Raw genomic sequence first — 72,089 nt, 5'->3', positions numbered from 1 at the left:
CTGGACCGTTTAACCGTTCTCGACAATTCCCCATGAATTATTGACGGTTATATTTTTGTCAAGCCCTTGGCTTTCTTGCTGGCAAATCAATTTTTTCCACCCGCTTTCACAGAATGTTTTGTATAGGTGTTGAGGTCCAGCCGTGGATGAGTCTCCGAGGTACGGGGTTCGAATCCCTGTCGCAGCACTAATGTCTTTTGGCCAGACATTAATCTACATGTGCCATATTCCACCCAGGAGAGGTAAATTGGGTAGGCCTACTCGGCAGGAAATAATTCTTTGAAATGCTTAATGAGCGCTGTAATGGCTACGACAGGAGAGGCGTTAATTGGGCCAGACATGAGCGCTGTATACGACTCCACTATAATGAGTATCATTATCATTATCATTATACGCTCCTGGGGAGTGTTTCACAACTACTAAGATCGACTTAAATTGGATTTAACTGACTAGTTTATCTAACCATTCCTGGCATTAGTATCTCAAGGGACGTACAAATCATGGTCACAAATCTACAGAATTTACCTTTTTTGATAGTTCAATATTGAAGGAAAACAATATCTAAAGATCATAGTTGAGAGACCAATGGTGAGAGCAACCAGTGGCATGAGTGGCCTGCCATATAGTTAAGTCCAACTTAAAGACCGTCAATACTACTGGGCCAAAAGGGATTAGACCACCCAGCGAGGTCACTGACAGGTGGCTATCTCATTAACGCAACTCTCAACTAACATAAGAAAAAGAGGATCATGGGGGACCAACAGGCACCGATTGGGGAAGTTTTCTATATAGAGTCGAGTCGTCTCGTCGAGGGAGCAAGAAAGACACGGGTAAATATTTTGCTGTGTCGGGTCAGCTGTGTCGGTATTCTTGCTCGATCCTCGTGTACTATATCAATGCAGAAGTTTGAAGTCGGTGAGATGTATATTGTCGGTCGGCCGACAAGTTTTTTCCCTACAAACTGTGACTTTTTATCCGCTCTGACGACTTCGAGAGTGACTACAACTACAATACTTGTATTTTCTAGAAGTTTCACTTTCCTATAATATCAGCTAAAGAAATCAGAGGGTTAAAATGATCGGGGAAACTAAATTCAAACAAGGATTAAGAGTCAACAATGGTACGACGAATCGTCTTCCTTTCTGTATATTTTGATGAAACGCCAAAAATTCCGCGTGTCGCGCGGAAGGGGACAACTTCATTTAGACGAGTCGAGAACGCTATAACGAATCGTCTTATTTCTCTAATAATTTAAGGAAACGTCAAAGCTTCAATGCTTCGCGCGAGAGGGGGGAACTGAATTCAGACAAAATAGTGCTTATTAAGAGTCGAAAACGGTACAACGAATCGTCTGCTTTCTGTAATAATTTAAGGAAACGTCAAAGCTTCCGCGCTTAGCGCGCGAGGGGGAAACTGAATTCCGATAAATAGGGCTTAATAAGAGTCGAAAATGGTGTAACGAATCGTCTCCTTTCTATAATGATGAAAGCAAACGTCTAAGCTTTTCGCGCTTCGCGCGGGAAGGGGCAAACTGAATTCAGACAAGGATTAAGAGTCGAAAACGGTACAACGAATCGTCTGCTTTCTCTAATAATTTGAGGAAACATCAAAGCTTCCGCGCTTCGCGCTAAAGGGGGAAACTGAATTCAGAAAATTAGGGCTTATTACGAGTCAAAAACGGTACAACGAATCGTCTTCTTTTTCTCATAATTTAATGAAACGTCAAAGCTTCCTCGCTTCGAGCGGGAGGGGTGAAACTGAATTCAGACAAAGATTAAGAGTCGAGCACGGTTCAACAAATCGTCTTTTTTCTATAATAATTAAATCAAACGTCTAAACTTTTCGCGCTTCGCGCGGGAAGGGGGAAACTGAATTCAGACAAGGATTAAGGGTCGAAAACGGTACAACGAATCGTCTGCTCTCTCTAATAATTTAAGGAAACATCAAAGCTTCTGCGCTTCGCGCTAAAGGGGGAAACTGAATTCAGAAAATTAGGGCTTATTAAGAGTCGAAAACGCTACAACGAATAGTCTTTTTCTCATAATTTAATGAAACGTCAGAGAAACTGAATTCAGACAAAGATTAAGAGTCGAGCACGGCTCAACAAATCGTCTACTTTCTCCAATAATTTAATGAAAGGACCAAATTTCCGCGCTTCGCGCGGGAGGGGGAAAAACTGAATTCAGAGTTGAGAATTACACCGAATCGTCTGTTTTTTCTCATAATTTAATGAAACCTCAAAGCTTCCGCGCTTTGCGCTCATGGGGGAGAAACTGAATTCAGACAAGGATTAACAGTCGAGAACGGTACAGCAAATCGTCTTCTTTTCCTAATAATTTAAGGAAACGTCATAGCTTTTGCGCTTCGCGCGGTAGGGGAGGGGGGGGGGGGACTTCATTCAGACAAGGATTAACAGTCGAGAACGGTACAGCAAATCGTCTTCTTTTCCTAATAATTTAAGGAAACGTCTAAGCTTCCACTCCCTAAAATGAGATCCTAGCTCCGCGCCTGCATTAAAATATATAGCTATGATGCTGACTAAGTTGACGACGGAAATAATTCGTATATTTATATCGTCGAGGAAAATGACCATTTGCGCATACGCTAGTACTATAGATAGTCCATAGGAAAAACAATTTAGCCTTCGGCCCCGGGTTTATAGGGTTAAATTTGTAGATATTGGGACATTTAATTTTGTCGGTAATTGGTGGCTAGTTTTGTCGGTAATCGTTGGCCTCTACACCCCCCCCCCCCCCCACTGAAAAAGGTCTGGCGACGCCCCTGCTTTCAGCGTCTGACGGGTCGGTAGGGACGGAGAGACGGTGATGTACGCATACTACCTCATGTTGGGTGATAAGTTTAATTAAAGCTCTCATATGACCCTGAATTAAGGGTTGAACGCTTCTACCCATGAAACTCTTGTTAACGAGGTGATCAGACGTCGCGTCGTCTAATGGCTTCCTCTCTCCACTAATGGGTTGAATGCAAGTAATCAGAACACATTCCATCAGAAGATAGTTACGCGAAGCCTAGACAGAAATAATCGTCTGATATGGGTCATTTCTTTAATAAAACTGACATTAATTTTGTCGACATTCCCCAATACAATATGTATAGAGGCGGTCAGAGCCAGATGCAATCTCAGCGGAACAACCGTCGTTATCAGAGACTGAAGCTTTCGGTCTACGCGATGTCCTGCTGTGACAGTATTCATAATTATTTATAGGCAAAATTCATTTTGAGCATTAAGGATGAAGTGATGAAGATTTTATTAGTTTGATTTCAAAATATTGAGCCTCTGCAATCTGCTATCATTTCCTGCACCAGTAAAACCTTAGTATTTATGATGCAATGATATAATTTATCTCTGCGAGACAAAATCAATCACAAAGTCATACGCCAAAAAACAAAGATTAAAGACATCATAGAGAAAGTCAGAGAATCCAAGTAGAGATGGGCTGGGCATGTAGCAAGACTTCAGGACAATAGATGGACAAATCGTTTAACAGAATGGCAACCAAGGATGGGAAAGAGAAGAAGATGAAGGCAGAGAGAAGATGGAAAGATGACCTATCATCATACATGGGAACGGCTGCTTGGACTAGGACAGCTAGAGACAGAAGAGAATGGAAATGTTATGAGGAGGGCTTTGTCCAACGTCTGGATGAATTATAGCCTGAAAGATAGATAGATAGATAGATAGATATAGTATGCGTTTGCTGTATTAAGATTATGTTTCTTATTTTATTTTTCTTCGTTGATTTATTTGATGGTAGTCAGAGTACCGCAGCTGTGACATCATAAACCACTATTTTTAGAATTTCTCAATTTGAACTTAAAAACAGTGAATATGTTAATTATTTGCTGAGATATGACCATCCGAATAAATAGATTTCAAAAGGAAATCACCGTTATTTTGATCACTGTTATTTTGCTCTGGTTCGTAATACTACAAACCAGAGCAAAATAACAGGGATTTCCTATTGAAATAAATTAATTGGCTGAGATAATTATGACCATCCGAATAAATAAATTTCAAAAGGAAATCACCGTTATTTTGATCACTGTTATTTTGCTCTGGTTCGTAATACTACAAACCAGAGCAAAATAACAAGGATTTCCTATTGAAATAAATTAATTCGGATATGCATATCTCAGCCAATACTCAACATATTTGATATCAACATTTTGACATTATTTTTGATGCTCTTTCGGAACATGAAGTTCAAGATTGGAAACTCTAAAAACAGTTTTTTGGATGACGTCACAGTCGACCACTAGGCCTATTTCACGATATTATTTCAATACATTTTAAGTCTAATTTGATGTGTATTCTGTTGCATTATTCATTCATTGATTCCAATGTGACTGCTTTGCCGCTATTCTCCTCCAATGCTCTACCAATCATCGTACTTTGTCTGTAATTTCTCGACTTCCCTTTTCCTTTATTTCGAGTTGTTTCCGGGGTTTTTTTTCACCCTCCCACTCATTCTCTCTGTCTCCCTCCCTAATTTCGCATTGGATCAACAGAGAGAGAGAGAGAGAGACAGACAGATGGAGAAAAGGACAAAGAGAGAGAGAGAGAGAGAGAGAGAGAGAGAGAGAGAGTCATTCAGCTTAAAGGCATCAAGCACATTACCTTGCATTGGAATGAATGAACATGACTTGTCAAAAATGCAAGCAAACAATGCTTCCAGAAAAGGTAGTTTACAAAAAATGAAGGTAGCAATGCTCTTGAAAACAGCCGTGTGCGCTGAAATGCATGAAATACATTATTACTGATAGACTGAATAATTATGAATAGATGACCGAGTTGCTGTGTTTGAACTATGGCTCTTGTATGCCATAACGTCCAAATGAGGGTACGTTTGTGTGTATTCTAAAGGAGCTTTCTGAAATTACGACAAGAGTTTCATTTTATGCTTTTGGAAAATGATTTTTTTTTAAATTAATAATTTACTCTACGAACCTCGATACCCTTAAAAGAATATGAACGATTACCACAACATTACCGCAGTTGTTCTTTACAACGAAAATTTTACTTTGGAATAGAAAGATTTAGTCTTAAGGCTACTTCGGACATTAAATTTTGTATTTATGATTGTATTACCAGGGGATGTTTCACAAAGACTAAGATCAACTTTAAGTTGGACTTAACTATGGCAGGCCATTCATATGCATCTGGCTGCTCTCACCATTAGTCTCTCGATTATGATCTTTAGATAATAATTTTTCCTTCAATAATGAACTATCAAAAAAGGTAAATTCTGTGCATGTTGTGTCCACGATTTGTACGTCCCTTGAGAAACCAATGCCAGAAATTGTTAGAGGAACTAGTGGCATGAAATTCCTAGTTAAGTTTAACTTAAAGTCGATCTTAGTCTTTGTAAAACACACCCCTGGTTTCACAAGTTGTTAAGTGCCAACACGCGTATAATCATCTCAGAAGGTAGATTCATCTTTACACAGTCATGATAACGAACATAATCTTATTCTATTACACCTCCCAGAGTACGAATGTAATGCGTACAACAGGTAATGATGATAATGCTTTTGAATATTTCCCCCTATGAAGTAGTTTTCCATAATACCCATGGGATAACAGACGATGTCGGGTCAAAATATAAAGCCACTCTGGAACACCCCGTCATACGACGTGACCTGTGAACTTAATTCTCTCTCGGTTTTACCTCTTGAGCCCCTTCTTGACAAAGTTTTGTGCTCATATATTTCCTAGTTGTCGTTCCCTAACTTCCCTTGAGTATTGTTTCGACCTACATTTGTTTTTTCTTCGTGTAAAGTACCAAAAGACGTACTGCAAAACAACCGTCTCGAATGCATGAACACTATTTAGCCGACAAAGAACCACTTCGCTATGGTTCTAAGGGGTTTATTCATTAATTCATTTGTAAGATCAAATTGTGTGTATCATTTTTGTCTCTCGTGAATGGGATGCAGCATACGGTTTCAGTTAATGACTTTATTGAGAAAATAAATCAATTTTACCGTATTTGTGATTACTTTGCCCGCAAGCTAAAAGACAGACTTGATAAAGCAACTTCTGAGACATTGTTGCTTTCTAATATCGATCAAAATGAGATTTGATCGGTGCAGTGCAGTCATTCACAGACATGGAAAACATGAGTTGTGAACACGATATGAATGCACTTATAATGAGAAATTGCATGTCCTACAATCGAATGGAAAATGACTGCCGTCTGTGATAATTATGTTCATCTCAAATGTGCTCACACAATTTTAATACCCGATAAAAGATGTGTTCGATAAATTTTGGATGTGATGATTTCTAAAACATTTTTTTTTTCTGAATTATCGTAAAGTAACTGAAAAGGTTGAAGATAAGTAGTCAGGGATGATTTTTAGTCATGAGGCGTGGTTTCGAATTCGGTTACTCCCTGGAATAAACAGATTGGGTGCAAACTATACGCTATACCTCTCAGCCATCACGCCTTCGGTAGTTTAGTCATTTTGAAAGTATGCATGGTATATCACCGTAATATTGAATATCTACGGGTATTTATACAGGAAGGTTCTAATACGTTAAAGAAAGATGTATTTTGGAATTACAACAAGAAATAGTTTACTTTATATGTTAAAACATGTTGACTTTCGACCCATGTCTCACTCTCTTTATCTTTTATCAGTCTCTTCCTTTCACATTTCAGCTTTGACCCCTCTCGTGTTTTTTCTTAAACTATTTATTTTTACTCGATACACAATGAAAAACATGATGAGACTGGAAATCATAAAATATTCTAAATAATAACAGTTTGGTTTAAAAGAATATAGACTATCATATCATGTGTAACTAATCTCTTGATTATTGTCCACTTTCAACAAGCCTTTTGCCAGACATTTTAAACCTTCGCCTCATCGCCTGCCATTCCCAGCCCTTTTGCGCATAAGCATTCGTGATTATTCTCCGGAGGAATCCTAATAAAATTTTCATTCACTTCTGTTTGCTCGCTCTTTACTCATTAATGATCGAGCGCTTTCGTAATTAAACCGTCATGATTGTTTGCTAACAATCACGACAATAACCTAATAATACACAGCTCCCATCATACTGTATTGAGGCGGATCTGGGAGGGGGAGGGGGAGGGCATTCCTTGAAAAAAAGGTGTAAAAACACGTTAATTTTACCTTTTTACCGGGGGGGGGGGGGTGCGATTTATCAAATTTTCGAGGGGCAACAAAACAAATGTTTAGGACTCACTACCACCCCCCCCCCCCCCACCCCGCACTGAGCGAATTAACGGCTGGCTATTTCGCCGCTAAACATTTTCTCACGAATTGGGCCCCCTCCCCTGCCGTCGGCTGGATCCGCCCATGTTGAGGAGCATGGTTATAAAAAGGCTAACCTCATGAAAGCAACCAACATCAATGCGGAACCCATGCATCTACGATTGCGCGCGTTTTCCTCTTATCGTCAGCGCAGAAAACAGAATTCGTTCGCTTTGGTGTTCACTCATCATGACTACATTATACAGGTCATACACTTCAGGGTGTGATGTGTGATCGTCATGGTAACGTTATAGGCTGGTGCAGCATAATAAATAAAAAACTTAATCTCTCTCGAGCAAGTAAATTTTCGGATCAGATTTCTACCCGCACATGTCTGAGACCTGAGCTCGAATTCAACTCGGATGTATTATACATGACATTGACCCGTTATCGCTTGGTTCTTAACAAAGGATGCATGGTGTAAAGTACCACGGACTGAAAAACTCTGAGTAGTAGTGCGATTAGAATGAACATTGTGTTTAGTTTCGAAATCGGAAAAGAATAGGAACACTGCAGAAAGGAAACCGAAGCCAGACAGAGTGATAACAGTCAGTGCCCGATAGGAGTCGTGTTACTTCCTCGTTTTGGAAGTTCATGATTCAGTTCCGGACGAGTTTTTGACATCTTCGGGATACTGCGTAAAATACACTATTACAAGTTGACCCTCCTCCGGGTCACAGCAATCATTGTTTCATGTGTAAATGGAGGAAATCGTGATTTACCTCCCTCAGTTATATAGCAACTGGTTCAACAAGAGTCAATGCGTCGAATAAGTCTTCGGAGCGGAACCGTGTTAGTTAGTACACGGAGGAGCCAAACACACGGAAATCAATTTTTCTTTCGAGAACTTTTGGAATTGTTGCAGACATTGTCATCTCTATGAAAGTTCAGGGTTGCCATTGGAGCTAAAATATATGTCATGATAACACCGTCTTTTTTTGTAGCTGGAGTTCAAAGAACACTTATAGATGAACTGTACAAACGAGATATTTACTTTGTGAGCATATTCATGGAGCGTGAAGGTATTTCATGTCGATAAGGTTGGATTATAGAAAATCGTGCGACCTATAAATGATGATTAAACGAAGCCAATAACAGCAATACCACTGACAGAGGCGAAATAATAGAGAACTGTGAAATTGATTGTGAAACCCATTTTAGGAGTCAGAGACTTAGCTGGTCTATTGTTATATCGATGCTGAATAAACAACACGTTTGTTTGTATGATTTATATTATCAAGGTTGTGTGATACACAAGGGCGCATTGAGTAAACATCTACAGTAGAGATCGTGCAGGAAGGAGGTACACACTTCCAAAAATATGGAATGATTCAATAAGCAGTATTTTAGGGGAAATTGCGAACCCGGATGTGCTCTAGTGAACAAACTCCATAACTGTCCAAGCTCCGCACCATTACACCAAATCGTTTGATTGAAGGTGTTGAGATCTTAGTTTCAGGCTGACTCGCTCATTATAAAACAGTGTAATATATCAGCATATGACTCCCGAAAGATGGCGACTACAATGACAACGATAAATCAGTCCTCAACGGTATCGACAATGCTTTCAACATCGTCGTCGACTGTATCTCAGACAATGGAATACACTGAATGGAATGACACTGCATTTGATACGACTATGAATATGACGACGATGACAACGACAAAGGACCCGCTAGTATCGGATACAGAAGCGCTTATAATGAGTATTTTCTTGAATATTATAGCACTTTTAGGAATCGTCGGAAATTCGATTGTCATTGTCAGTGTGGTATTTAGTCGCAAGCTACAGACGGTTACCAATGTGTTTATTATAGCTCTCTGTGTTACTGATCTTTTGGTCTGCATTACTCTCCCGTTCCAGACTTTTGCTTTAATTTCACAAGACGGATGGCCCTTAGCGGACTGGCTCTGCGCCGCCATTGGGGGTATTACAAGTATCTGTTTCGGTGCGAGTGTTCTCCTGCTTGTTCTTATTGCTTTCAATCGATACTTCGTCATCACTCGACCACGCAGCACCTGTCAACGCCTCTACAAACCTCGTAACCTGTTTCTTATGGTGGCTTCTACTTATATCTATACCTTCATAATGTTCGCTGTCCTGCCTCTCGCTGATATTGGAATGTTAGGGTACTCTGAATCCTATCGTATCTGTTCATGGGATGACGAACACGAACTTTCTGAAGTAAATGACATCATCGTGGGAATCACGTTCAGCGTTTCGTTCGTCGTCATTGTCGTCTGTTATATCCGCATATTTCTGTTCATCAAGAAGCATCATCGTGCCATGCTGTCTCACAGATCACCCAGCGAAGGCAGCGTCGGAGTGGACAATGAATTCACGAGCACAGAGCAAACCGAAACTCAACTACCTCCTCCTCGTTCTCATAATGCTGCAAGCTCGAACATTTCGGAGGGGAGGAAAGTTTCAGGTATTAAGACAGTGGTGCTCAAACGGGAAGTTGAGATCACCAAAAATCTTCTAATGGTCATCGTTTCATTCTTCATCTGCATTGCGCCTTACAGTGTCTCCCTGTTGTTACCTAAGGGAAATTCTCTTTCCATATTTACTGGTATACTACTCATGTTCAACACATGCATCAATCCAATGATATATTCATTCAAACATCCCACATTTAAGGTCGTTATTCGTTGTGTCGTCGGTTGTCGATATGCTGACATTCCAAAGCCGTCACTAACATTAAAGAAATTGCTGAAATTGGGCCGAAACGCACCATAAGTATGAGGTATGATGATTGAATATCTGCAGCTACACTTGTAAGATGTTCTTGATATATGTTACCATTTCTTTTGATCTTAATTATATCTTGCCTTTTCCAAGCTGCTTTAATAGTCCACTTACATATTCAAGGACTAAATATAGATATCTCAAATAATCATTAAAAACATGATAATAAAGTCTATTGGTCTCTCTATATCATTTTTGATCAGCAAAACACACAGTAGATTGTCTGAAATTCAATCACCAACGATTACATTTTGTGTGTACGACATTATTAATTGGTCTATGTAACCAAGTTGCAGTCACTGGTAGAGCTGCAGCCTGCAGGTACTTAAATGAAGATTAGAGGTGCCGTAGTCGAGTGGTTTTATAGCACTCAACTTGAAATGCAAAGGTCGTGGTTTAACCCCGACATAGCACTAATGTCCTGTGGCAAGGCATTACTCTATATTTGCCGCTCCTTACCCAGGAAAGAAATGGGGTCCTGGAAGGATGGCGAAAGCCTTTGTGATGAATTATATATGCCCTTACGGTAGATATATGGGTAGGAATACGCCCCAAGGAGTGGATATAGTGCACATTGTGTGGGCATGAATCTGGTAATATTAATTTGTATATGTAAAGCACTAATTATGACATGAATAGAGTTATGGTAAACGTAATAAGACATTTTATTGACCTTAACTTATTATGAACTCCTCTGACCTATTCTCTTGTATTTGCTCTTTTCCACCAACGTAATTGTATTTCGTAATTTCACTTTACATATATCTTGTTAATATTAACTCGGATACATTCTGTCTGGCAGGAATAGTACTTACTCAATGAAAAGTACAGCATATTATGTGTTAACATGTAACATAGGCATATACACTGTATTTATATATATATATATATGTATAATTATATCTAACTATCTGACGAAATAAATTAAAACCGATCAGAGTGAAGAAGTGACCTATCAGTGACTTTTTATTTCAATTGCTTTAATCATTATAAACAAAAGTATATAAATAAATATTACATACTTATATGTATATATACATTTTATTTGGATAATAAAGTGCGACAAACACCCGCTTTAAACAAAAATGACATGTAGGTCATTTGTAGACAAAAAACGGTGACGTACTGTTTTGCTGGTTCTCATGATTTCGTAAACATCTCTCTAAATAGGAAAGTGGGGAATATCTATCGTTCTATAAACGACCAAATACATCAACACGCCATAAAAGTGTGCAATTTACGAGTTTCCTGGTATTTTGTTTTAGGTCCCGTTCACTTCATTATGTGAGAAAATCATTGTCATGATGAAATTGTGAAGTAAGATTTATAAGATGGTTCTCAATTAATAATTTTTAATCAGGCAGTTTTTATTTCTATAATTTAGGGCTCAACTTCATTGGCACTATTGGGACATTATTTGATGAAACATCAACAGACTATACATTTCTTTGTGCTCGGAGTACATATTTTGATTACCTTTGCTATCGTATATTATTTGATGTTTTAAATGTGTCCTAAACTGAGATGTAAATAACATTGATAGAATTTATGCAATTTATACATCGAGTACTGTATTGTCTGTGTGTACATATATCCATGTACATAATTGTTGTTATTGCAGAGTAGTTGGAATGTTGAACAGCATGGACTTATATGAAGTCTTATGTAAATATGTATCATCTTATAAATTAGTTTTTATTATTTTGCTTAAATAAACTAAATATGAATAACGACAATAACCTGATGATTTCGCATTCTTCTGTGCAGTACTGGCATAAATGAATAGAAAACACAATAAATTAACCGTCTTTTAGCGTATCTAATTCGGATACTCGTTCACGACTCCCCAGACAACCCCCAAGGAAATTACCCCTAGGATAATTACTTATACTAGGACAGTAACATACGTGTTTTTTGTCACCATGTTGTTCGACCATTGATATGTTGTCTTCATATTACTCTCGACCAAATGCCGCAGTTCGAAAAGTTGGTTGCAACTGCATTGTGTACTACTACTACCACTACTACTACTACTACTATTACTACTACTACTACTATTACTACTACTACTACTACTACTACTACTACTACTACTACTACTACTACTACTACTACCACCACCACCACTACTTCTACTATTGTTACTGCTTCTGTTACTATAAGGAGATGTTCAATGACATTTTTCCCAAAGGGTTATTCATGTGATAAAGCAACGATAAGCTTTGGTGATTTACCGTGGCTTATATTATGACGGGTACTTGTCCCAAGACCTGGAGAGTGTCATAAAATGACTACTTGTCCAGAGGAAAGTGAAAGTGATGTGAATAATTCATTAATAAATAAATTTCTTTATCATTATGAAAAAAAATATGCCCCTCGCAAGAATTAAACCAAGTCAAACGAGAAACAAACAATCATGGATTACTCAAGGTATCATCAAAGTTATACTCGAAATCGTTTATATAAAATACCACTTTAATCACCTTTGATTTAAAATCAAAATAGATATAAAAAGTACTGTAATTAATTGACATCAATTATTCATTTGTCACGCAAATTATACTATTCTAATAACATTTAATATACTTATCATAATAATCAATCATGATGGCAAACATTTTGAGAAATCTTATGAAAGAAAAAGGATATTTTACATGAATTTTAATTTAAAGACAATGGGCATAACATTCAAGACCCAAATGATATTGCTAATGTATCAATGCTTACTAAAACTTATATTAGCCCAAACTTAGCATCCAAAATAGTCAATAGTAAGAATGATTTTTTTTGTTAAATACTTAAATTACAATGTTGAACAGTCCTTATACATTCCAATCCAAGTAATATTTGGGACATTTTGGATTTTTTTTTATTTTGTTAAAGTCCAGTAAATCTAGCGGCAATAAAGAATTAAGTGTACTATCTTTTTTGTAACAAATGATTCACTTCATAGCTTCCCTATTATCAAATATTTTTAAATTATCTCTCTACCAAGGTATTTTTCCCGACCAACTAAAAATTGCGAAAACACTTCCGATTCATGTAAAAAGATTATCCATTCCAAATGTTAGACTACTGACCAATTTCTTTATTAACAAGCTTTTTAAATATATTAAAAGAAAGAGTATATAAACGATTATAATCTGTCTTAAAAACGAATGACTAATTGATTCCTTACCAATATGGATTTAGAGAGGATCACTTTACTAATTATACTATTCTACAATTTATTGTATGAGAAAATAAGTACCTTTCCGATTTCCTCTCTAAAAAAAGAACACGCCAAAGGTATTTATGGATTACCGAAGGCATCCGATACCATGGTGCGTATATTCGTTATTTTTTAATCTAAAACATCTGATATTCATACAGTTAAGTGCGGAGTACCACAGGGTTCCATCTTAGGTCCCCTACTATTTTTAAAGAATGATAACTTTAATGCATCACCACTCCTAACATAAATATTGCTCGCAGATGACACTCATTTACATAAAGACTTAAACATTATTATTACAACTCTCAACTTAGAATTAAATATTATGACCTTGGTTCTAATCCAATAATCCCTCCCTCTCTAAATATTAACAAACTTTCATAACAATTTCACGACACGCCCGTAATTAAAAAGGAAATTCTTAGGAGTAATAATATTGATTCAAATTTAATTTGGAATATTCACATTAATAATATTCGCTTTATATTTTGGAGATGAATTTAATTGGGAATATTCACATAAATAATATTCGCTTTATATTTTGGAGATGCATATACATTATACAATATATAATATAATAAAATTAATAATTCCTTCCTTTTGTGATACATATCTTATTGAAACCTAAAAGGAGGGGGGAATAAATGAAACTTATGTTAACATCTCGCCTCTATATTTGTCCACATTCACATTATATAGGCCATACTAGTCCGACTTTTTATGAATCAAAAACATTAAAAATTGATGATATATACAATTATTCTTATTGCATTCTTTATGTATGAATTTTCGATAAATTATATACAATTAGCATTTTGAAATATTTTAGTGTAAAATTGTCATATTCATTCTTATCCTTCGCAACAAAACTCATCCAACCTCCATTAAACCATGATTAAACTAACCCCAAACTTATTATGGCCCATAAATCGATAGAGAAACCATGGTCCGGATATTTCGAATAATTTACCTGACAATATCAGACATCTCTTTATTCATTTCAAATCCTCGATAAGAAAATATGTTATAGCCAAATATTCATAAACATAATTTTTTTTCCCTGATAAATAAATTAAAAATGACCTGTTTAAGAACAGAAACGAATCAAACAACTGCACACACACATGCACGCATTTGCAAATTTTCTTTTCTTTTCTTCAAACTTTTTATGATTATACTTTCTGAAGAAAAAAAAAATCTTTATAAGTGACACTCCATTCCCCGTCCGAGGTGTAAGTTGTCCTTGGATATTCAATTCAATTCAATTCAAAGTTTATTCAACACTCTTCATGAAAAAAAAATCGAAACATACAAGTATAGAATGGAATGATAAAAAACAAGATAGTGATAACAATGGCAATTTATGAGAGCATTTGGGATAGGCAGAAAGGAGGGATTCCTGATATGAAAGCCTATCCCTAAAACATACAAATACAGGGGAAAAAAGAAACAAGAACAGAACAAAAAACATATTTAAACATACTGTCATGTACAATCAGAGTAAACAAACACTAGCAAGAGAGTAACAAATTTACTCTACAAAAGTGTCAAAGTTGCCCATACTATTAATACTGATTATTATAATTATTTATTTGATTTTAAAATTTGATTGGTCCTAGAGAGTAGTCGGTTGTGGATATATGTAAAGTCCACGGGTGTAGTTGTTCTAGAATTCAACTGCTCAGAAGTATTTCGATTCACATTCAAATTTGTGTAAACCATTCATTGTGTTATTTATCTGAACATTAGAGGTAGAGGTGTGTCATAGCTATAACAATACCGCAGTGATAATATGTGGGTTTAGGGGATTTCTTATTCCGTTCCCCGTTTTTCTTTGATGACTCTGTTTTTTATTCTTATTACATTTCACAAGGATGTAAGGATAGAGGTTAGACATCCTTTATTAGGTGTAGTGGGCGAGAAATGGTGGGTTACCTAAGAAGAGAGTCTTTAAATTTAATATCAGTTTCCTCTTTTCGCAGAATTCACCTTCACCTGGTTTGTGAACTTACATACGTGATCATCACTCCAATGATTAATCATTAGAACAATCATCAATAGATGCAGTATGGTTTGCGCTTTAATTTTTATGATCAATTAAAATATGGTTTGTTTTAGCGTTATAGATGTGTGTCATATGTGTTTAACATAGTTGGACTGAATACGAAGATTAAAGGCCTACAAGGCAAGAGGAGGAGTGTTGTCAAGTAATGTAATGTATTTATTTTCCGTCATTTAAAAATATCAACAAATATACATTTACAATCATAAAGACACACTTATAAAAAGGAAGACGGAGGGATGGCCCTACTCAGCGTTGTTAGCATAATAATGCTGTTTTACATAGGGGTCCTTCCCAAGAATTGTTTAGATTACCAATAAAGCTGGTCGCCAACTCATATTCTGGCAAAGAGGTGTTTTTTATATTTATATATTGTCTATCACTTGATTTTCTGTATAGGTCAACGTCACCCTTTACCTCTTGAAACAAGAAAGCTGATATTCGGGAAAGAGACGTGAGCCCACTTGAAAAAGGTGTCCTGATGCGAATGAAAGTGATTGACTCTTCATCTAATCATGCTGGTACCCCTTTCCCTCCCTCCCTTTCTCTTTCTCTCTCTCTCTCTCTCTCTCTGATCATCAGCTGCATTATGTTGTTGTTGTCGTTGCTTTTGTCCTTGTTCTTGTTCTTAATTGTTGTTGGGAACTAACTGCTGACGTATTTCGCCCTGCTTTCCCTTTCTATTTCAAACTATATGAGGAAGGAATAGTGAATTTGTTTTGAATTCAGTGGTCAATATTTCTTTCCATTGCATGACGTTTGTTTGTTCACAAAATTTTAATCAGTGCCCATGACCTCCGGGCTGGATTTGGTTGCATGGATAGAGATATTGGCTTTGTTCAGGTTTGGTCAGTTAAATTTGTACCATTCGGTACCATTTTGCGTGGACCTAACACACTGTTAGGTTCATGTATATATCAACCTATAGTATTTGTTTTCTTTTGTTCTCAATCGTTTTTGATTACTTTGGTTTCTTCTTCTTTTGATTATTCAATCAATGGACCATTACAACAACAGCGAAAATTGCGTTACCAGTTACAACCGACCAAGGCGCTTAGAGTATTAAACCTTAAATGTATATGCGGCATACACAATGAGGAACCGATAACAATTTTTTAAACATGAAATCTATAAAAGAAACTTTCTTGGGATCAACATGATCAGATCAGTGAGGTCAGATGATTTTGTAGTTCAGCTAACGTGTATTTAGAAAAACACTTCCGCTGTTCACCGTTAGAATTTCCGCTTGTCAAGATTTCGTTACCACTAACTGAGAGATAGAGAGAGAGAGAGAGAGAGAGAGAGAGAGAGAGGGAGAGGCAAAGAAATGGAGAGAGTAAGTGAGAGAGAGAGAGAGAGAGAGAGAGAGAGAGAGAGAGAAAGTGATAGAGAATATACAAAGAGAGGGGAGAGAAAGTGTAAGAGAGAGAGAGAGAGAGAGGGGTGTGTGTGATAGAATATACAAAGAGAGGGGAGAGAAAGAGAGAGAGAGATGGAGAGATAGAGAGAGAGAGAGAGAGAGAGAGAGAGAGAGAGAGAGAGAGAATATACAACAAAATAGAAAGAAAGAGAGAGAAAGAGAGAGAGAGAGAGAGAGAGAGAGGGGGGGGGGAAGGAGGGAGAAAGAGAGAGAGAGAATATACAACACCAAAATAGAAAGAGAGAGAGAGAGAGAGAGAGAGAGAGAGAGAGAGAGAAAGATAAGGGAGAGTGAAAGGGGGAAATAAGATAATTTGGAACTCGTTTGTAATGTCAAGATCGGCTTCGATCAGCCAGTATTTTTTTTCTCCTTCTTCAATCAAATTCTTCTTTCTTTCTTTATAGCTCTACAGAGCGAATTTATTTTCCATTTCTTTTTCACATAATATAAACAATAACAAAACAATAATAAACGTAATGGTATAACAGAAATAAGCATTGAAATATCTTTGACATTGAAATCCAATGGGATGGTTCACCATGTAAAGGGTATAATATTCAATCATAAAAGTGATTCATTTCAACTAATATTTGTAATGGATATATGAAATGACAAGGCAGTACTGGCGACGTGTTTTTTATTTCTCTGCTTATCAGTTTCTCTTCAAAACATTTCAGACGCTAATCCCAATCATCCTATAAGCAAAATGAATTTATTCTTACCGAAAGGATTCTTATCAAGAATTGTAAACGTGCGTTAAATACAAATACAACAATCAATGAGTTAAATGGATTCGGCTCTGCTTGCTTGAATCGATTTGGATTACCAAACGACGGAAGCCATTTATGCGGTGAATATTGGTTTTTATGGTAATGGCTTTGACTCACGAGTGTTTCGTTGACGCCTTCGCAAAATAATCACTAAACAAAGTGTGTCCTTTGCTTTATTTTACATCTAAATTGCATATACATGTATATCAAACGAGACGAAACGGGAGTAATTAGTTGCAATACGAGACGGAATTGATATGTAAGTTTCTCCATTTAACGTATATACATGTATATCAAACAAAACGAAATGAGAGTAATATTAGTTGCAATAAGAGACGGAATTGATAATCAGTTTCTCCATTTAACATTCTAACAGCATATACATGTTTATCAAACAAGACGAAATGGGAGTAATTAGTTGCAATAAGAGACGGAATTGATAATCAGTTTCTCCATTTAACGTCCTACCGGCATATACATGTATATCAAACGAGACGAAATAGGAGTAATTAATTAGTTGTTATAACTGTAATAAAAACAACGAACTGCAATAAAAAATTTAAAAATGATATAAAAATGATAAAGGTTTCGTTTGAGTGACTATAAGGCCTGAACCATTGATGTGTTTATTGCTTCTATTATTTAAATGCAGAGGAGTTGAAATCCATGAGTCATAGAGATGTATCCCATTGGAGTTGAGTCCATTTCAAGTTATTGTTAAAATTGTAGTTGAAATTGGATTCTTTATAGATCCCTAATCATGACTCTCCCCCAAAATGACTGGCTTGTACATTCAGAGAGTTGCAGGTTAGATGGAGGGCATTACATGCCATGGTATTTTGTTCAGACATCTGACAAATTATAATACCGATAAATCAGAAATTAGTATACGTCTACATCTCAAGCAAACTAGATATAAGAAACCCACTGCAATAGCTTGAAGCAAATTTTATAAGCCAGTTCACGAATAGCCAACGAGTCCGTATGACGTCACGTGTCAAAGGTCAAATGAGACATACCTCGCACAGGGTAAAGTGGTAAGCAAGATCTTTGCTTAGATTTTTTTTTCCTCATAAACTTTCTTTTTTTCTGCTGATATTATTATCTGAAATTGTAAAAATTGTTTAGAACATCAAAGTTCTAGAGAAACAACAGAGATTTTAACCAATTCCAACTCCCAACACTATATTCCAATCAATCCCCTACCTCTATATATACTCAAACCATTAAAATTAAGTAAGCAGAGAAAACACCAAAATAATATGAGACAGACCTATAAACAAATACACGCAGTAGAATATTAAACAGGCAATAACCAAAATGATCCACAACCACTATATTCTGAAGTAATAATACCTACGCCATGAGTCCCTGTAATAATTTGAGGGTGGGTCGATTCACTGAGGAACAATAATAGTCCAGGCTAGAGAGCAAGGAACCTTGTTTTTTTTATATATACAATGTTTTTTGATGGTTTCTTATCAATTTGAGGGTGCTGATTCCAAATCCGATGAGTGCCAGACGCGAAACCTTGAGCATTTTTCGTTAAACGCAAAAATTCAAAATGGCCGCCAAAATGGCCGCCAAATCATGAAAACGCTTATTATATGGCCATTTAAAAGGTTATTTGATGTTTTCTTGTCAATTCGGGGGTGCTGAGTCCGAATCCGATGAGTGCCAGACGCGAAACCTTGAGCATTTCTTGTAAAATGCGAAAAATTCAAAATGGCCGCCAAAATGGCCGCCAAATCATGAAAACGCTTATTATATGGCCATTTAAAAGGTTATTTGATGTTTTCTTGTCAATTCATGGTGTTGAATCTGAATCCGATGAGTGCCAGACGCGAAACCTTGAGCATTTCTCGTAAAATGCGAAAAAAATTCAAAATGGCCGCCAAAATGGCCGCCAAAATGGCCGCCAAATCATGAAAAAGCTCATTCTATGGCCATTTAAAAGATAATTTGATGTTTTCTTGTCAAATCGAGGGTGCTGAATCCGAATCCGATGAGTGCCAGACGCGAAACCTTGAGCATTTCTCGTAAAATGCGAAAAAATTCAAAATGGCCGCCAAAATGGCCGCCAAATCATGAAAAAGCTCATTCTATGGCCATTTAAAAGATTATTTGATGTTTTCTTGTCAAATCGAGGGTGCTGAATCCGAATCCGATGAGTGCCAGACGCGAAACCTTGAGCATTTTACGCAAAATACGATTATTATTTTTGTAGTCGATACCAATATAGTGAACCCAGCAGGCTAGCTAGAAATCAACAAAGTTTACTTTGTGAAATGGGAAAGTTATATACACGTATAAATAAAATAATGAATAAATGAGCATATAGATGATATAGATATTCATTGTAAAACATATTTTTGTCCATTATAGACAATCATTTACCATAATAATATTGATGTCTTTCTAGTCTTACCACCTCCATAATAGCAGTGCCGAACAAAGTCAAATATTATTAGTCTTCACAACTGCTAATGTCACTGTCACTGTCACTCTCTTCTGATGTCTTGTTCATTGGATTTTGGCAGCGGACATCGCCCTTACAGCGGCAGAATTCCAAGCATGCCAATGACGATTTGGTGCAGCTGCACTGGGCTGTTCTGCAGTCGCTCTTACACCCACACTTAATGATATTGAGGACTTCTTCCGGTCGACTGGCTGATCATTTTCGAGATAGACGGGTTGAATCGTAGAAGACTTCATCCTCCATCCATTCTTCAATGGGTCTAGGGCTGGGGGTACTGGCTTGCCAGCAGCCACCCACAACGCTACTTGATAATGGGCACGCTGGCAATGTGGCCGAAAAGCGGCCATAGTTGGTGTAAGACTCATTAATTTGGGAGGTACTAGGCGCTTGCCACCAGCCTTCCTTGTGAAAATGTTTCTTCGCATTGTGTCAAGAGAGTCATTTGGTTCTTCTCGGTACAGGGATGCCAGTATCTCAAGCAGGATTATATTACTTCATCGAGAGGCGTTTCAGTATTACCAAGGAGTAGAGAATCAGGATAGGGCTCCCAATTCTTGAGTGCAGATGCCTTTCCTACTCCATAGAAACAGGAAACGGTATCGCATCCAGTCAATGCATGGGCTCCAAGTAGATTGGGCATGATCTTCGTGTGTTTCTTGATAACCTTATTGACATCTATGACTTCTCGAGTGCGAGACGTTGATTCCATTACCACCTTTGTTGTGTGTGGTATTCCATTGGTTTGGAAATGTAGATGGTGTGCAAGAATGACCAGAACATCTGTGTCATCGCACACAACTTTGATAGGTGAGTGACCATCCTTGGATCATGCGGATCAGGTCCAATTACGATCAATCGTTTGCCCTCTGGTACTTGCATGGAACACAACTGATCTACGATCATCTTGATGACTTGTTGCTTGTTTGCAGTTACATTTAGGATGACGTTCTGCTTTGGCAGTGACTGTTCAGCTTGTATACACGGTTGCAACCTTTTGCACGTGCTGTTCGGCAACAGGACTTGATGCTGCTCTCGTAGTATCTGTCAAAAACCACATGAAGAACTGGACAACTGTCTGCATATTTCATGAACTTTGCTACAGCAACATCTACAAAGGTACACACCTTTGCTGGAGACGCAGGCCAAGGAACTTTTCAAAGAAGAGCACATCCATCAAGAATGATAACATCTGGCACCTCTGCACTTCGTTGACTACACTCAACCTTGATCCTTGACTTCAAGACGAACTTACTTGTGCAACGTGCATCACCATTATTGTCGAACAGTGCGGGTGGATAGGGAGCCAATTCATAAGAGAATAAGGTTTTGGTTGAAATCGCTTCCCTTGATGATGCCATGATCCCGATTACCCGGGCGTAGATCATCTCTGTATTGGTAACTATAGATACCTCACCTCTTGATGACATATCAGAAGCCTTTGCCATTCCTTTGACTCTCCTCTTTATTGTGTCATGGAACCCATTCGGCAACTTTCTTTCGTACTCGTTCATCTGATCAGTTCCAATCTTGATTGCATCATCGGCATTTACTGCTGGATCATCTACAACCTGTCCAGTGTAGATGTTCACCAGGCTTGAAGGAGGATGCTTCTCACTGTCAAATACATCTATACATGTCGATAGCGACTCTCGAAATCCCTTTCTGTCAGCCGCATCTTATTTGATTCTTTTGAGACTCTCTTCTTTGTGACAAGTGACAACTTTTTGATCTTTCCCTTCTTGCACGGCTTCCAAGTCATTCTTTAGTTGTCCAAAGAGGCTGAGAGACAAAGCCCAGATAGCAAGGGTAGACTCGTTCAAAGTGGAATGGTGGATGGAGGAAGGGTTGGGTGGATGGAGGAGAGGTAGGGTGGATGGAGGAGAGGTAGGGCGGTTGGAGGAGAGGTAGGGTGGAAGGAGGAGGGGTAGGGTGGATGGAGGAGAGGTAGGGTGGATTGAGGAGAGATAGGGTGGATGGAGGAGAGGTAGGGCGGTTGGAGGAGAGGTAGGGTGGAAGGAGGAGGGGTAGGGTGGATGGAGGAGAGGTAGGGTGGAGAGGAGGTGTGATAGAGGTAGGGTGGATTGAGGAGGGGTAGGGTGGATGGAGGAGGGGCAGGGTACGTGGATTGAGAAGAGGTAGGGTGGATGGAGGAGAGGTAGGGTGGAGAGGAGGTGTGATAGAGGTAGGGTGGATGGAGGAGCGGTAGGGTGGATGGAGGAGGGGTAGGGTGGATTGAGGAGAGATAGGGTGAATGGAGGAGGGGTAGGGTGGAAGGAGGGGTAGGGTGGATGGAGGAGGGGTAGGGTGGATGGAGGAGGAGTAGGGTGGATTGAGAAGAGGTAGGGTGGATTGAGAAGAGGTAGGGTAGGAGGAGGGGGGGGGGGGTAGGGTGGATGGAGGTGTGATAGAGGTAGGGTGGATTGAGGTGGGGTAGGGTGGATGGAGGAGGAGTAGGGTGGATTGAGAAGAGGTAGGGTGGATTGAGAAGAGGTAGGGTAGGAGGAGGGGGGGTAGGGTGGATGGAGGAGGGGTAGAGTGGATGGAGGAGAAGGTCCCTTTTCATAGCGCATGTACGTCGTTTCAATGTACATATCGGACCAGATGCCGTTCCAAATGCCATCCTGATGGTGCATCACATGTTCTCCATCTAAGAACTGCTTGAGTAATGCTGGTGGCAGACGTTGCATGGAGCGGAGATAGTACAGCCCATAGCGTGCATAATTGGTATGCCCTGAAGCAAAGAAATAGGGAAGCATTTCTTTGACAGCTTGCAGATGGAGAGACCAGTCACCCTCCCTCTCAGCTCTAACAAAAGCCATACAGATGAGCATGGGCTTTACAAGACAGTTCATCCACAACTTTGTAGTTCGACTCCTTTGCTTGCTGGCTACTTCAATCAACTCGTCAAAGTCAGTGAATTGGTGGTCTTCCAGTACTGATCTTAATATCTCCTCAATGACAAGTCGAAGCGCCCTGAAATTCTGTGGGAACTTCTTCCCAGACAGAAGTTTTGGAACTCCAGCAAATCGTGACTTCAGTATGTCTTCGAGCCCACTTCCCGACATAAAATAGCCGATACTTCCTAGAAAACTAATTATCATGTGCATGCCGCCTAGTCTGGGTACAAACTTGGCAAATCTGTCTTGGTTAGCCCAGACTATGTTTACCATCACTTGGTAGAGTTGCTGATCACACGTAAGAATTGTCTATTATTGACCTGTAAGTGATGTCAGGAACTGTGCCTGTACCATTGCCGTCATCATTGTGTCGGGTTCTGCTGGTGTCATATCCAAGAATGGAGTGTACACTACTGTAGTCTTGGGCCTCAGTTGCTGTCCACTGTCCCGTGCATGCATGCTTTGTATTGAAACCGCTAAATTCTGGGCAATCCTCGTTTCTTGTCACGGCCTGTAGGAAAGCAAGATCTTTTGCTGCTGCTCTGTTCTTGGAGACTTGCATACTTTCATCTTACCTGTTGTATATATCAATTACATGATGTGGTAGCCAGTTAACCATGGGTCTAGCTCTCAGATGCTTGTTTCCATGGTGAATATGAAGGACATGGCACTAGCCATGTAACAAGTCACCTGACTCCAACTAGAATGAAAAGTCTCAAATTTGTGTTTGGGTCATGCATACAAATGCATACAAATGGGGCAGTGTACTTTATGTGATGTTTGTGGTAGATGTTTGTGTGTGTGTGTGAGGGGTGGTGTGTGTGTGAGGGGTGGGGTGGGTGTGGGTGTGTGCCAGGGTGGGGTGGGTGTGTGTGTGGGTGAGCGTGTGTGTGGGTGTTTGTATAATTGTTTGCGGGTGATAATTGCACATTTAGAAAAAACCTCTGAGGTCTTAAATCGTGCTCATTAATGGTTTTATTAAATGTGTAATTAAATTTATTTGGCGGCCATATTGGCAGCCATTTTGACTTTTTCGCGTTTTACGAAAAATGCTCTAGGTTTCGCGTCTGGCACTTATCGGATTCGGATTCAGCACCCTCTATTTGACAAGAAAACATCAAATAACCTTTTAAATGGCCATAATTAAGCGTTTTCATGATTTGGCGGCCATTTTGGCGGCCATTTTGAATTTTTGCGTTTAACGAAAAATGCTCAAGGTTTCGCGTCTGGCACTCATTGGATTTGGATTCAGCACCCTCGAATTGACAAGAATCACTCAAAAAACATTGTATATATAAAAAAAACATGGTTCAGTCCCTTTCCTATGGGGCCTAGCCTGGACTATAAGTCTTACTGATGTAACTGATCGGACACAACGCAAGAGAGCGAAGCGATCCAGCAGGGCATCTAAAGTTCTAGATCACAGTATTTTCTCTCGCTCTGCCCTTACTCTACGATCTTTCGCTCTCTCCCTCTCTCTCTCTCTCTCTCTCTCTCTCTCTTTCTCACAGAGACACGAGCCTGAGATATCGTCCATGAAAATAAGACAAATCTTCGTTTTAATATGCCCAGATCTGCTTATAGCATGTACCGAATTAACATCGATGGGGACAGTCGTTTTGTTTTTCTTTCTTTATGGGAGATATGAATTGATGAGCTTTTGTAGGATGTAAGGATTTGTGTAGGATGTAAAAGCCATTGTTGGGATCAGGTTTAGATGAGATACTATCTCACACGATGAGTTTCTTCCAAGAAACACTGACGGCATCACTACGATTCGATGGTCAGGTTACGCATTTTCCTTTAAAACTTGCAGTGGCTTATTTATGTCCTTTAAAGAGAAAGTTGTGTTCTGGGAAGAGGTGAACAATAATTTGTTAGCGCTATCAATGTTATTAAGCAATCGTGGAAGAACATCAGATAATATTTTTTCACTATAGCATGGCTCTTCAAATGCCTTAATATTCTAAATATGGCATGTGACAGCATACAAATCGGGACGGATTTTTATGCCACATGTTCATGTAGTCCATGATCCATCATGCTTATTTCTGTGTACAGTGCTTGTAACTTTACCAAAGACCGGGCAAAATTTCTTATCATTCTGATGATTCAAGAACCTTGCAGTACACAACAATAGTTATATACTATAGATGATTATCCTTTTCTGATCGATTTTACATCATTTCTTTCACAATGCAATCGCATGACCAAAACTCAACTCGATCTTTAAGTGTTTAAGGATCCCTGTATCGAAATGAGAGTCGGTCTCATCGGAACGTGCGTGCATGAGGTAAATCGCTTTTCTCCCTTCCTATATTATGTCCACAAGCGCCATACTCCCATCCTCATCTTACCTCACTATATTCACATTACCAAGGGCTGGATTTATGATTTCCTTGTCGTATTCATTAGTGAAGGTGGTTTCAAACTGGTATAATTATCGGTTTCAATTCCATCTGGTAGAACACTATAGTAGCGACGCAACATATTGTGTGACGTGTCGTGACTTGGTGCTATTTCCAATAGCTCAAGCAGCATCACAAGAATAATTACTGTTATCTTTGGAAAAAATGATAATTATGTGCACCATCTTCACTCCCTTAGATTCTTGCCTGAACACATGATGAGCGATTTGCTACAGGAATGGCTAGGTGGACCAATTGATCCTTTGTTCAGTCACTGACGGATTTAGGGGGAAGGGCAAACAGTACCCTTTTTTATGCAGGAAGGGCGCTTAAAACTCATAACTTTTGGAGGTTGTCTGATTAAATAATTAAAAAGCGCCTGAAAGTTTTTGTTTGTCGGAAAAAATTCGGAATTGCTCTCCTCGGCAAATCCTGATCCGCATAGTTATGGTTTAGTTACGCATCTACTTGGCCCCCTCCCCCCCCCCCCCAAAAAAAAAAAAATCATAATGAGTATTATGCTCTTAATTCAAGAACCGCGCAATCCATCATCCTCGGGAGTGAAATTATGAATGTGTTCATATTAAAGCCCCTCTATAATGTGTTGGGAGCCCCACAAATCTGATGGGAAAATTTCACTTAAATAGTATCATAATGTGAAAAAGGATGTCATTTAAAATATATTTCTGCAAGGATTTTCAAATAAAATGTGTTTGAAGTCGAATATTGATGAAAGAATACAACATTTAGGTTTTCTGCGTACAACAGAAAACCCAAATTATGTATTTTTTTATCAATATTTGTCATCAAACACATTTTTCTCTTTTTTTTTGGGGGGGGGATCCTTGAAGAAATGTCTCTTAAGTGACATCCTCTTTCACATTATGATATATACAATATTATTTAAATGGAATTTTGCCATCAAAATGGAGCAAATTTTGGTCTCCCAAAACCTTAGAAGGGCTATAATCCAATTGTGAAGTTCCGGCATTGACAAATCGAAATCCACAAAAAATGCATGAACCTCGTAAAGTAATTAAAGCATCGCAAGTTAAATGCTCAACATGTCGCTTGAACATCCCTTTTCTTTTGCCAGCTTCAAAATATGAAGGCGGCAGTGCTGTCGTCTGCTTGTTAGCTTTGCCGCGTCATCGTGCATCCTTAAATCGGTTTCTATGACAACGTAAGCGTGCAGATAATGGTTTTCTTGTTTGGATCCCCCCTTCTCATCAATTTTACATCAAGTCAATTTTCATATGGAATTATGGAACAAAATTTCCAATTTAGCTTTCAGCATTATTCACCAAATTCTTGTCGAAGTAGGGCACTGTTTCATTGATGGGTACTTATCATTTCCTTTGGAACTCCCCACATTTTATTCTTTCTGATAAATCTTTGTCATTCCCACCCCCGAGTTTCTAGTTGCTTGCTCTATTTTTTTTAACATAACAAATCTAGGAACTTATGAGACAAGCCAACATCAAACTAATTATGTACTGACTTATTTAAAATTTGAGTTAGAATTTTAGCTAACGATTGTTCAAGATTTTCATTTGAAATTGTAAAATGGGAAAGCATTGTTGAATATCTAGTATATCTAGTCAATAGCCTTCCGAAGTGTGTATAAAAACGAAATAATAGGATTTCTGAATGACGTTCAGATAAAAACTCACATGACTGAATCAAAATAGATGGTATAATATTTGTTTAAAAATTAAGATGACTAATTAAACGAGACGTAACAAACATAAATGGCGCCAGTACACCGCGCGACGATCGGACACTGACAATGTTGTTGGCAGATGCTTACATTGATTTAATTTTGATCACATTCAGTGCACTATATCAGGGATGGGAGGGGGGCGGTAGAACTTGCTGGATCTTCGCATTATCGATGTTGGAAAACCTCATTAGCTTCACATACTGACAACGCAAACTGGTTACATCATAATGTAACGCAGCTAGGGCTGGCTACATAGGCTGTGTAATGAATCATAAAAAGAGAAAAATATAATCATGAAGGATGGAATATAGGGCGAACTAAAGCCTATAGAATTCAAAAAATGCTTCCAATGTTTATCATGGCACAGTTTAAAGGTAATACAAAGTTTTGGTAATATTTCAACAGGATTGGATCATGAAACTTAAAATTTGCATTACCAGTGTGAAACCTATTGTTAGAATGAGCAATTTTGAAAAAGTTGGGCTCTAAAACGCTAAGGATTTCGAGAAATTAAAATATCAAATTTATCGGTGCTTCCAATAAATTTAAAATAGCGCATACGGCCATATAATTATATACAATGGTACGAATCTCGGAATATGCAGCTCTGATATATAATTTCCAGACGGGAATAGAAAATCGGTCGATTTTAGTCGAGAGACATTGTTTTTTCAGCTAAATTAATATCAAATATCAAACAAAGGTCCTTATTGAACATATCCACCTTTCATTCGTGAGTTATGAAAAACATAAAATGTGCAATGGGTATGAATAATTTAGTTGTTGACTGTAAACCCCATTGTAACCGACGGTCACGTAAACGAGATTGAACTATGCAACCATTGAGAAGGGAATATCAAATTAACCTATTTGCATTACCATTCAATGTCTTGAAGGGACTAATCACCTACCAAAAGGAATGGCGAATCGCATTAGATGTAGATGAGGTATTTGCGAACAAACTCCTGAATATTAACACCCTTATTGATCCCGATGATACTACTACAGCACCACAAATTTGTAAACATTACACAATAAATCAATTATGGAATTCTTGCTTGGGGTAATTCAAACACCACATAAACACCACATATATTAATAGAATACTTCTTTACAAAAACGTGTACTGAGAGTGATAAATAATGCTAACTATTGCTCACAATCATACTGACTTATACCTTTCAAATCTCGTCATAATACATCTTTCAGTTAGCCCGTCGAGAACCCCCCCCCCCCCCCCAGCCATAATTGAACTCTTTACAAAAAATGACTAAACACACATACCAAGCACGACATGCGACACGTGCGAACTATCATCTTTATCTAACCAGGGCAGTTTTCGCTCAAAAAAACAATATCATACACAGGATCAAACTACTGGAGCAACATTGATCAGAATCTCTAACAGCTTAAAAACTATGGCAGCTTCAAAAAACATATTAATTGTTGATATTTAATTTGTACGTGTGATGCACTACTATTCTATTTTTCCCGACTGTGACTCCCGACCTTATAATAATAATAATATAATAACATTTTATTTTAAAAACCCAGGGTAGCCACTTCAGTTATGAAACTGCTCTTCCAGCGGGCCCTGCATAACATAACATGTTATTACTACCCTTCTCCAATCTAATATGCTGAGCGCCTAGCTAGAAGGCAGAAGGTCCCATTGTTATAGGTCTTTGGTATGACTCGGCCGGGGTTCGAACCCACGACCTCCCGTTCATGAGGTGGGCGCTCTAACCACTGAGCCACCATACCTTGAACATTCCATTCTAAAACTTCATCTTCTATCTTATCATTCTTCTTCTCACTCCCATTCTTTACCTTCTCTACCTATTTTTCATTTTCTTACATCATTCTCTGTTTTTGTCTGTATATACTTTGCTATATCGTCTTGATACCTGCTTTCCCCCCCCCCCTTCTTTAGTTCTTTATAAATTACTATATACATCTACCTGATTATGAATGGCACTTTGTCAAAATGATTTTAAGGAACTTAAACGCTACAAGCCACGCCTTTTATTAAGTTCCTTTTTTCACATGTAATTTCGAAATTATGTAGTTTCGAAATTATGTAGTATAAATACAATACAAACTTATGCTGTGTAGATGTCTTTATTGTTCATAAATATCAATTTTGTTAATACGCTATGTTTTTTTAATGTATCATTTTTTTCATGTGAAATAAAAGAAACTAAACTGAAACTGAATCTGAATGCCCAAGTAGGGTATCATTAATGGCCACTTAAAAGTTAATATTTAAAAACAAGGACTGCTGTTTAATAAAATCTGATAAAATAATCTTTCGTTTTCGTTATCACACGGTAGTGCAACTCTAATTTAAACAGGAACTTGAACAAGTACCAACTGGTCCAGAATGGTAAGAGCAAACAGTAATGATTTAATGATGTATTTTTGCCTAGTGGTTGAATATGGTTTGCATGCCTTGGCAGCTTACCCCTTCCTTCGAGGATGTAACTGTTTCCAAAGAAACAGTTGTAGAAACCTTTGACAAAGATCTTTTGATATTTTCTTTTCACACAAATATTAAATCTTTGAGTCTACTCTAATAGCCACAATGCAGTTTTCACTTTTAACTCATTACATATTATGTAAAACATGTTAAAGAAATTTTTTACCGCCGGAAGTCATGGACTAAAATCTAGCTAGACCTACTAATATAGCAATGAATCAATTATTATTTATCAAAATGGTAAACTTTTCATGACATAATGTGTTTCTACATAATTGAATTATTGATCTATGTGTTCTTTTGTTTACGTTGCAATGGTTTATGGGGGTAGGGGGGGTAATATAAACTGTTTAACGAATCTATCTCATCACAATGTAGCATTAATGTATTCCATATCCCACTAAAAAAATTATTGGCCTATCTAACATTTATAAACAAAAAAGTAAAAAGATTGTCTTTGGGTGTATTAGTTTTGTTTATAATCAGGGTTTGTATATTCCAGTTTCCTTTGTATAATGTACGTACTGACCTTGATTGATTGATTGATTGATTTTATTCGTCAAGTATAGTACAATGAATGGATACATAAAGCAAAATGAAACGAGAAGATACATTGACAGGATAACCCATGAAAGCCGGAAAAGGCTTATTTCCAACGGGGTCCTATAAAGTACGTGTACAGTACGGCATGAGAATAAAATATCACAACTAATAACTACTACGAATATTACGAATAAATAATATAACATAAACAACAACAAAACTTTCTAGAACTTATAGCAAACAATGATCTACGGTATATTATGCAAGATTAAACTTAAAAACATGCGCTACACATAATGAACTGTGATTTAAGATAACTGATATTACTGTTCCTGAAGGGATTCATGCTCTAGGTATTGTTTTAATACACTTTTAAAGTGTGAAAAATTCTTAACTATTTTGACAGGTTTTGGGAGAGAATTCCAAAATTGGATACCATTAAAATAAAAAGAGTTTCCAATTTGTCCTTTTCGCTTGGGTAAAACAAAATCAAAATGACTATTTCTTGTATCGTATCCATGGATATTTGAGACACGAGTAAAATTATTAGTAATATAATGATCTACATCTGAGTAGTATATTTTATGGACATGGTGTAACACGAGTTGTTTAGACCTTTGACCTACATAGAGTATACCTGCTTCTTCAAGTTCATTTTTCCCGACGTGTGTTCTTGGGCCTAAGCAATTAATAAATCTTACCATCTTATTCTGAATTATTCTTAACTTTTTCTTATCCATCTTGTCCAGACTACTGTACCAAGCAGCATTAGCATAATCAAATAAACATTGTATCAAAGCAAAACACAAAATACGTCTCGACTTCATGTTCATACAAGTTTGGTATCTATACAAAAATTTTAAGCGAGAATTAGCCTTTTTGGCAATTGAATCTACCAAACCTGTCCATGACAGATCACTAGTTAAATTTATTCCTAAATATTTTACTGAATCTTTACTCTCAATCACTTGATTATTATAGGTAACCTTGAAGTCACGTGTATATTTAAACTTTCCCTTCGAACAAAATAAAATACTTTCTGTTTTTCCAACATGTAAACTAAGCTTGTTGTCTGTCATCCATTCGATGCATTTTGCCAATTCTGCACTTAGTTTTTCTTCAATTGACTTAGGATTTGTATCTGAATATAGTAACACACTATCGTCAGCATATAAAAGTAATTTAGAATCATTAACACAAGTACACATATCATTAATATAACACATAAAGAGAATGGGGCCTAAAATGCTCCCTTGTGGAACCCCGTATTTAATAGGCTGGGAATCAGATATTACCTTCTGCATAGTTACCACTTGATGACGATTAGTTAAATATGATCTAAACCATTTAACACATGCCGAATCCAAACCCATCACTTCCAATTTCTTTAACAGTATGTTATGATTTACAGTATCAAAGGCTTTTTGTAAGTCCAGAAGAACCATTCCAACAAAGCGCCCTTGAGAAACTTCATTCCTAACAAAATCCGATAAATGTATTAAACATGTTTCAGTGGAATATCCGTTACGAAAGCCGGACTGAAATTCATATATTAACTTTTTTTCTTGAAAATATTTCTCTATTTGAGCATGAACCGATTTTTCCAAAATTTTTGAAACTACGCTTAAAACACTGATAGGCCTATAATTACCAACGTCAGTTTTGTCTTTCTTTTTATGTAGCGGTGTTACTTTTGCAATTTTCATGTCGTCAGGAAAGGTAGAAGACATAAGAGATAAATTGATTATATAATTCAAAGGTTCATACAAATTTCTCGCCCCATCTTGTAAAAATCTGGCTGGTATCATATCTAGTTCAGTACTTTTCGATACTTTCAACTTGTTTAACTCATCTAAAACAAACTTTTCTGTAACTGGAGAAAAGTGAAAACTATCTTTTGAGATGTCTTTCTCGTCATAAAACTTTTGAAATCTTTCACTGTCGGCATGGAATTTGTTCGTGTTTACTGGTAATTTACACGCTAACTTGTCAGCCACAGTTGTAAAATAATTATTGAACTCATTTGCTATTCTTGATTTATCATGACATAATTCTCCCTGGACATTAATAACTGTCTCTTGAGCACTTTTCCCTTTGCCTTTTAGACCTAAACCCTTCAAATTTTTCCATAACTTCCTGGAGTCATGTTTATTTTCTTCAATTTGATCTTGAAAATATTCGACTTTAGCTCTTTTAACCTTTCTTTGTACTAGATTCCTTAATGCTTTATATTTTCTTGCGAGATCCAAATTACTAATATCCCTTTTCATATTTTTGTAAGCTACATTTCTCTCTTTAATTATCGCAATAATTTCATTGTTCATCCATTTTTCTGTTCTTTGCTTGATTCTTACTTGTTTAAGAGGTGCACTCATATTAACTATTGATAAAAAAATAGTTTTAAAATTTGCCCATGCCATATTTACTTCGTTACATTCTGTTATTTTAGACCAATCGGCAAGAGATAAATTTAAATTGAAATCATCTACATTATAACTTTTCATTCTTCTAATGGATATAGTTTTGTGGTGCCCAAACACGGGCCTAATAAGCTTCCTTGAGCAATAAGTTAGTGAATGATCACTTATGCCAAGGTCAATAACGCCACTTTGACATATATGCTCTTCCTTACTACATAATACGTGATCTATTAATGAGGAAGTCGTCTGTGATGTACGAGTGGGCAGATTTATAAGTTGGTTCAAACCATTTAAATTCAATATATTTTCATATTTTCTGGATAATGGAGACTTTCGCAAAAGGCAAATATTTATGTCTCCTAAAACTATGACCTCATCGTCTTTTGTTAATTCATCAAAAGTTTCGGAGAGTCTTTCAATAAAAGTATGATCTTTAGGGGGTCTGTAGTAGACGCCAAATGTAATTGGTTTGGTTCGTGGTAAAAGGACATCGACCCACAATGATTCAACGTTTTCTAACATGAGATCGGCTCTTAAATTGACCTTACTTCAATATAATTATATATATATATATATATATTGAATGACAATGAGGAAACAAACAGGAAGAATTAGTTTAGTTTCGTGGCAAAGAAGCCTTAAATATGAACACGACATATTTTCTTAAAGCGTTCATATATACAGAATGATAAATCTGGACTCTTTTTATTGACTTTTTTTATTCGCCGACTATACGCGTTAAGCCGAGTGATGGCGCGATCCCGAGAACCTCTGACTTTCCGAACAGGTTCTCAGGATCGCGCCATCAATCGGCTCAACACGTATAGTCGGCGAATAAAAAAGTCAATCACCATCTCAGTCGCCTGCGTATAGACGCTCCAAACACCCCTTTTTGTCCTACACACACACACACACACACACACACGCACACACACACAAAAATGAAATTAATTAATGCTCTTTATTCCTTTTCAATTACATGATAATTCATAACACAGAAAAACAGGTTTCCCCATTCGATCAACATTTCAATTTTATTTTAGTTCATTCATCATATAGATTTCTCCATTCTAAACAAATAAAGAAATGCAAGATCTAACAAACATAACAAAGCAATGTAATATTGTTCATTCAGTGAATGATTATAGAAATGTATATGTACGTTTTATTTATTTATACAAAATGTATAAAAATTGATAAAATAATGATTGTATTAGACTACAAAATGATTGGGGGACAGGCGGACAGCTCATAAGAACAAATGCTGCATAAAACTGTTTCATTTTTTTGGTTAATATTTGGAGAGACAAAATAGGAATACAATAGGGATTCAATGTCTTCTTAAATTTGGGAGATAATCATTACAACATCTGAAGAAAAGAAAGAAGTTTAAAAGTTTGATTTGTTCCTGTCACTGCAGTTAAAAATTTAAAGATAATAGATTTCAAGGAAGAGGAAAAGGATATGATAAAACCTCCGGACACATTACTGAATTCCTGAATGTCTAAATATGACATCGTCTCATCGTCTCATCGTCTCATCGTCTCATCGATCTCTGGTCCTATCAACTTTACCCCAAAATGAACTGGCACATTTTGATATACATGCTTTCTATGAAAGGGATATTGCATTTAAGCACATTCTTCTTATTGAATATGAACACAATTAGAAGCTGAAATAATAAACAAACAGATCGGTGAAACATGTTCAAACGAAATCTGATGAAAATTATGGATTCTTAAAATTTAGATTGATCTTACACAAGTCATCAACTTTGACATTTTGCAAGATCCTTTCCCATTCTGTCGTGCTAAAAATCATGAATTTCATTTTCATAAAAGAAAATATTTCGACATACATGCCGTTAGATAAATTGCACGTATCAATATTTATATATGCAACCCCTGCCGTGTAGGGCTATTTATTCCTTCATCACATACTAAGAAAACAATTTTATGACAATTTCTATACAGAACAAAATGGGAAAGGATCACCTCGGAATTATGTTTGAAGTTGTGCTTGATTGATTACATCTTTACTAAATTGTCAGAGTTTGGTAAAACTGATCTGTGGTTGATTTTCCATTTAACCAGGCCTGACGCTCTCTTTGATCAATTGATTTAATTCGTCAAGCCTCCAACATACATCAATATCAAAGAATAACAGATCAAAATTAAGTCAACTTGTTGAGGACAACAGGATTATTTCAAGTGGGGTCCTCGACATTGTCATGTACAAAATTGATAAGTTAAAATCGTATCATTTACAGAAAATAGTTATTAAAGATAATAATGATGATAGAATAATAACAGCATAAAATAATAATGAAATAAATGATAATAAGTACGAGAAGAATAAGAAGATAAAGAAAAAGAAGAATACAAAGAAGAAGAAAAAAGCGAAGGGGAAGAAGAAAAAGAGGAGGAGGAAAATAATGATGAATATGTTGAATTTCTGAAACGTATACAAATACCTAAATATATACGTAATTACAAAGGATTAGCCTGGGAGAGAAAAGAAAAGTCTTCTGTATTCAGGTATTTTAATCATAACATGTCATTTGCTTTTCTTCTCTGACACTCAAGTAATAGGTATTTTTTTAATTTCTTCTTAAATTGAGCAAAATTTTCTATATCCTTTATATCAGGAAAGGAATTCCAATGGTTTATGGCAATGTAATAAAAACGAATTTCCAATACTACCTACTCATTTTTTGGTAGGGTAAGTTAAAGTTGAATCGACTATTTCTTGTATTCTAATCATGTAAGTCAGTAACGAGATCTATTTTTTAAAATCCATACAACTTTGATATCTGTACACTTATTTCAGACAAGAATTTGCCTTAAATTTTTACAAATGATTCTACTAAAGATGAAAATGAAATTGTGCTAGGAAATTCAATGACTAAATATTTCACATGTTTTTTTCTCTTGATTACTTGATTATTGTGAGTCGCTTTAAATTCAAATGACATTTTAGAAATACTTTTAGAACAAAAACAAAATGCTTTCTGTTTTTCCGAAGTGTAAAGAAAGCTTATTATCAATCATCCAATCGACACACGTATAAACAGCTGTTCACTGAGCTTTTCCTCAAGACATCTTTTGTACAAATACACATATCATTAATATAACTTGTAAATAGAAGTAAGTGATGGGTAGCTACTACTCCAAAATTTACAAATAGATGATTTGTCACTAAAATCCAACTTTAACAAATATTCTTCCACACCAAATTCCTGTTTAAAAATCCTGTAAACGATTTCTATAAACTTGTTCATTCCAGTTTGCAAATTGATATCATTATCAATATCATTATCAGTTACATAAACAAGTCAGAGCAAAAGAAGTTGAAAATTACACAAAACAAAATTGTGAGATTCATCAACTGTTCTGGTCCAAGAACTCATGTTGGCTACAGCGAACTTTCTAAAGCTGGTTTTCTTGAAGTCAACCAAAGATCAAAACAACTCGTATTGCATCACGTGTATAAAATATATCATACAAGGTCGAATCATTATATTCGATCCAACTTCGATCTTGTTACTGACTTACATGATTATAATACAAGAAATAGTCGATTCAACTTTAACTTACCAGAAAGAGTAGGTAGTATTGAAAATTCGTTTATTACAATGCCATAAAACATTGAAATTCCCTTCCTAATGATAATTATAACGGAAATAGAAAACTTTGCTCATTTTAAGAGGAAATTAAAGGAATACCTAACACTTTAGAGTTAGAGAAGAGAAGCAAATGACATGTTATATGATAGAAATTGTTATTGTTCTGCTTGTTCATACTTTTTAATTTTGTATATACTTATGTTTTTGTACGTTATAGAAATTCTACATAATTATTTATCATTATTTTCCTCTTCTTCCTCCTCCTCCTCCTCCTCCTCCTCCTCCTCCTCCTCCTCTTTTTCTTCTTCTCCTCCTTCTTTTTCTTCTTGTACATAATCATTTCTATCATCAGTTTAATGTTGTTATTATCATCATTATTATCATTAATTAGTTTTTTTTTCCTTATCTGTCTGTATTACTATTTTAACTTATTCATTTTGTACATGTCGGTCGGGGACCCTACTGGAAATAAGCTCTCGAGCTTTCGTGGGTTATCCTGTTTAAGCTGACTTAATTTTGATCTGCTATTCTTGTATATTGTATGTTGGAAGTTTGGCGAATACAAATCAATCAATTAGGATCTTGGCAATGAGGGCTTCGTGAAATGCAAAGCTTCTTCTTCTTCTTCGTTTGGTATTATAATGGCTATTAGTCAAATTTGACTATTGTTGCCAATTTCATCGCATCTCTTTCTTTTAATGTCTTGGTAAAATTATTATTTTTCTTTCTTTTTCCAATCTCATTTTAATATAATATTAGTCATAGTCTACCCAGTGTTATGTAACAAATTAAAAAACAAAAAATTATTTCAAATTAAACCACGATCCGCACACAGTTCCAACTGACGCTGGCCCTGTCCTTTCTATTCTTACCAGCCCAGCGAGTTACGTTACGCCGTACGCTTCTCGGTTGATAAACTCAACCTAGGTCACTCTGGCATAGACAAGGGGGCGTCGTGTACCTGTATGTTTAGAGGGTTTATTTATTTATTTGTTAACGTATATTAGGAGAAAAACAACTGCAAAAACAGGCATAAGCAAAACACTTGTGGGCTTTATTAGTTTATATGAGTTAGTTCATGAGATTATTTATATAGTGCATGACTTTTAACTACTATAATTGTTTTATTTGTTTTAATTATTTGTTTGTTTTATTTTATTTTTGTCAAATAATTTAAAAGAGGCCTAAATAAGAGATAGGTCTATACAATCAAAACTTCAAATAATCAATACGCTAATAGGCCTATATAAAGTTATACACAAAATACCTATTTTCTCTTCTATTCAGTTCAAATTGATTGCGGTTTCTGTTTTTCTTTTCTTTTTTAATTTAAAAAAAAAAATTTTCTCTTTTTAATTTTACTCTTTACATAATCGCTTCGTTCTAAAAACGAAGCGAGCAGTTACCATTATTTTGTACACGAAAGTCACTTTTTCGTAAACATATCACAATGTCCTCTTCCTTGGAAATATTAACTTCTGACATTAACATGGCCCTTATATACTTTCAACATTTCTATCAAAACATGTCTGACTGTTTCTATTGTTGGACAGCTGTCACAGAAACCTGTGGAGTGGATGCCCAAACGTAGGACGTCCTGGTTGATTCCAGACACTCGCAGGCGTATAGTCGCCTAAGAATAGTTTCAGATTTTCTTCCCAATTTACAAGAATATTGTGAGATAATATTTGGCTGAAGGATTTTTAATGCCGATTGGGTATCATTCTACCTTCCTTGCCAAAGTACTTTGAACTGTACAAAATTAAACTTGTCTTTTCAAATAACGTCAATTTATTATGCATTTCAATTTCCAGAGTTAGAGCTTTTTTGCGTAGAAGTCTGTCTTTTCATTTCCCACTATCCCACAGTGGCCTGGAATCCATTCCAAAGAGATTTCGATCCCTCTATATTTCAATCGGGTCGTTATTAAATATTTCTGTGACAAAGGATTCGTCACTGAAATGTTTCAGGGCTGTGAGGGCACTTAAAGGTACTATGTCCCATTTGCAGGCCCAAAAAATGAAAATGTGAAATTCCAACGGCATTTGAAAGATAATACTAATTTATAACTTCCCTAAAAAAAGGGGGGCTTTAAAATGTCTTTAAGTGGGAAATAACGACTATTAGTTGTCGAATCGACTTAGGAGCTATAGAGCCAGTAAGTAATTATGATTTTCAGACCATTGTACCGTTTGGTCGTACGTTTTATGCTGCGCAAAGATTCAATCAGTTTAATTTTTGCCATTACAAGAAGTGGGTTATTGATGTAGACAATTGCTCATGTACCCTAGTGTTATTACCAAAGAAGAAAAAAGCCAGTCATGCACTCAATAGTGTCTGACAGTAAAGTCTAGCAAGTAAACGGGTTTCCTTGTATAATTTGAATATTAGGACACTGCTAATGTTTAAATTTCACAGATAGGACATACAATGACATATTCATAATTCTTGCAAAGTTCTACAGAATTTGATGTTGGCTGCAAAAGGGACATATAGTATCTTTAAGCAGTCGCTAAAAATGACTGCACCTGTATAGATATTTGTTTCTTCGATCCATTGAAGGGCAAGAACAATGGCAGCAAACTCGGCTCTATATATACGATGAGGTAAAATTCGCTAATCTTGTATATACAGAAAAGTGTGGGATATAGAAAGCAGCCGAGTAGATCCATCTATTATGCAACTGGTTCGACCATTTTGAATTAATCAATTCTAAGCTTTGTTGCTGTAGTTCATTCGGATGGTCGGCTTTTGAAATCCGAGAGCTCAACTTGGTCGAAACCAGTGGGGGTTCAAAAAGCCATGGCGGGAATGGGGATGGTACGGCAGTTTCTGTCATGAAGTTTTTTAAAATACTACTCTGGGTTCTATATACCCGAAAGGTTTATTAAGAAAATCTTTTCCCTTGAGATAATCAAATTGCCAACATGGCCCTATATATGTTTTGTGATAATGGGTGGTTTGGGGATCTTCCGATACTTTGTCTATATTTACTTGACACAATTTTTTGTCTCCTTAGATCCAAGGGAAATTCACCCATTTCCACTTGTAATGAAACAAAAAACTTCAAAAAGAACAACCCAATTTCCATATGAGAAACAAAGTCAAAGATATTATAATCCAAGAGTAAGGTGAGAGTGCGACCTATCCGGGTGAAGACGTGGTTGTTGTTGTTGTTGTTGTGTTTTGGCTTATTGGCGATTAGTCAGTAATTTGACTGTCGCCAAAATACTTTACGGCACGTGTTATATCTCTCATTTTTGTATTTAAAAAAAAAAATTTTTATTGCGTTTTATATTTATCTATCTTTTCGAAAAATAATATCGTAAGCAAAACATTCATGGGCTTTGTTAGTGTTTCTTAACAGTACGTGCAGATTATTTGTTATATCACATACACACCATAAATATGTATATAAGATATTACCTACATAAGCCTCTATATTCAATAATCTTATAATTTATCATTGTTGTTACTTTTTCTTATTTTATTTTGTTATTACATTATGTTATTATATTTTTCATGTACTGAGTGTAATTTAGCATATTTATAATATTGTATTTGTTTTACTGTTCTTATTTTATTTTCTTATTACATTATGTTATTATAATGTACTGAGTGTAATTTAGCATATTATAATATTGTATTATGTTTTACTGTTCTTATTCTATTTTCTTATTACATTATGTTATTATATTTTTAATGTACTGAGTGTAATTTAGCATATTTATAATATTGTATTATGTTTTACTGTTCATCAAGGAAGGTATTACTTCCTGATAGGGAACCGTTTCGTTCTGAGAACGAACCGTACAACAGCTTTTTGTATACTGGACTCACTCTTTTTTAAGTATTCCATAACTTTTTCCGGTTGGGATTCGTTTATTTCTGTTAAAAACGTAGCCCTTTCTATAATATAGTTAGGACAATGTACTAAAAAGTGTTTTACAGTCTCTATTTAACTGGGACATCTATTACAGAAACCAGTATAGCATGAATTCTCAATCTGAGGAGATCCTGGTTAAGTCCAAGGACTCCAAAGCGGAGTCGATGAATTTTATTGTTGAATGCTGTCTCTCTAAGGAACATTATATTGTTTATTAACATCTTTTTGAAATGTTTTCAAATACGAGTTGGTTTTGTTCCACCTTTCTTGGTAGTGAAGTATGGTAGACGGAAATAACAAGTATATGGTAGACGGAAATAACTTTCTGCCAGTGAAACTTATTTCTATATAATCATACTGTTATGGAATTCTTTAACAAGACTTACATTTTTTTAAATATAATTGGGGATATAATAGTAAAATTGACTGAGTTCGATTAAGAAGAAAAACAAATTGTTTGGAAAGAAAAAAGATCTAATTTTCGTACACTTTATAAACAAGAACAACATCGAAAATCATTTTAAAAGTAAAAATATCAAATAATAGAACTATGTATGCCTACTTGATTTCAGCTAAGCTGGCGTTTGCTGGCTGTAATGAGATCGGCATGCCATAATTAATGTTTAATCAATCAGACATAGGGGTCCAGATGTATGGAATTCTTTACCTAACACTAATAATGTAATATTCGAAATATAAAATCACCAAACTCCTTTAAAAGAGCACTCAAAATATCATTATTTCACAGATGTAAGATATTACTTACGTAATAATCTATATATCAGATCTTATTATATCGAACAATATTTTTAATAGACTTAACAATTAATATACTTCTGTTTTTTTTTGGTTTTTTTTTTCTTGATCTTTGTAGCGTAAATAGCTCACTACAACCCTTGAGGAATTTTATGTGTCGTCTACGTTTATATTTGAAAGGTGTTGTAACGATTCAAGCTTTATTTGCTTATGATTCATCACCTTTGTGTGTTCATTCTTTATACTGTATAGGCCTATATAATAGTTCCAACTTGTTTTTGATATAACATTCTTTTTCACGTGAAGTCAAATGGATTGTAAAATTAAAAATGATTTGTTATATTATTGTCTTTATGTTGTTTTTGGCCAGGGGAGGTGGCCCGGCCCGGACCCAGGTTCCCGCTCCCCCCCCCCCCCCCCTGGATCCGCTACTGTGCATGCATGCATGCATAAATATTGCCTAACCTAGCTACCCCCCCCCCCCCCCCCCCATATATATTATAACTAGGGTCGAGGAGGCGAGGCGGTTGTCGCGTAGCAGCTCAGCTCAGCTCTGCATTTAGTGACTGAATCCCATTCCAAGCTGATCGACGCGGAACATGAACAACCGTCGATACAAATTTCGGTCTACCACTATGACCAGGTTGAAATAGACTTATGACGGTTTACTTTTAGTGTCGATCTGACCTTAGACTTAGAGTTAGGCTTTGCATGTGTGGACATGATTCTGATGATTTGTTGTCGACTGAAGAGCTAGAGTTTATCAATTTGTAAGTACTAATACTATGGCTAACTCCAGCAGTCCATGTCAGAGAGCTCCGCCGCCGAAGCTTAAGGCGTCAGAGCTCCCTGGACTCTGGAGTTATATTATGGCTACCGGTACTATTGATTTCACATGATGCAGTGCTGTGGTGGGTGAACGCAAATTCTAACACATTTTATATCATCAGTCATCACTTGTGACTGTGCCGCTGTTTTTATATCATGCTAGAGCAATTCAAATTTTAACCCTTGTTATGTTATAGATCTAGATCTAGATCTAGACCTAGATCTAGAATCTAACTTAGACCTCTAGATACTAAGTTCACTTGTTTAAAAGCAGAAAAAAAAAGAATGGCGAAAACTTGAAATATTAAATCAGCAATCAGGCAATAGTCTAGAGTCTAGTTCTAATTAGAAAGTTATGCATGTTTGAAATATGTGTTCACTAGTTAGTCTATAGAACCTACATGTAGGTCTAGATGAGAATCTCAGATTGGCAGTTTTTGTTCGGTGGATTATGACGTACAAGTTCTGCGGCCTAAATTATCGCAGATCCCATTTGTTTTTTTGTTGTGTACACAAATATTAATTTCTGCTTTTCTCCTAAGTGCCTTCTCCCTGTGGACACTACTCTAAAGATAATAATAATACTAGTATATTATAATTCCTAAGAAAAGGATAGAGGAATCGGTCATACATTTTTGAAAATTTGAGTCATTTTGTGTGTTGGAGCAGATAGGAAAGTTGTTCGCCACTTCATCACAGAGACATTATCAATTCAGCCAATTCAAAGATCCCATACCTTTTAACAACTTTCTCTTTTTTGGGCCAATTGCATTCAAACTTCTACCAGTCGATCTACTTATCTGATTGTTCTGCTTTTCTCCAGGGTGGTTTCCCTTAATCATGACAATCATCAGTGTTTGTTTGATATGCTTACCGGTATGCTTATAAATATGAATGCAGTTAGAAAACACCAAATGTGGAAAACAAATGCATATTTACCAATTTTCATTATAATTTAAAGGCCTGTCAAATTGCCTTGTGTACATGAGTACATTCGTTAGCCTCTTATTTGGGTAGGGTCGTCAAGAGGCTAACGAATGAAAGAGACATAAATTTATTTTCAGTGTAAGTAATGGTGATGTTTGTGGCTGTTGTTTTGGTGTTGTATTTATGGAGTGCAGTAAACTTGACTGTAAATTTGTAATATGTTTGAGCTAAAACTAGTAAAAGTGCATCGTATTTATAAATGGGTCTATATTATATATATATATGATAGTGAAATGAGAAATGTTATAGTGTACAACTCTGAACAAAAATTACATAGTGGAGAGCTGAGAAGCAGTCATTTGTATTAAATGATTATAACAAAAACAAGGAATAAAAGGAAAAGAAAAATTGCAGCTGAAGTCCAAAGAGTACATGTACATGTGCTTGTATAGTCATTTTGCAATAAAAGTACGGTAGGCACTATCGAACCTCCCACTAATTGTAACAGAAAATGTTTCAACTGTTCTGGTATCATAAAAAATGTAGATGCAGCTACCTAAGGAGCTAGCTAGAAGAAAAAATTCAGTTGGGGTATTATGAGCAAAGAAGAAAAAGAGAGAGATTTTCTCTTTTCTTTGATGTATATGTATTTTTCAAGCAATTTACTTGGTAGCGGGTTTATTTCATCCACTATGAAAACTTGCACAAGTCATTAGAAATTACATATTTGGCCACAAGAGGATTTTGGTGATTTCTGTTTTTTTTCTTCTCTCATTTAATAGTATGTTGACCTGCCAATTGACTGTCCATTGCTAATTAGGGTTCAGTAGGTTAAACTTCTTTGCCAGCCAGCCAAGGAACCAAGTTTGCTTTATGATTAGTTTGGTTGATATGACCCACTCAAGATAAGCTGCTGGATCATTTAACACACCCATTATGAATTAAGAATTAAGATAACATTTGGCTGTGCATTACTATCAGAAAGAATTGCTTTTATTTGTAGTGGGTAACATGTATTTGTAAACAAGTGTATAAAGTATGAGAGGGTGTGGTTCAACTATGGACCTACATGTACATGTATAATACAAATGGACATTCAACAAAGCAATTCCTTTGATCCAATGAGTATCAGGTCCATGGTTCTACTATGGTTTAAAGCCTGTCTGTACTAGTTTGGCCAGGAGGGATTAGACCACTAAGGGTAGTCACTGACAGGTGGCTATCTCATCAAATCAGCTCTCAATTAACATAAGAAAAAGAGGATCATGGGGGACCAATGGGCACCGCTTAGGCATTTTTTTCCTATATAGAGGGAGTAAGTACAGTGGGGCTTTAATACTGAGGTGATGTGACAACTTTTGATCAGGGGTGCAGCTCTGAGGGAAAATGGTTGTTTTCTGATCTCATAATGCATCTTTCATCAAACAAAAAAAGCCCAGATTTGATTACCGGTAATTCATAATAGAAGTTTTGTCAGACTTGGGTTTTCACATAAGTTAACTGATATCAAATTTATTTGAAATAAGTTTTATGATATTTCTTAATTTTCTTTGGACAGTTTTAGAAGAACGCTCTGAAGTTAGATTTTCACGTTTAAAAAGCTCACAACATCTGTGTGAAGCAGTAATTAAGGCAGAAAGAATATTTGGCCATTGTGCTGGTCTGTATAATCATATGCAGTGTTTTTGTTTTCTACTCAATATGTCACCCTGTTTAATGTAAACATAAGGGACAACAATTTAGCATTCATCTCATGAATCCATGTATACAGAAGTTGGCTTTTTAAATGCATGGTTTCAAGTTTTTAAAATATTTTGAATATATCAAATCTGAACTCATTTTGAAACATACTGTTTGTGAATGTTGTATGGGTTATACAAATGGCTTTTGCTCTCTTTTGTATTAATGGCATTGGAAATACTAATAAAAGTGCGTGATTCATTCACATATCATGGTAAATGATGCAAGGAAATTCCATTTAAATACCTTTGTGTAAATTGTCCATTACATCCCCGTACCCTATTGTGTTGCTGATTATAAAATTGTAACTGAGATAGTTTTTCATGCTTTATGCCTTTATCATTTTCTCTTCATGTTTATACAGCTCAGGCTGCTCAGCTAAAATTATAACAAACAAAACACAGTATTTGTTTGGTGTGTGTGCCTCACTAAAGGTGTTTATTGACATTCAAACATTAAAATAAAGTTGTAGGAACAACATTCAACGCAGAGATATTGCAGGGAGATTAACCCTAGGGTATGTCTGATACAGTTTGATCAATTTGAGGTTGATGGAAATACTCCACGTCATGCTTCATTTTTGGACCCCAAGCGCAAAGGTTTGTGCACCCTGATCTCGGCTATACCGACTATACAAGTATTCGTAACAGGAAAATGAAATAATTCAGAAGAGGGCTTTTCACAAAGACATCAGTGGTAGTTCAGTGGCCTATTATGATGAGAAAGTAGTTCTTGTCTGTAGAAGTTTTTGAATCATTAAAAAAAAAGATGTACTGTACCGGGTACAGTAGGCCTACAAGTATTCTGTATTGGGAAAAGTACTGACCCTTGAGATGTAATTTTTAGTTGACATCATGTGGGATGGATAGGCTTTGAAAAAAAATTTGGAGTGGAGGAAATAAGTTTGGTTATTAGTCCGTGAGAAGTATTGACTACATTTTGGAGTATCCCATCGCTTACTGCAACTCTTTAGACATTGGGGCACACAAGGACAGAAGCTGTTTATATGTCTGTCTGTTTGGTGTGGAGGAGAGGTACACTTGTACCGTTACTTGCCAAAAGATGGAGAAAAAGGCATTGTTAGTAGCCAAAATTGACTGACCATTAGTGACGTAGGGTTTGTGTTGCTGTTGTTGTTATTGCTGTCGTGGAACTTTCTTCTCAAAATGAAGCTTCAGATTCATTCATTTGAGTCATAAAAACAATCAAGAACACACTGTACTACGTCAGCATCTTCTTTTCTTCAATCTTTATAAAAAAAATCTTAATCAATCCTTAACAGGTTGTTGAAGCCCACATCTGGGCAGCTAGTACCAACATCTGCTTCAAGAGCGCCCTCAGAGTTTAAGTGTGGACAGCTTTGGCGATCTCCATCATGGATGCAGACTGCCGGTTCTCCAACAATGGGTTGGTGATGACTATGAGTACACTCGCTTCCTTCACATCAGGGACCATGCTTGTAGGGTTCTGTCTCAGTGTCACCTTCGCTATCCTCTTTAACTTCAAGGTCACAACAAAGACGCACTGTGGGGTGAGTATTGGGTACCGTAAGAAAGATAAGCATTTCAGAAACATCCAACCATATTCCATTCAATTCATGTCAATTCAGTTCAATTTTGGTTTATTAGAATAAAATATACAAAGGTGTGATGATAGTGCAGTATTCACATGCAAATACAAAAATAGAAAAGAAAAACAGAAATTGGAAGATTCATAAAATCATACATGTACATGTAGTTCAAATTATATTCTATTCATAATACCTTGTCGTCATGTTATGATATTAAAGATCTTATGACTTAGTTTGATCATGGACCTAGGTCCATGGTTTGATATATCAAACCGCCTGTCAATTGCATAACAGGGGATCATATGGAGGAGGTTAATGTACTTTGCTAAACGCAATTACCGGTGTATGGAAAAATATGGGGGAGGTTAATGTGCTTTGCTAAATGCGGTAAACAAGTTGATCAAAACATAAACCCCACATGTTTGAGGAAAAAGGAATGCAGTTTCCTTTTTTAATGACAGACAATTAAGTCACAGAATTGAAGAGTTTGTACTTTGTTGCCGAATAGCTGAATTGTGATAGTTTTACCAACAAGACTTACTACCGGTATCTAATGTATACTGTGAAATCCTAAGTGACACGTATATATGTTTTATGTTCATTATTAGAATATTTACAGTTGTGATACTTTACTACCTTTATAGATGTGATATATTTGAAGTTCATTTATTGCTACATGGAACTCCTAGCATACAAACCAAAAATATTTGTCATTTGTACCCTTTAAAACCTAACTGCACTAGTTTGGCCAGGAGGGATTAGACCTCCCTGTGTGGTCACTGGCAGGTGGTTATCTCATCAAATCAGCTCTCCATTAGCAAGGGGACCATGGGGATCAACAGGTACCGCTATTTTAAAGGCATTATTGGCTATATACAGAGCGCAAGAAAATTCTGTATAGCAATATTCTGAAGAATTTCTATGTCAAAGTATATGATATATTGTGTATGTAAACTTATTTTGATTCTTTGTACGTTTGCAAAATGTGAGCAAAACAAATTTCCAATATTGGACAACAAAAATTGAAATTGAAGTAGCTACAAGTAGTGCAGTCCCGCTTGATGTCGATTATTCTTGCAAGTACTTGTATCCACAGACAAGATGTTTTCTTGATTCCCAGGTTGCCAACTACCTACCGTCCATCAGCGCAGCCATTGCAGAGCCACCGTCCTCCTACGTGTGGAGGTTTGCTGTGGCACTGTGCACTATTCAACGCCTTGGGCTCGCCGTCACCCATTACAGCATGTACTCCTCAATCTCACTCAACAAGCCCCAGTATAGGTGGCTCTGCAAGCTCTGTTTCTTTTGCGAGTTGACAGAGAACCTGGGTCTCATCGGTCTGACTTGCGTCTCCTCCGTTGAACATCACCGTAAGTAGCAGGGAGGGTGGAGGGGGCCTTGGCAACTATTGCTTCATGCTCAGTATCCTGCAATATCCAAATTTGTAACCTCGACCTTGGATCAAACATAGCATTTGATCTTGACCTTAACCCTAATCTTACACCAACTTTAACTAGAATTGCAATCCTAACCTTTAATGTATCTGGAGGAATGGTCACCATAGCATAAGCAGGACCTTAGCCACCCCAATGTAGATGAAATTTCACATATTCCAGGGTCATTGGCCATAGGTAATTGTTCAAGAATTGGTCTGAACAGTGATATAATTAAAGAAATAAGAAATAACTATTAAAAAGTAATTAATTTGTATGTGTGTGCGTGTATGTGCTATTGACAAGTTTCAGTTCAAAGGTGATTGGTGTAACAAAATGACCCAAATGGTTGCATGCAAGCGTGACAAAATATGTGTAGTTTATAGGTTTATGTACCAGAAAGAAACAAAATATCATTGTACAGGGAAAGCCTTGCATACTAGCTAAGCTAACTGTAGAAATTGTATTTTTCAAATAAATTTGGGGATATATGATCCATGGAAGACTACAGGTATCTCATCTTAAATGATATGCATTTGTTTAAAGACCGTCAAGATACTACCGGGCCAGACGGGATTAGACCACACAGCGAGGTCACTGACAGGTGGCTATCTCATACCTAGCTCTCAACTAAAATAAGAAAAAGAGGATCATGGGGGACCAACAGGCAGAGATTGGGGAAGTTTTCTATAAGCTACAAGTAGGACAGTGGGGCTTTAAAATCTGTTTAATGTGTCTTCTTCTGGGGTTTCTTTCAGAGGCTCACGAGTACTTCTTCATAGTGTTTCAGGCGAGTGCCATGCTTTATATGATGCTCCAGTGTATGGTGTACCGACTCGCTATCACCCATGGACCAGGACCTACTCATGAGGTTTGTTTCTTCTTTAAAGGGAAAGTCGGTTTATAGCCGTTTGGTCTATTCCCATATGGTCTACCAGTCAGTGTAATTCCCAGTTTGTCTATTGCTCACATTGTTTACCATCCATATAGTCTAATAATCATTTAATCATAAATAATAATTATCATCAAATGATTATTAGACCATATGAATGGCAGACAAAATGGGCATTAGACAAACTGGGAATGAGACTAAGTGGGAATTAGACTAAATGGTCATTGGACAAAATGATAAGAAGACCAAATGATTATTGGACCATGTGGATAGTAGAGGGGTTGGGTGTGGACCACGTGGGAATAGACTAATTGGGTAGTAGACGAACTGGTTGTAGACCAAACAGCAATTCACCGGATAGTCCACTCTCTCAGGGCCTGTTCAGATATGACACAGTAAATTGATTACCTCTTCCCCCCCCCCCCCCCCACAAAAAAAAAAAAAAAATCTTACCGGGATTAAAGTTGTATGAACCGCCCTCGTGTATAAACCGCACCCAACTTTTTCGCCCGCAGAAAGAAAAAAAAACTACCCCATCCGTTTTTCTACATGTAAATCAAAGGCAACAGCCCGCAACAAAGGTCCTGCACTTATTCAATATGAGCTCTGTGTTATATGATACAGAAATGTGAAGTGCATAACATGTCATGTCGTCATTTAAGAAACAAAAACTGCTGTTTTTTTTGTTTTTTTTGGTTTACATCATATGTGAATGAGGCCTTATTTTCATGTGCCAGCATGCTTATTTGCAAGATATTTGCTCCACTTTTAATCTAGAGTGTTCACAATCCATTTGATGGCCGAATTCAGTTCTTGGGTGGCCATTTACACCATAGTGCACATAATCAAATGCCAGCCAAAGCCAACTTTTACGGTAGAGGATTCATATGCCTGTAATGAATAGCTTACCCCGCTCCATCGGATCTTTCAATCGAGTCATGCAGGGCTACACCACCTTTTATGAAAATATACCCCCATATCTGGATTGATCTAAAAACATTAAAACTGGCTTAAAGTTGATAGAAAATTTGGCTAAACATGCTGTATACTAACCCTTGCAATTTTGGTTGCTAAAATTTGATTTATCCACTTTTCATCATATTTACCCTGGATTGATGAAAAAAAGGCCTGATTTCTCTTTTTTTAAACATGTCTTTCTTCAAAGGAGGTAACTGGTGATATTATAAATTATAAATGTTCATATTTCGCCTAGCAAGTTAAGACTTTGATAATATTCTGTCTTTGTTTAAAGAAGAATTAATCACAATATTGATTTTTAAATATCACTACTACTACTACTACTACTACTACTACTACTACTACTACTACTACTACTACTACTACTACCACTACTACTACTACTACCACTACTACTACTACCACTACTACTACTACTACTACTACTTCCACTTCTATTATATTATTATCTTTATTCGCATACATGTATTTATGTTTTTCAGGAAACCAAGACTTTCATGAGGAAAGTGTGTCTGTTTCTCACCAACCTTATTGCCTTCTTCTCTGCCTTGTATTTCTTCTACCGTCATAACCATTACTGTGAGCCTGGAGGTGAGTGTTAAAGCCCCACTGCACTACTTGTAGCTACTTGCTCCCTCTATATAGAAAACAATGCCTAGTAATCGGTGACCATTGGTCCCCCATGATCCTCTTTTTTAATGTTAATTGAGAGCTGATTTGATGAGATAACCACCTGTCAGTGACCACGCAGGGAGGTCTAATCCCTCTTGGCCAAACTAGTGCAGATAGGCTTTAAAACATGCAATGTGTCACCACGGAACTCAAACACAAACTTGGCCGTTTCTGGTATTATTACAAAGATTGATAATAGTATTGTGACTGGGAGTTTTTGTAGAGTCCTTGTGTCTTGGTGCTCCAGTATACCCAGGCTATATAAGTTCTTTTTCCTATTATGTCTTCAAAATATGAGCTTGGAATATTATATCTACAAAGAACTGTTTCACTTGAAATACACTATTATTATCAGTTAAAGGTAAAGACCAGTTATGGTCATGCGATTGCATTGTGAAAGAAACGTTGTGGAATCGATCAGAAAAGGTTGATCATCTAGCATCTAGCATCTGCAAGGTTCTGGAATCATCAAAATGATAAGAAATTTGGCCCATTCTTTGTAAAGTTACAAGCACTATACACAGAAAGATGTATATGGGACTACCCTATATCCCTCACAGACCATGAGAGAAACAATTTTTCCAAATATATGAATTATTAGGCGGTTTCCCGGCAAATTTTTTATCATCATGTATTCGTCAAAACATATTCTTTCACATGATTGGTAATGAGAGCTTCCATTTCATTTTTTGAAATTGGGGCGTTTCCAATACTGGTCTTTACCTTTAACGTAAAAATATGCGCTCGCATAGAATAGACTGCACCCAAGTCGGACTTGGGTTCTATGCACAAGGTTTTATGCTATCCTCTTTTTTCTTCATAAATGTACTTACATAAATTAACCCTCAGCTCTAGAATACGAGGTAAAGTTTTATTAGGTTCAGCTTATATTCTAGCTATACACATTATTTGTCCGGATGGTACACTTTAACATCACTGGACAGGGTTTAGATACCTTTACAGTATATTCAAAAGTGACAACTGTGGACTGTGACCGGGGTAATAATGTTGGAGCGCCAGGAGCATGAAAGCGTGATGGACATGATGAGCGCTATCGGCTACCCCATTATTATTATTATTCATGCAACATCTTTTCTTTATTATTTTTCTTTGACAGTGTACACCATCTTTGCCTTCCTGGAGTACATTGTCGTGATTAGTAACATCCTCTTTCATTACATGGTGACAAACAATTTCAAAGAGAGGGAGGTGAGGATGGGCTCTCGTGCCGGGAGTAAACTTTAACGGTAAGTTCTTTGGGTGATTGTCTTCACAATCTTTGCTGCTCAATTGCAAAGCAGAAGGGTGCAAATGGATAGGGAAGGGGGCACAGGTTAAGAGTAAACACACATCCAACCCTTTTGGCCATGATTTGAGTCTTTGTAACACATGCATTCAGTGAAACCTGTTGCCAGAGCTAAAGCTGGGGTAACAATATCCTTTGTAAGCGTCTCTATGCGTCATAATGTGATATGCGCTATACAAGAACACCATATTATAATATTATTTAACGAACTGCTGGGTTAGTGTATAGGCATTGGCTCCTCAATCTAAACTGCTGTGTTAGAGTTTGATTTTTATTCAAATTTTCATCTCTAAACACCAACATCTGTCGTGAAATCACCCATGGTATGATTATCTTTCCACATTGCCGTCATAGTAATTATCATTTTTGCTTTCTTCTCCCTATCACACATCCCTCTACCAGTTTTTCTTTACATGATAGGTGCCTTTGATGATTCCAATGTAGTGTGCCATGTTCAAGGATCCTCAAAAGCAAGCGAAAGAGTTGTCAGATGTGATGAAGCTTTGTCTAAACTGGGTTACTTTGGAGGAGACTTGGGAAGGGAGTGTACTTTCAAAGAATCTTGTTTTTCCATTCAAGTTCATTCCATTTTATTCCTTTTTAATGTAGACTGTAGATATGACATTTTGTGTGATTGTCATTGATGTGAATTGGTGCATAAAACTTTTTTGAGTTTTTAATTCCTTCCATTTTATGTTTTCGACTTTTGTTATTATTCTTTTTTGTTGAAAAATATGTATGATTTTTATCTGTTTTAATATCAGTCATATCAGTCTTTACAAAATACCTCAAATGTGATTTTTGTTGTTGCTTTGAACGTGCCGATACATAAGACACCAGGGTATTTGGATACCACAAGGGTTTGTGGTCTATGTCGGTAGCTCTGTGAGTGCTTACGAAATTCACTGTACGCTCCTGTATATTGGTAGCCTGGTGGTCCACAATGGGTTATGTAACAATGACAGGTTTTAGATTTAGATCTACAATAATACCGTCTGTCAGCCAATGGTTTTACTTATCATTATAAAAAATTTAATTGTCACATTACATATACATATAGTTTATCTTTATCCGTGAAGTCTGGTCACCTTTTTAAGTTATTCAAAATGAGAGATATTTATAAGATATATATAGTTGTCATTAATTTTTTGTCTAATTGTGCTGCCATAGACTTTATACATGTTTATATTATGAAATATAAATTTTATTAAAAATAGATATTTTTCAACTTTTTATAAATGCACTGGTAGCTGGTTTTTAATTCTATGTCTAAATGCTCTTCTAGAGACTTTAATCATGTTTACTTTATAAAGTATACATTTTATGCAAAATAACTTTTCTTACATTTTTTTTAACAACGTTTTACAAATGTACTTATTTTTTCAATGACGGGTCATATCGTCCTTGTTTGCACAAAGTGACGGTAGTGAGGAAAATCGTAACGCAAAGTGAATGCAATTTTTTTTCACTACCGTCACTTCGTGAAAACAGCGACGATATTTGTACTATTTTAAAGGTGTTTGTTTAGACTTTGTCAAAAGGCAAATGAAATAATGCCATACATTTTGTTCAGGATTGATCTATTTCATAATACAGGGTTTATGCAATTTTAATGATTCAATCAAATCAATTCAGGTTACTGGTACATGTTCATATTGTCTATATTGATAAAGAAATGGGTACTAGAATGTCCCACTACTCCCACACAAAAGCTATGGGCTTCCGTGGTGGGAATCTGTAGAGAGACAGTTTTAGTTTATAGAGGAAACATGTGTATCTGACAAGAATATGCACATCAAGACTAGGGATATACTAGGGCTATCAACCCTCCTGCAATTGGAGAGAGTCTCATGCCGCCATGCTCATTCTCCCACCGTCCCACCAGCTCGTGGCGGGAAACTCCCGCCACCACACCCCTCCTCCATATAGCGATATATGCTTTTATAGCATTTTGCTTCTTTGATTTCAATTTTTCAAAGTGAGAAGTAAAATAGAGCTGAATGAAAGCACTTCATTGAAATCGCATACATTGCAAAATACAAACACGAATCTGAATATATGGGACATTTCGTAAACAAGACCTAATTCCTTACTTTTGCTATGTTTATTACACAAGCTTGGTATTTGTTTTAATTTCCAAATGCAATCTGTTTGGCAGATATCATTTACTTTGCAATGTATTTTATTGGGAATTTTTATTATTTTGATTTTAGTCACTCAAGCATTATACAGTGGAAACACTTATATAGCGAGGTATCTATTATAACAAGGTAATTTTGCTGGTCCCAGCTCTTTATGTTCTTTTGTTTTTTTTACCCTGATATAACGAGGTAATTTCAACTGTCCCAAGGACCTTGTTATAACAAGTTTCAACTGGGTAGTCATTTATAAAAATAGATTGTTGCCGCATCGAGGTTTGTACATGGCTTTCCCCAGTAGTATTGAAATTCTATTTAATAGAATTTCAATAAATTTAATAGAATTTCAAACTAAATCTTATCTTCAAAATGTCTTCTTGTAATACAAGAAGACATTTTGAAGATAAGATGTAGTTTACAGGTAATGTTTTACACAGATCAGGACATGAACGTATCACATATTTATATGCAGCTGATTATTTAAAGTTGTTTTGGTTTTTAAATCACCTTGCCCTAATTAAAAATTGCCACAACTATATACACTTGTGTTTTTACAAATTTGTAAATGTATATTCATTTCAGGACGAATATCTCTTGGCATTATGATACCTAATAAAGGCTCATGGGACTTATATTGTTGGTCAAGTGAGCCCTAAAATAAGCTGTCAGAAGGCCAGTAAAGCCGACATTATCAGACTCGTAGACCATCCGCCAACTTCTACTCTGGATCCAACACCTTGCCTTAAACCAAATTGCAACCTTAACCTTAGCCTTTGTCTTTGACTTATTGAAAAAATGAAAAGTAGCAGGTGTCAGTAGTCAGTACACCTGTTAATTTGAGGACATATTCTTGTAATAATTAAACCCTTTATCATAACCATGGCGATTTAAATTAACAAGGTAAAATAACACTAGCTCAAGGTCATATAAGGTGTATTACTCTTTTAACATAATTATTAATGCAGGATTTGCCAATTTTTTAGCTAAAGCTTTGAAATATTTAATTCTAATATCATGGAAAATTGTTCAGTTTTACTTGTGTAAGTAATATACTTTTTTCTGAAGGTAATTGTCATAGAAACAGGGTCAAAATAATATATATTTTGTCCTGGACATATGGTATGAATATAAATGCATTAAAACTGTGCCATCGCATCTTTGTGTTTTGGCAATTCCTCCAAAAAATGTCTTCCATTTTTTTAAATAGGTTATTGTATTAATATTTATCATAGAAACAGGGTCAAAATTATGAAGATTTTTTCCTGGATACATTGCATCAAAGAAAATTCATTACAATTCTGCCATATCCATATTAAATCACATATTTGTGTGTTGGCAATTCCAAGGAAAAGTGGACTTGTCATTTTTAAAATTGTTTGAATATTAATATGCCTTGTATGTTTTGATTTTTGAAATATTTGATTCTACTGTTCTGGATAATATGAAATGTAGAAAATTAATTCTATCATTGAATTGTATACATGTAGTACATGTACTAACAGTGAAAAATATGAATGTATTTGTATGCATACTTTGAGGCCTTGGAATTGTGATAAGATACATGTCAATTTCATATCTTGTCAAAATGATGTATTTTGTAAACATTGCCATTCACAGGTATTCATGCAAATTTTTGTATAACTTTTGTGTATGCACTTAATTGCCGTTATTAGGATTGAGTGTTATTCACTACGTTTTGATGGAAATAACTTTTGCTGTGACGTGCTTTTTTTGAGGATGGTTTTCCTTTTGAGAAATGAAGATGTAATATTTTTGTTATTTGATGTGTATATTGTGCTAAATAAAGCCTTTTCTTGGGGTCATACTATAATCTTGCTCTTCTTGTTATTTTTTTACAAAATACCATGTACCGGTATGTTTAACAGAAATTTTGTTGATTTGTAAAAATACCATTACTACAGCAAAGTGAGTTGGGTATTAAACTTAAACTTACTTTGTATATATAGGTAAAGAATGTATTAAACCTGGGCCAGTTCATCTTGCTTGATATTGGATAATTCCAAGGGGAAAGAAAAGTAAAGAGAGAGAGAGGGGGAGGGGGATTGATAGAGAACAGTGAATGTTGTTGTTGTTATTGGCATTTCAGCGTTTGGAGAGAGAGAGAGGGAGTGATAGAGAAAAATAAAGGGAGAGATAGAGAAAAGAAAATGGGGGAGAGGGATTGATTGAGAAAGAAAACGAGGGAGAGGGAACGATGGAGAAAATTAAAGGAGAGAGGGGGAGTGATAGAGAAAATTCAACAGAGAAAAAGAGGAGGTGATAGAGAAAATTAAAGGGAGAGAGAGATAGAGAGGGGGCATAGAGAAAAGTAAAGGGAGAGAGAGATAGAGAGGGGGCATAGAGAAAAGTAAAGGGAGAGAGAGATAGAGAGGGGGCATAGAGAAAAGTAAAGGGAGAGAGAGATAGAGAGGGGGCGTAGAGAAAAGTAAAGGAAGAGAGAGGGAGTGATAGAGCATAGTAAAGGGAGAGAAAGAGAAATTTGCATATTTTATCCACACACCAATTGTTCTTCTTTCATCTCAATCTCAATTAATTATATAAGGTTTTGTACCTCAGTCACACTGCCAAGCTAACTCCATACAGACCAATCTTGACACCATTTGGGCTAATGTAATTCTTTGTTTAATCTTTTGTTGGTCAGGTATCAGTCTTGTTGGTGACTTGGGTAATATACCTCAGTCGCATTATGACTGACACTTCATACCAACTCCATAGTGACCAATTTCGGGCCATTCTGGGGATTTTTTATTTTGTTGTTTGTTCGGTCTTTTGTTGATCTCGTTGGTGTGACCAAGGTATTACTCTAAAAACCTTACGTTAAGATCTACCCATCCAGACATAAAATATTTCATCTTGTAGGCATTATGAAAGCAACTTTTTATGAAAATTTTTAGATTAGGAAGAAATAATAAAAACAAGAGGAGGGTATGATTCACAATATGTAAAATCAATTTATATTTATTGCATCTCTTTATCAAAATTGTTATAACTAAAAATGTAAAAAGGGAACAATTGAATTCATCATATATTAATGGCTTAAATCTTTGAAACACTTCACCTTTGCTTTATCGTACATATTCATGTGGTTACTCAGGCAAGATATATAATTTCAATTTTATTGTACAATTCTAAAATAATCTAGATATTAGGGTAGAAGTGCTGACATGAACACTCAATAGCAGATATAATGATAAAGATATAGGCCTATGGATCACGTTTATCTTCTTATTATTAAATTATTTTCATATCCAAATTAAAAACCCATTCCCTATCTTTAAAAAAAATAAACTTCTCCATGAAAATCAGTTTCATCTTTAATACACAGTTAGCAGGGGAATGTGGATTAACAAGTACATGACCATCATTCATCTTACAATTACAAAAATATATAATATTTATATATCTATATAGTTTTCTTTACACAATATAGTCTCTGTCATGAAAACATTGAGATTTGAGACTTAGAGTGAAGAATTTATATCTTCACACACAGTATTTAACATTAAAAAATAAGACCCTCATGTAATGAACTGTGCTTTGTGCACAATCTCTTACATGTATAATTATATACATAAAATGATTAATGGCAGCTTATTTGATAACATTATGGAACAAAACATCTAAAGAGTTATGTGATCTTAACAATTATTAACAGTTGGTCACCTATACACAATAATGCAGATGAATGAGATGGCATGATTACTAAATAATTCTGAGCACTTACACACAAGGTAGGTTGGAATCTCTTGACAAACAAAGTCAACAATACAAGTATGATCTATTTGTAAGTCAAGACTGTAGCGACCTCATTATGAGTATCAATCAGCAAGTTAAATGATTCCAAAACATATATGTATTTCATTGATGGATGGCAAGGGGATTAACAATCTGTAACAGAAGAAATCACACAGTACAATGATAACAATATAAAACATAAGAAGTTAATTACACAGTAGATTACACTTTTTTTTTTTAAACTTCACATGATGACTTACTTACTTTGGTCCTTTTTTTTCAAGTAAATGTTACTAAAGCTGTAAATACATTCAATCCAAAGTACAAGGTATATGAATATAATACCAGTATCTGCTAACCAAGGTAATTATTTATATCACATTTTTACAATTCAATCAGATGTACTCCCTGAGTTCAAACGGTTACTCATTTTGCAGATTTTTGATATCCAGGATAGCTGTAAACACTAGGCCTGTTTCCATCAGCTCGAGATTGCCAAATAACCCGCTATTTTAACTATCCTGATCGCAAATTATCCAGCTACTTTGCGTCTTCATCAGCCCGCAGTTGCAATTAGCAGGATATTTGGTCTAGATAATCATCCCAAGATATCTTGGGCTAGTTTGCAATATATCCCGCTATTTGTCCGGTGTGTCTTCACCAGCCCAAAGACTCGCACTATGCGCGAACGCTGAGCAAAATATCTCAAGTTAATTTCTAGAGCTTGAGTTTCGAGTTTTGAGGTCGAGTCTCGAGCTGATGAAGATGCGATTTGTAACTTCTGGCTTATTTCCCAAATCAGAAATAGTGGACTATTTGGCAATCTCGAGCTGATGAAAACATACCTACTGTGATAGTCTCCTTGATTGATCTTGAGGATAATCATGACCTTGAGGATGACTCGCTACTGGTCACAATGGATGATGACCTTGAGGATGAGAAGCTATTGGTCACAATGGATCATGACCTTGATGGCTCCACCCTCACCGGTCTTGGCTGTTTCAAAGGCTTTCAGGGATTCTGCTAACTTGAAATGATGTGTGATGAGAGGTTTGGCATCAATCTTCCCACTCGCTATCATTTCCAATGCTGTGGGGTAGCTGGGGGAGGGGGGAATAGGGGAAAATAAAGATAAATGAAAAATGATATCAAACAATACAAACTTTATACAGAAATATGGCTATCACATATCTCCTGTCATAGATTACAACCTTAATCATAACTATTAGATTAGTTTAAGAAGTCAGATACACTGTACTAAAAAATCTCTTCTGCTGCAATATATTTCTTTTCTTAAAATTAAGCAAGTAGATAGGTAATTTTATGGGAAAGCCTGCCAGACCGACCAAGCCAGCTTTTATTCGAATTGTATCTTCTTGAACAAAATCAGTTCTGTGGTTGGATTAGCAAATGGCGCTTGTAAAATGGCGACTGGCTGGAATACTCCCCAGGGAGTGGAAAATGTGCATACATTGTGTTGCGGGTAAGCCTGAATCCGATGACCGGGGTAATAATATGTTCCGCGCCTAGAAACAAAGTTTTAGGTGCATTATAAATGTGAGCTATTATTATTATTATTGAACAATCTTGAACAATCTTATTACGTAATTTTGAATATCAAAATATTTTCAGTTTTTAAGCTCATTCTTGATTTTAAAAATATCAAATGTAAATATTCTTAACATTGCATAATTTTAATCTCAATCATCAACGTTCACACCTAAGTATATACTGACGTTGTATAGAACATTGCAAAATATTAAATTTGATCTGCTTTGATCCGTAACCTGCATGGGGCTTTGCCTTTTTGCCCCACGCCCGGACCGATTCCCTAGGTTGAAAAAACCAGAGATATACTAAATAAGGCAAATGCTCTGGAAAAACCTAATGGCAAATCGTCCCAATAAAAATGATTTATTTGAATCTCTATACCACCAACAAAAACCAACACCAAACTATTGTTCTGTATTAAAATTTTCAATTAAAATTTGTGTCGTGTATCTAGTGTCTGACAAAGCTAGAATGGCTACCACACCCATTTCCCTCTCTTATTATGCCTTCTGAACATTCCTTTCCCTCTCAATACAATAACTTTCACCTGCCTAAGTTATTCAAACCATCCCGCCTTGCGTGATCATGGCGTCTCGCCACTCCTATGTAATCATTAAATGGATCCGCATATATAACATTTTCCTGCTATACGTTGTACCGCAGGAAAATACAATTCTTGCTAGTAAACCTACCAGTTGACATATCTGAATATTCCTCTAATGTCCACTTCTCTGACCGCTGCATTGACCACTGGAAGACTGATTTCAGGTGGTCCTAGTCCAACCAAGACAAGTACACCTCCAGATCTAGTTGCCTACGAGACAGAGAAAGAAAGAAAATATATTTAAAAATTAGTATTTTTAGTGTAAGTCATAATCATTGCATGATTACGTCATTGAGAACCATGTATGAACTAGCTGTTACACAATTCTGAACATGCGTTTTTTTCATGCTGTATCTATACACAAAGACTACTGAACTGGATCAAACTTTATAATGAATGCAAATCTCATTATTTAAGAAAATAATTATTACATGTACATGCTGAGCAAGATGTGCTCACCTTTAAAGATGAGGGTTAAGAAACTGACCATTAAATAAACTTTTAAACTATCAAAAGCATGCCTTTACTTTCAGAACTCCTATTTCTAAAAAGTTAACATAATTAATTCCTGTATGGAACCACATTTCAAAAATACGTAATGGTGACAAACTTCAGCCCTACAAGATTTAAATGAAGTATTTAGAATATCATTTGGAAAGAGATTAATTCTTCAAAAGTACTAAACGAACTCAAATAAAAACTAATTTTTGGCTACATAAATGCAACAATTATCCAATCGTTTAATAAGAAATTGATTCTTCACAAACTCTGTATTTTTGCAAAATGAATGCAACAATTTCCCCATGAGACAAAACTAAAACTTAATCAAAAACTAGGCTTATTGTTCAGTCAACTGGACTTTTTAAAATCTATAATTCCTGATTGAATGGTTGTCCCATGGTAACTTACAAAGATGCCTGTTTGAATAGAAGGCGGTGCTCCGGTGCATTCAATAGTAATACTAGGTTCCTCTCCTAGCGCAGAATGGATACGTTTGACCAATTCTTGTACATCCTTAGTGTCCACACGGATGGCGTGATCAGCACCAAGCTTGGATGCTACGTCCAAACGGTTCTGTTCAAGATCTGTATTACAACATGAATACAAGTACAATTGATGTTGGATATTGTGGAACCTTCAAAAAGAGCTTGAATAACATAAGATTAAAAAAATTCTACAAGTAGGACTTTTCTTTAAAAAACAGCACCTTTCTAGACAATACCAGAAGAATGAAATATATATGCGTGTTTGGTTGCATTTGGTTTAAGAAGAGAATTATCGGACGTAAAACAAATTGAAAGTTATGTCTTGCTATAGAATGCCTACTAACAATTAATTAACAAATGACATGATTTACCTGTTATGACAACAGAAGAAGCTCCCATTGCTTTGGCTGTCATAAGATTCACCAATCCAATGGGTCCTGGTTAAAATCAAGAAGATAAAGGATAATAAAGACGAATCAGTCATAGATGTATAAAGTCAAATAACTACAGGCATCATGGTCTACTGGATAGGACATCAGACTATGGATCAAATTGGTCATGACGAATGATAATAATTGATTCTTATTAAGCGCTTTTACAGAATCGTGATCAGAGTGCTGATGCATCATAGACAATGAATGTATATGGAACAACAACAATACATATAGCACTTAGCAGTAACACAAAGTATCTATCAATATACAAAGATTGGGCATAATGTTCATAACTAAAGCCCCTACCACAGCGGTTAAGTCCTTTGGGAACACATTTGTCTAAATTTGCCACTATCAGTCGAGGTGTACTAGTAAATGGGTACCCCTGATAAGAAAAGGATTCTTGAAAATTGACAGAGCCTCAGGGTAGCTTGGTTACAACCAAATAAATACTGGTAATGCAGAGGGGCCTCAAGAATTACCAGGGATACATAAGGGTACATATATAAATATCTGACAGAACAATGAAACATGATAGTTGAGTTCTTGTTTCAGTCTGCTAATGCCTTCTAAGTGCATGGTTATTGCTCTTGTTTTCATTTATGACATTTCTAGTGCCCTTATAGGACCTGAAATTGCAATGAACGCAATTTTAGACCCCAAAATGTGTGAAATTTAGCCAGTACGATCATACCAATTCAGCTCCACTTTCAAAAAAAGATAGTGACCGTTAATTAATTAGTTAATTAATAAGAACAAAACACAGGCCCGGCTGGTTGTGCCTATTATAACCAACACGAAATAGCCAACAAAGAGCCAACATCGTCATTGGCTGGAATACAAGGTAAAAGGCAGTGAAAAAATACACGGGGGCTCGGGGCAAATTAGCCCCCGAAATGCCCAAAAGAGCGCCCGAAAGTCATGAAAGAGCCCCCCAAAATTGTATAGAGTTCAATGCAAAACAAATTAAAGGGTGTTATTTTCATGCAAGCAAGCTTGAAAAGTAGCCCCCGAAATTTTAAAAGTATTTTTTTCCCTGGTAAAAGGCGCTATCTTGCTTTTTCAACGACTGATTTAAAGTATTGAATACTTGCGGGGCACCACAAATATTAGAAATCGTTATATTTATGGATATTTTAGCGACAAACGTTACAACAAACACATACCTGCTCCACATATGAGCACCTTACTGCCGATAGTCACCCCAGCTCGCTTGCATGCATGCACTCCAACAGATAGAGGCTCCAGAAGAGCACCCTCTTCCAGGCTTACATGGTCAGGTAATCTAGAAAGTGAAACAATACATGGTTTGAAAAAATGTTTGAAAATATCCAGACTGGAATTTACCAAATTATGAGAGATGAGAAGTTTCATGGAGGCATCTCTCTGCTGTAGAGTTAATGAGGGAGTATGTGAGATCTTTCATTACAGGATTTACAGCTAAGCACATGGTGTCTTGCAATCCTGAAAACTCACTCACCATGGAAACCTACAGAGAACATCTAGCTTTTATCTTGTTCATCACAAATATTTAGAGAGAGAAGGGGAGAGAGAGAGGGGGGGGGGGGGCAAAACACAATGAATATCACAGATCTGAATTGGCTGAGTTGTGTAGGTTGAGGATATACATAGAAGAAATCTTGCACAAGAACATACACACTTGGAATGAGGAATACATAGCTGGTGGGGGCAACCATAAGAATGGGATTAGAGGCATAAAAGAAACTGATGAATGGTGGGTGGACAGGTGGTTTAAATAAGCGTATTTAACCTACTTGTAGAGAAGATATACTTTTTTGATGCACTGGGCAAAATCACAATGTATTTACCTCAGGGGTGATAGTGAGCACTAAAAAAAAAAATAATAATAATTTCCTCAACCACGCCCCCCCCCCCTTGAGTTAAAAAACAGAAAGAGGATTTGGGGGGGGGGGGGAAATGGCATCTAACAACATTCCCCCTTTAGAGTAAGAAAAATTGAGAAATATTAGGGAAAGATTTGGAAGAATAGAACGAATAAGGGAAATTTGGATAAAATCGGGAAGAAAAAAGAAAGAAAAAAAATCAGGTAAATTTATTTATTTTTTAAATTGGGAAAAAATCGGGAAAATCAAATCAAATCAGAAAACCGATTTAAATCTGGTTTTTATCACGCCTGTTACCATCAAGACAAGTAAATGAATTGTGTTAAGTCTCAATTTAGAGTATATGTACATGTACATGTAAGTTTCAATGTCAATGGTTCAATCCTTCACAAAGATTGTTCTCCCCCGAGATTTCTCTCAATACGACTGTAACGAACCAAGTACACTGCTACATCCAGACTCCAAAGTGCACAGAAAATCAAATAAAGGTTAACTCCCACAAAATCAAGGAAAGAAAAGAGGAATCCATACGATATAAGTCAACATAAGGCTAATGCTACATTCACTCAGTCAACAGAGGTTTGTTTGATTGGCCAAGGACAATGGCAAGTCTGATCCGCATGAAAACAAGATAGATCAATATATTTTGCTGAACTTATCAATAGGGGCCTCATTTACAAGCATAAGTTGCTTCTTAGGGGTCCTGGCCTATTATTTAATCTATATTTATGATTTTTTATTTTATTTATATATTTTTTAATTTTTTTTTCATAATTTGTTTATAATGCCAAATAATTAAATTGAATTGAATTGAATATACAGATTAAGATTAGAAGATAAACAGACATATACATGAAGTGATAGCAAAAAATGAAGAGTGCAGTATACATCTTGTCTTTAAACGTTACACTATATATATATATATATATATATATATATATATATATATATATGTGTAGTCTGTTGTCAGACTCTAATTATACATTAACTGTGATCCTGGAGAATACTCCTTCTAAAGAGCAAACAAACGATTGTTGTTACATGTACAAGTGTGTCCCTCATTCAGTCTAGTATTCAGTAGCTAGGACAAGAATGAGGTTCCCATGTGTAGGAGCGTATCCGGACACCAACCCCCTGGACATCCACCACCGGATAACTAACCCCAGTCAACTACCCCCTAGGACAACTAGCCCCCCTAGGGCAACCACTTTCTAGGACTACCCCCGGACAACTACCCCCTAGGATAGTTCTCGGGGGGGGGGGGGGGGGGAAGGGGGGTAGTTGTCCTAGAGGATGGTTGTTGAAGTGGGTAGTTGTCTGGGTTGTAGTTGTCCGGGGGTAGTTTTCCTAGGGGGTAGTTGTCCTAGGGGACAGTCTGGGTGCGGCCTATGAGCAACAAAAGTCAAAATTTTGCAGTCAAAAAAGCACGTATTCGTACATATATGGGATTTAGCTAAGTACAATAACTATGCCAGTTAATGTACAATAGTACAGGACATTTCTAGATATTGTTGACATGAAGTTTTGTCAATCTCGTGAATAAACTTCATAACTTACCAACCAAAAACTACCGGTAGATCTAGATCTAAGTTCGTGCCATCGCTAAAGCAACCTCAATCCTCGCAGCCCGCACGCCAACCTAAGGTGCAAAACATGATCGACTGTGTAACTGCGTCCTAGGAGAAAGCTGAAATAAGACGCCATCTGGCTTGCCGCCCATGGTGTCGGCAAAAAAGCAAAACAATATTTTTTAAATCATTTATTTTTTTGTCTGTGAAATGTCAAAATCGGGGTGTGGCCTCAACGGCGGCAAATATGTTAGTCGTACTAGAGGGTGGTTGCCCTAGGGGGTAGTTGACTGGGGGGTCGGTTATCCGGGGGGTGGATGTCCAGGGGGTAGGTGTCCTACAACCGTGTAGGAGAGTCATACAGTGTTATGACTAGAATGCTACACTTCTGCCATAGAGTATGGTGTAAATGCAGTAATTCTCCCAATCTTCAAGAAATCTTCATTCATTTTATGCACATACTATAGTAACCTGCAATGTTGTATCTTTACTGGAGCAGAACCATACAGAGTAGAAAAAAAAAAAAAAAAAAACTCCAGGGCCTTTTAATTGATACAATTGTCTTCAATTCAAAATGTAGAATACCAGTACCCAAAAGCGTAATGGTGAGGTTCAATAAGTGATGATGTAGGGTGTTACAGACCTTATGCTTGCATGAGACTTAGACTTACTTGTAGCAGAAGTCTGCAGCATGGCAGTAGTATCGTCTAAGGCTCCCATCAATAGGGGGAGTGGCACAGAAAGCCATATCTGGACACAGGTTATAACGTCCTCCTTTGCAGAAGTTGCATAACCTGCACGGTACACCTGGTTCAATGGCTACACGATCACCTGATGAAATAAAATAATAATACATGTAAGTATCGTCTATATGTATTGAATGGCCAATTATTACTTTACTTACTTTACTTTAATACACGATGTTGTAGGTCTAAGCCTGTTCATCGATCCAGGATTCTTCCATGGTTGCTGCTATTTGTGGAGGGAGGAGGTTGTGTAATTAACATGAGACCTTCAAGAAGGTGAAGAAACTATCTGGTGAGAGAGACAAAATGCAACTTGCTGTTAAGAACAAGGACGGCATCTTAAAAACTGCTCCCGCAGATGTGTTGAAATGCTGGGGAGTACATTTTAGCACTCACCTTAACACACAATTTCCAAGGGACGAAAATGCTCTTCTGACCATACCTGACCCACAACCTACAGATAATCCAAGTGAACCTTTCACAATTGAAGAAGTAGAGACGGCAATAAAACTATTGAAGAACAACAAGGCCTGCGGGTGGGACAAAATAGCTGCTGAAACTCTAAAGGCTGGTGGACAACCAATGAGGCAACTCCTGCTCAAAATAATAAATGCAGCATGGTCGGAAGGTGAAACCCCGGAAGACTGGAGCAAGGGTCTTATCACCCCAGTGTTTAAGAAAGGAGACAAGCTGGATCCATCCAACTACAGAGCTATAACTCTACTCTCAATACCCGGGAAAGTTTTCTGTAGAATGGTCCTCATGAGAATACAGGGAACCATCGAGAATCATCTGACGAAGGAACAATGTGGATTCAGAAGTCTTAGGGGCACCACAGATGCTGTGTTTGTCGTCAGACAGATCATCGAAAAGGCCAGAGAAAGAAGGATACCAATCCACCTGAACTTTGTTGACTTTAAAGCAGCATTTGATACCATATGGCGAGAAGCTCTCTGGAAATGTCTGCGTTCCATTGGAGTGGACAAGCCCTTAGTTGACCTCATAGAGAGCATGTACAAACAAACCAAATGCTCTGTTATGGTGAATGGAAAGATAACTGAATGGTTTGATGTCATAACTGGGGTAAGACAAGGCTGCCTCCTCTCTCCAAGTCTCTTCAACCTATTCCTGGAATATGTGATGAAGGACATCCAACAACTAGAAAGTGGAATACAGATGGGTGACATGCGTATCAACAACATCAGATATGCAGATGACACCACCCTGATGGAACTCATATTTGAAAACCTCCAAATCTCAACAAATGAACTGGAGAAGGCTTGTAGAAGATGGGGTATGAAAATCAATGCAACAAAATGCAAAGTCATGACAGAGGATCATCAAGATATTTCACTTAACAACACCAACATTGACAAAGTGGAAAAATTTGTCTTTCTCGGCAGCACAGTTCCATCCATAGAAGAGGACGTGAAGAGACGTACACGACTGGCTGCTTGGGCATTCGGAAGACTGAAAAGTGCCATCTGGTCCAACCAAGATATTTCTAGGAGTCTCAAAGTCAGGATCTACAGAGCACTTATCCTCCCTATTGCCACATATGGAGCAGAATCCTGGACTCTCCGAAAATCTGATAGAAATAAGCTTGAAGTATCTGAAATGAGGTGTCTCCGGACCATCCTTGGAGTTCACCTAATGGACAAGATCAGGAACGAAGAGATCAGGCAGAGACTGAACATCCCAAGCACCATATGCGAGGAAATAACCAAACGTCGCTTGAAATGGTTTGGCCATGTTTTACGCATGCCGCATCACCGCCTACCATACCAAGCATTCCAAAATGACTTTAATGGACGCAGACCTCGGGGACGCCCTCCAAAGAGATGGAAGGACCAGGTTCAATGCGATGTCGGATTATCCACACAAGAGGCAGAGCAACGAGCCCAGGACAGATCAGACTGGAACATGATTTCTCGTAGGGGAGCAAGGGGACACACCGTCCTATGCACCTAAGTCAAGTCAAGTCAATAGACAACACCTAGACCGGCTCATACAAAAGGCTTATATTCTTTGACCAGTGACTATCAAGTCTATTCTTAAATGAGTTGACCGACCCAGTAGCCACAACGTTTTCTGGGAGACCATTCCACAGTTCCACCACTCTATTGCTAAAAAAGTATTTTCTTATATCTAGCCTTGAATAATCATTTAAGAATTAGTGAATTTTCGATGTATCAGGTAATCAAAGGCTAATCCAACCATCGAATTTGAAGTACGTTAATTCAAAAAGGAGAAACATACACTGAACAGCAAAAAGTTCTGGGCTACTGTTTAAAAAATTATTATGGATCCAAAAAAATCTACCTTGCTCTACAGTGCGTCCCAGAAAAACAAAACTGAGAATTATTGATGTTTTATCATAACTTAATCACAATTATAATTAATGAAGGACACATTTGTAAAGCTTAGATCTTTCATTTGATGCAGCCCAAATGATGCATATTTCATGCATGAGTGATAAAAAATAGCATGCAAGAGTATCAATAGATTGAAGGAGGAATGGAAGGAGAGAAGAGAGAATGTTGACTAGAGGCTAAGTGCTTAATTTTAGGTGGCTGGCACAAAAGGAAGTCTTTCCACCATCTGAGCATCTCACTAAACTAAATTTGACAACTTACCCACTTTCAAAGATGTTACTTTGCTCCCAACAGCTGATACAATGCCACTTGCTTCATGACCAAGGATCATTGGTGCATTCACAATAAAGTCTCCGATACGTCCATGGGTCCAGTAATGAACATCTGATCCACAGATCCCAACAGCATGCATTTGTATCTGCACCTCTGAAAGGATCATAAAGAATACAACGGGCCATTTTAATAATGTAAACAAATCTAACGCACAAATCTTTGTTTTATGAGCCTTGTTACAAATTATTTCATTCACCTGTTTCAATAATTGTATTTCAATCATCAGAATGTGACTTGCAGACAGAATTGTTGCTAGGTAGGACAAACATTATGGCTTGCCCTACCTAACAACATGTAATGTATGCAATTCACATTCTGAATATTCAGCTACATGTATGCTGTATAACATGGGATTATTCTAATTTGACACTTGTACTATTTCTATTTTACCACTATGCATATTAAATGTAAATGAGTATAGCTCTCTTCTCAAAGCCATTTTAAACATCAATGTTACCAGTATGTGCATTATAAGAGAACAAGTTAGCAGCAAAAGGTTCACATAAATTTCTGTATCCATTTCCCTACTGGTACTTCTCTTCCATATTACAGGTGTTTTAGTGATCCATTTTTAACCAAACTAAGATATTACATCAATTTTCTTCATACATGTATAAAAAACTAGATGGAATTCGACTGCGCGCAGTCGAAAATGATGCCTCCATCATAGAGCAATTTTACAAACCGAAACGGAAGAAATTTATCAAATTCAAGTTCAATTGTAATCCATTAACATGTTCTCAGAATATTGTGATTACAAGCAATTTCTCATATACATATATGACCCTTTGATCTTTGACCTCATGACCCTAAAATCTACTCAGTTCATTGGCTCTGCAAGATTTCCTGAGTTAAATAGTAATCCATCTGTCAGTTCTAATGAGAATGCGTCCACAAGCTATTTTTGCATACATAATGAGCCCATGACCTTTGATCTTATGAACCATTCATTGGCTCTGCAAGATACATAAATGATCTAAGTTTGGCAGGAATCCATCAATCTGTTCTAATGATAATACGATCACAAGCTATTTTTGCATACATAATGAGCCGCATGACCTTGACCTTTACCTCATGACCCCAAAATCTAATCAGTTCATCAGCTCTGCAAGTTACATACATGACCTAAGTTTGGCAGGAATCCATCAATCGGTTCTTGAGATAAGGCGATCACGAGCTGTTTTTGCATACACAATGTGCGCTGTGACCTTTGACCTCGTGACCCCAAAATCTAATCAGTTCATTGGCTTTGCAAGATACATACATGACCAAAGTTTGGCAGGAATCCATCAATCGGTTCTTCAGATAACGCGATCACAAGCTGTTTTTGCATACATAATGAGCCCTGTGACCTTTGACCTCGTGACCCCAAAATCTAATCAGTTCATCAGCTCTGCAAGATACATACATGACCAAAGTTTGGCAGGAATCCATCAATCGGTTGTTCAGATAACGCGATCACAAGCTGTTTTTGCATACATAATGAGCCCTGTGACCTTTGACCTTTGACCTCGTGACCCAAAATGTAATCAGATTGTTTTCCTATAGTGATACACACTATCACTAAGTTTGAAGTTTAAATCTCCAGTGGTTCTTGAGATATCATGATAACAATCTCAATGTATGGAATTTCATAAGTTGACCTCTGTGACCCTTGACCTTTGACATACGTGCTCCAAAATCTAATCAGATCGTCTTCCTATGGTGATACATACTATCCTTAAGTTTGAAGTTTAAATCTCCAATGGTTCTTGAGATATCGCGCTAACAAACTCAATACAAGGAATTTCATAAGTTGACCTCTGTGACCTGTGACCTTTGACCTACGTACTCCAAAATCTAATCAGATCGTCTTCCTATGGTGATAAATACTATTCCCGAGTCTTAAGTTTAAATCTTAAATGGTTCTTGAGATATTGTGATAACGGTCAAACGGGACGTACGGACGAACAACCCAAAAACATGATGCCTCCGGCACCACCTTCGGTGGCGGAGGCATAAAAAGTGTTAAGCTTGAAGGAGAAATAAATAAAACAAAAATAAAACAAATCAAAAGGCAAAAAAAAAAAACCCTGTCTCAATCAGTTATTCAAACTAGTACCCCCCTCGGCAGACTTACCATTTTCTGTTGGTTGAGGAATGGAAGTATCCTCCTAAATGAAGGAATAAAGGGGGAAAAACATGTCATTGTATTGTACATGAACTGATTAGGTATTCCATTAAATAAAATGCGAAGGAAAAACCAATTAATCTTGCTTTTTGAGAGAATGTGCAATAGGCATATCCGAGAAGTATTGACATAAGTCTTTTCTTTGTCCAAAATCATTTTACTCTGCCAGGAGTGTTGAGCCATATTATTTCAGATTCCTTTGCATTTTATTCAACAGAATCAATGGAATGTCATGTTAGGCGCCCAGACCTGAGGGACTCCACACTTGGCCTTAGAATAAGGAGAATTAGGATTATTAAACATCGTATGGTTTTGTTGATCAACTGACTTTGAAACCATTCCCACAGTGTACCTCTTATGCCATTAATAAGATAATTTTAAATTATTTTGTGGTCTATAAGGTCAAATATGAAATATACTAACACTATGAACATGACTGACAAAGAAAGCGGACAAAATATACAGTTCCTCAGGTAGACAAAAGAACATCCCTTCACTGCTATTATGTAAAACAGGTGTCACATGCATATTCACCTTTTTACATCATAGCAGTGAAGGGATGTTCCTTTGTCTACATGAGGAACTGTATATTTTGTCCACTTTCTTTGTCAGTGATGTTCATAGTGTAAATGATTCATGCATGATTGGTTGTTATTATTAGTATTATTTAAGAGTGTATTAATATTATTCAAAACAATTCATGTTCAAATGAATCTCCCACTCTTAAACCATACTGACAGTTAGTATGTTCGGTTTATAATATCCAGAAAAGAAATGAGTCTTTTATTAACAATTTGTTCTCGTATTTTCCCTCAGCAAGTCCTTCCTGATCATGTCACATCCTGTCACCAGATTTGCACACAATGTCATGTCATTGACTCTCATACCACCAATCACCATCTAAATGTTTTCAGCTTCTTTGTAGACCTAGGCTAGAGTTCTACAGCATCTTTTTACCCAAGCAAGATCCATCTGTCTTTGAAACATGCTCCCACTTAATATCTATACTCACAATGACAACTATCCAGTGTTTCAAGGATGAGGCTGTGCACTAGTCTACATGATCATTGCATTGGTGCCGCTTCCCAACTACAGTAGCGCGCCCTATAATACTAGGGCCTATCAACTATCCTAGCAGCCGCTGCGGACCCATTCGGTGGGCGTAGGTAAACTGCTCTGACCCCCAGCTGACTGACTCTACGACTACGACGATTCAGTAAATATTCAGACTAAATATCAGCAGAATATCAAGCAAACGGCACAATTTTTTCTTGGATTTACTTACCAACACAAGATTTCCAGTAGAACGTAATATAGCAGATAAATTACCACTACCCGGTGTAGGACTGGGAGCCATTTTGACGTAATTTTGGTACTTTCACAAAATTTCAACCCACTCCTTCGATGTGACAAAGCTAGGGTACGGTCATGAGATCGTATTAATAAACAATAGTTGAGTTACGAATTTGGCTACTTTTAGCGACCAATAAGATTTCCGGTACCTGCTAGCGCAGAAAATAAATACAATTTTGGGCCATGGTGTCTTCAAAAAGAAAAAAACAAATAATTAAAGTGTGAGATGAATGATTAAGACAGCAAAGAGATGAAAATGTGAACGCGAAATGTTTCATATTATAAAATAATAAAATCCTACAAACTTTATATATTTCGAGCGTTTAAATCGGGGTTGAAATCTTTAATTTCAATTACAAGTTGTGATTATAATTACGCCGATTTCTAGACACGCAATTCTACGTAATTTAGTTCATTGTAGAGCATAATATTTAAACGTCTTTGACTTACAGAGCGCGCGTAGCGCGCTCCATATAGGGGGGGGGGGGTGGGTGCAGGGAGGGGGGTTCCCACTCGAGCGAAGCGCGGAAGCTTTGACGTTTCACCAAATTATTAGAGAAAGAAGACGATTCGTTGTACTGTCCTCGACTCTTAAACCTTTTTCTTCCTACGTCCTCTTACTTTCTTCTTTTGGCCGGCGTTTTTTTTTTTTTTTTGGGGGGGGGGTCGCCCCCACCGCCCCCTGGCTACGCGTCTGAGTGAAAGAAACAAAATTAATACCGCTGCGTCAGATACAAATATCATTTCAGAAACGAGACCTTGTCTCATATGAGTATCATAAGGTTTCCTTTTCAGCTGGTCTCAATTTCGGGGATTGGGGCACTTCATGGGCGTTTGGTAGGCACTCGATCCCCACCACTTCGTCTGGCAGTGGTCATTTGTGTATCTGTGGACTCTGCCGAACAATTTCCCATTGGTTTCATGGGGTTTCCTTTCCAGCTGAAGTAGCTCTTTTTTTTTTTTTTTACTTCTTTTGGGGCGTCTGGCGGGCACCTTCCACCACTTAAAACGTCTTGCATTGTCCATTCATCGGTACCTCGAGACTACGGCGAGTCTTCTCATATGGGTTTTATAGGGTTTTCTTTTCAGCTGATCTAGCTCAATTTTGTTACCACTGATGTGGGGCCT

The 72,089-nt window shown here is 36.7% G+C and overlaps 3 protein-coding genes across 4 annotated transcripts; 2 read left to right on the top strand and 1 right to left on the bottom strand.

Moving 5' to 3' along the window:
- The first annotated feature begins 7,614 nt into the window (after positions 1-7,614).
- LOC753109 (G-protein coupled receptor moody-like) lies at positions 7,615-11,782 on the top strand. Its single transcript, XM_030977237.1, has one exon. The coding sequence runs from the start codon at positions 8,819-8,821 to the stop codon at positions 10,043-10,045; it is 1,227 nt and encodes a 408-aa protein (XP_030833097.1). The 5' UTR covers positions 7,615-8,818; the 3' UTR covers positions 10,046-11,782.
- A 29,496-nt stretch (positions 11,783-41,278) lies between these two features.
- LOC585353 (post-GPI attachment to proteins factor 2) lies at positions 41,279-52,778 on the top strand. Of its 2 annotated transcripts, none has more exons than XM_030976592.1 (7): positions 41,279-41,506; positions 45,514-45,762; positions 46,922-47,171; positions 47,993-48,105; positions 49,587-49,695; positions 50,894-51,023; positions 51,485-52,778. In XM_030976592.1, exons 2-6 carry the CDS (start codon positions 45,607-45,609, stop codon positions 51,019-51,021), a joined length of 756 nt encoding a protein of 251 aa, XP_030832452.1. In that variant the 5' UTR covers positions 41,279-41,506; positions 45,514-45,606; the 3' UTR covers positions 51,022-51,023; positions 51,485-52,778. The 2 variants fall into 2 exon arrangements, with proteins under 2 accessions (XP_030832452.1, XP_030832451.1); XM_030976591.1 differs by having other exon boundaries at positions 41,280-41,506; positions 51,503-52,778.
- Positions 52,779-57,612: 4,834 nt separating this feature from the next.
- LOC585570 (sorbitol dehydrogenase) lies at positions 57,613-71,036 on the bottom strand. Its single transcript, XM_030976590.1, has 9 exons — positions 70,894-71,036; positions 69,558-69,591; positions 67,367-67,531; positions 64,656-64,815; positions 61,718-61,836; positions 60,489-60,554; positions 60,041-60,216; positions 59,220-59,341; positions 57,613-58,076 (listed from the first exon to the last, which is right to left on the bottom strand). Exons 1-9 carry the CDS (start codon positions 70,963-70,965, stop codon positions 57,920-57,922), a joined length of 1,071 nt encoding a protein of 356 aa, XP_030832450.1. The 5' UTR covers positions 70,966-71,036; the 3' UTR covers positions 57,613-57,919.
- Between the last annotated feature and the right edge of the window lie 1,053 nt (positions 71,037-72,089).

Source organism: Strongylocentrotus purpuratus, unplaced genomic scaffold (assembly GCF_000002235.5).
Source record: "Strongylocentrotus purpuratus isolate Spur 01 unplaced genomic scaffold, Spur_5.0 spur5_scaffold_9, whole genome shotgun sequence".
NCBI lineage: Eukaryota > Metazoa > Echinodermata > Echinoidea > Camarodonta > Strongylocentrotidae > Strongylocentrotus > Strongylocentrotus purpuratus.
This window is presented reverse-complemented; position numbering and strand designations above follow the sequence as displayed.

Excerpts from the sequence above, each read along its gene's own strand:
- LOC585353 (XM_030976592.1), top strand. The coding sequence starts at position 45,607 with ATGGATGCAGACTGCCGGTTCTCCAACAATGGGTTGGTGATGACTATG. Across the intron at positions 45,763-46,921 it reads CAACAAAGACGCACTGTGGG|GTTGCCAACTACCTACCGTC; the intron begins GTGAGTATTGGG and ends CTTGATTCCCAG. Across the intron at positions 47,172-47,992 it reads CTCCTCCGTTGAACATCACC|AGGCTCACGAGTACTTCTTC; the intron begins GTAAGTAGCAGG and ends GGTTTCTTTCAG.
- LOC753109 (XM_030977237.1), top strand. The coding sequence starts at position 8,819 with ATGGCGACTACAATGACAACGATAAATCAGTCCTCAACGGTATCGACA.
- LOC585570 (XM_030976590.1), bottom strand. The coding sequence starts at position 70,965 with ATGGCTCCCAGTCCTACACCGGGTAGTGGTAATTTATCTGCTATATTA. Across the intron at positions 64,816-67,366 it reads AGTAACATCTTTGAAAGTGG|GTGATCGTGTAGCCATTGAA; the intron begins GTAAGTTGTCAA and ends TTATTTCATCAG. Across the intron at positions 61,837-64,655 it reads GCTGCAGACTTCTGCTACAA|ATTACCTGACCATGTAAGCC; the intron begins GTAAGTCTAAGT and ends TTCACTTTCTAG.